Raw genomic sequence first — 61,673 nt, 5'->3', positions numbered from 1 at the left:
GAAGCGATTGAGAGTAAAGATAAACATATTGGATTCACTTGTAATGCTTTCAACCATTCAGGCCATTTTAGCTGGAGTGTGTGCTTTATTTTCAGAATGGATTTGGTCTCATCACCATTTAAATGAATATGTACAGTATAATAAAAAGTTTTTTCAACCATTTAGGGGAACACAAAACCCATGGGTTGATATTGTGGTAAAAGAGGTGACTCTCTATTGTGAGGAAATCTACTCAGTTGGGACTCATTTATACTGTTGGTCGCCACTTGCTGGAGTACAATAGGAACGGTGGTGGAAAAAGTACAATTTATTTTACTTGAGTAAAACTATGAAAAGTGCAACATAGTAGAGAGAAATGTAAAAGTCCAGAATTAAAAAGAAAAAGTAAAAGTACAAAAGCATTGGCATCAAAATGTACCAAAACTAACTATTAAACAGAATGTCCAATTTCACAGGTTTTCAAAGACATTTTATGAAAATAGACGATCTACAAGCTCACAATGTGTCTGCGATACGACCAAAATGTATATCAAATGGCCAAAATGTATATATAGGTCTGAATTGTTTACTGTATGTGTTGTAATCAATATCTGCAAAGTAACTAGTAACTGTAGTTTTTAAATAACTGTTAAAGATATAATATTTTCCGAGATGTAGTGGAGTAGAAGTATGGGAATGTGAATTACTCCAGTGAAGTAAAAATACCTCAAAGCTGTACAGTACTTGAGTAAATGTACTTAGTTACTTTACAACACTGAGTAGGAAGATAGGCTAACTTTTATTCCAAGGTTGATCAAGATACTGCCGTATCTAGAACATCGTCCAAAGATATGAATAAACACTATCTCTAATTTAAACCAAATCCCATCCCTATTTTGGGCAACAATTTTCCCCCACACACGGTCAAAGCAGATGACATAGAGCCTGGTTCTTCCTGGTGTTTCTTCCAGTTACGTTTTTCCTTGCCACCATTGCAACAATGCTTGCTCATTGTGGGGATGGCAATGTGTCTTTCTTGAGACAACTTGTTGTGATTCGGCAATAAAATAAAATCTATCTGAATTATCAATTCTGCAAAATAATGCACTTTAGGCAAACCTCTCAAACAAAAAAAACTATTTTATAGTTTAGGGGTCTTCAACAGGGAGTCCGGGGGTCCTCAGAGTTACTACAGGGGGTCCTCCAAATCTTTGTTTGATAGAAACCTTTTTTCTCCTTTTTTATATTAACGATTTGAACCCTAGCGTCCATATTCGGAGAACTTTAGCCAAAAATAGCAGATCTACAAGCTCGTGCTGCGGGGCGATGTGAGCTTGTAGATCTGCTATTTTCGGGCAAAGAGGTTTGGTGTAGAGGGTAAAAAGAGCAGACTAAGTACAGAGTGAAATGACAATTTTATTACGTATTGACGGTTCAAGTGGTTAAATATCTGAAAACACAAATTGACATGAATCCAAAATACACTGATGATTGTGCTGTCAAACAATGAAACTATGGAATCTCTGGAAAGGTTGTGGGGGTCCCTGCTTCATCTCTCTCTCAACTAAGGGGTCCTTGGCCTGAAAATGTTGAAGACCCCTGCTTTAGGCAAACCTCTAACACAAAATGGAGGTGTAATTGCACTATTTTATAGTTTATTATGCCATACTTGTCATCATTATTTCTCCTACCTGATGGGCTGCAGCGTTCATCGTCCAACACACTCAGTCTTCTAGAGCCACCATCCCTTTCACTGGGTCCTTCACTCTCATCTGACACACACATTTACACAAAGAAATGATGTGTCACAATTAGCCCGTCACATAATACATCACAATTATTTGAGATAATCACAATTATGTTGCATAATCGTCATAATCATTTCCATGTTCAGAAATGTTCATACGCATGATCAAACATTTTCTAAAATAGTCGAAATATCAGATCTACCAGCTCACAACACACCGCCATGTGACACGTTGTGAGCTTGTAGATCAGCTATTTCCACTATTAACATTTGAAAGTATAAAGTTATGACATAATCAAATAAGTAATTTCTTTGTATATTTAAATTGGTCATAGCTGCCCTGTGCAACTTCAATTATGCAATTATTTGCGTAACAATGAATCGTCATGTAAAATGTCATAATCGTGACTAGGGTCAGGGTTACTGACACATATATTTTAACCCATTTAGGCCTGAACACATTATGACGCAATATTTTATGCTTTAAATATAAAAAAATAGCAGATATACAAGCTCACAGCGCGGCACCGAGTGCCGCGCTGCGAGCTTGTAGATCTGCTATTTTTTTTAAATCGTGAAAATTTGAATTTTGACCCGATTCTATAAGTGTCTTTTGAATCCTTCTAAGATTTTTGGAAAAAACCTATGTTTCTATGTCAGCAATCTGGCCAGCCATCGTCAAAGAAAAGGTCCTTTTCACTTAACTGGAGCTCAGTTAGTCTGTTCTTGAGAGACTACTATGTCAGTGGTTCTCAAACCTTTTCATGTGAAGGACCCCCAAAATGATATTTATTTGGCCTTAACCCTAACCCTAACCCATTTCAAAATATCTAGTTCCAGGGACCACCCAGAAGCAAAATTCGAGTTACAAACATTCGCTTTGAAAATAAATATATTCAAAGATTTGCACACATTTTCACAACTTTTTCAAAAATAGCAGATCTACAAGCTCGCAGCGCGGCACCTGGTTAAAGCATTCAATAATTCTAGGCCTAAATAAGTCTGTCTTTACTTTGCTTTGTTCCTCCCGCTTTCATTGTAAGATGACACACTGAGTATGTGCCAGGAGGATTGAATGAAAGCAGATTTCCTCTCACTGTGTCGTTGTTCCGTTGCTCACCTCATCTAGCTCCCTGCGCGTCTCCTCCTCCATGCGACGGATATCCTCCATGTTCAGTTCGATCCATCTGTCGATCCAACAGAAGAGCTGACGGTGGAAGTTGGTGAACAAGCGCTTCTCTTGCTGAAAGAAAACAAATAAGAGAAACCAAATGAGCTCGGACTGACCCCAGTGAGTCAACACTACTGTAAAATAAAATACAAGAACTGTTTCCCAGTGAATTCATATGGGAAATGAATTTTGTCTTACTATTTATATTATTACCACCCCCATTTTTTGGCTCTTAAAACTAGCCACACTTTGTCTAATTATTACTGCCAACCACACATTATTTGGCACTTAAAACTAGTCCACATCTTTTGAGCTACACATTTCGTTCAAACTGCAACTTGTTCAGCTCTATACAGTTATCTCTGCTATATTCTCTCGTTATTAATTGATATACTTTTTGAGACTTTGGAAAAAGCAGTTTCCCAGTTAATTTCTATGGGAAATTAATTTTGTCTTACCATTTATATTACTGCCATACACATGTTGGCAAATAAAATAGTCCACATTCTATGAGCTACACATTTTGTTCAAACTTCAACTTTCTTTTTCTACACCATAGGCTATTCTACACCTGTGTGCAAGAATTTGGATGTGTACTTTTTGTACTGCTCATAATATACCCTTTTCTCGGGACAAACGGACAAAGCCAGATGTAGGAGCGGTTGGCTCCTTACATTTTTGAGCACTGCTCAGAAATATCTCAACATTGTACTTAAAGTTTACAGTTTACAGTTTAGGCATTTAGCAGACGCTCTTAATCCAGAGTGATTTACAATAAGCAAGGTAATAAGTACATCAATACAATAAGCAAGGTAATACATCAATACATCAACATCAATTGCATAGAAATATCAATCTAGAAAAGATAACGTAGGCAGACCAAGCACCTAATCATTAAAAAACGTTATAAAAAACCTAAGAATGCTATCTAGCTTTCATGTATGGTCACTGAGGGTAGGCAGGTGCTATAGTAAGGGCTTAGGTGGAGTCTGAAGAGGTGAGTCTTCAGGCCACGGCGGAAGCTAAGTACAGTACAAGTAAATGTACTTAGTTATTACTGGTGGCGTTGCAGTCACAGACTGTCCCATCAGGTCTATATTAGACTGTGATTATATGACCAGAACCCAGGACTAGACACGAGAGACACTGAAAAAGGGCATCAGGGAATAATTCCACCATGCAATACCATAGTTGGACCGCTAGAGGCCACCGCATGCCAATGTGCAGCATCGTGCAGAGAGCAGTACTTTTCCACTTGCAGTTGACACCCTGAACTGACAGCACCACAGGTACAGGACACACTAAGACACTGTATTACTGTAGTTGATATGGGTCATAAACCTGATGCTCAATAAGTCCTGGTGAGAAAACCAACTGAGACACCGAGGCGCAACTGCTAGTGATATCTTGACTATTAATATGCTGTCCAACACGATGAGGGGTAGAATATCAATGAGGGGTAGAATATCAAATTGAAGTTGTCTCTGTTATCTCACTGTCTCTTTAGCCTTTTATCTGATCTTCTAATATCACTGGAAGTCAGGGCTAAGTTTCTGAACTTGAACTCCTTAAGATTTGTTTAAAATGTTCTGTATAGGGCATAGCAGTGGGTGTGGTTTACTGGTGCCACTAAAACTTCAGCCATTCATTTTTCCCATAGACCTTTACAAAAATATTTATATCAATTATTTTAATCCTAGAATCAAGCCATCCAGGATCCTGGAGAATGAAAAGTAACAATGTTGGACATACTGTTGTCTACAAAGGTTCCTCCACGACAGCGTCTATATTTAAGTTACACTAAACACTCCCAAATGGGATCATTACCCTGTAATGTGTGCAATTCTACCATTTGTAACGTGTGTAATAGGATTGGGATCCTTTAGACGTGAAGTCCTTATACCAGCTCTGACAGTGTCATAAAAAAACGGTTCCAGAAGCAGTTCCAAATGTGATGGAACCAATTCCGGTTCCTCAATGTTGGATCTGGTACCTCCAATTCCTTTGGTTCCGGATCCCAACCCTAGTGCGTAGTGTAATGTACTGCACACACAAAGCTGGACCCGACCGACCCTAGCAGAAATGCATGGGTTTCCAAACTGTAGACAAACCTTTTGAATGAAGTTCTCCACTTTGTTTTGCAGGCCCCACCATTTGAATTTAACGGTGACTAGTTTGTAGGCACACATGTGTGGGCATTCCGTCTTCTTGGGAAGCTCCTTCTGCAGGGGCAAGTATGACATCATAATGTCAACGCAAGCGCATGGATGTTAAAGAATATGGTTTACATATATGTATATACAGTAAATACCCTGTCTGTCTGTCTGTCTGTCTATTGACTGTGTAAACAAAAGGTCTTCAGGCTACGGACCCCCTAGCTGAGAGAGATGAAGCAGGGAACCCCCTAAATATTGAATACAACTGTGTTGCAGATTGCATATTTTCATAGATTTCATAGATAGCTTCATGGACTTGTTTGACATACATTGTCTTTTCTATTAACATTTGGGTTGCCATTATTCTTGTAATTATATGGATACAGAGTGCCGCCATTCAATGCGCTTTATTTTGAAGGGCCCCGGAAGCCACGATCATGTCCATGTTGTGGAAATTCACTAAATCCGGATGTAGACCAGGGTGTTTATTTTCACACGGAAATGAAAAATGCCAACAACGGCCCACCGTCACAGCCCAGTGTCGCTGTGCGTTTCTCGGCAATCGAAGCGTTTTTTTGTAAGTAGATTCCGAGATAAAGCTGTTTCTTTGCAGCAGCAATGAATAGGAGACTATGGAGATTACACGCTTCCTGATGATGGCGGCCGAGTTGCTTCATGGGATATGAAGTTATTTTTCTCACCAGCCAACGCACTTGTTTACTAGCCTCGCGTAGCCAGGCCGCTTACTCCTCTGCGAAGAGAAAAGCCTGGTGACAATATGAGGCAGAGACGGGTCTAGGAGGTGGGGCAGAATTTTCCCGGAAGTTGTATTTTTTTCTACAGTGCGTTGTCCCTGCAAACGTATTCCCCGCTGGAAAAAATCTGGTCTACGTCTCCTGCTCCGTCGGTTGCGCTCGCAATCTAACATATAATTTAGCGAATGTCTGTCTGAGTGTCTGAGTGTCTGAGTGTCTGTCTGTCTGTCTGTCACAGCGTTTCTCCTCAGTGGCTGGAGCAATTGTTCTGAAATCGCATCACCATTAGCATATGAACACACCTGACACAACTGTGAAGCCCTTTTTTCACTTTCACAAATCGTTTAATTGATATTAATTTATTAGTGAATTAATTTTTCCCATTGACTTATAATGGGAATCGCAAAAACTCACATTCAATATTTTTTTTCTCGCAAACCATAGGGGCTACAGTTACAAAACTCTGAGAGGAGATTTATAATGATATCAAGGATTAAATAAAAAATAACTTTGTCAGTTGGCCTCATGGTGGCGCTATAACAGTCCACTTTACGTTTTGGCCTGTAACTCTTGAACCGTAGGTCGGAAAATTAAAATTATTTTTTCCCTGGATTCCGTGGGTCGAGACGCATCTCCCGATATAGACCACGCCCATTTGCGCCAGGCTAGATTTTCCACCATCTTGAATTTTCTCCAAAACACACTTTTTGCTCCTTTTCCTACATATTTTCTTCAAATGTCGCAAAAAGCGGTATACATGATCTATGAACCCATGCAATGAATATACTCAAGGGATATGTCGATAGTCTGTACCGTTCGTTCGTAACGGGCTTCCAAAGTTATTAGCAGGATGGGACCGCAAACAATAGCCGTAAAGCACAAACAAATTGTCGAGTCAACACTGAATTTTAACCAAGGGTCGCGGGTGGCATACTCAACGAATCCCCAAAAGCATTTCCACTCTGCCTCATGGTGGCGCTATAACGGCCTACTTGCCTTGTAACTCTTGAACCGTAGGTCGAAAAATTAAAATTTTCCGCCATTTTGAATTTTCTCCAAAACACACTTTTTGCTCCTTTTCCTACATATTTTCTTCAAATGTCACGAAAATGGGTACACATGATCTCTGAACCCATGCAATGAACATAGTCAAGGGATATTTTGATAGTCCATACCGTTCGTTCGTAACGGTATGGACTACCAATTCCACCCGTAGAGGGCGTCACAAACGCGCAAAACGTAACCGTTTCGTTCCAAAACGCGTTTTTCAGGCGGACCGACCCTCTCAAAAAGAAACACAGACTACTCTGCGGATGGTCTCACGGTCCAAACCGCTGCACACACACACACACACACACACACACACACACACACACACACACACACACACACACACATAGCCATTAAACGAAACGGGTATTTCTTACATTGATGCTCCTACATATTATCATGCAAGTACCAGTTAAAGTTACTTTCCATCCCTCATATACCGTGTGCACAGTGCACATCCCATAACCCACACACTGCACATCATTTCGGAGCTCATATCTTTGAACGGGTAAGGACTAGTAAACAATATACAAACAAAAACATGGATTCAGGCGATGTTATACCTATTAAGAGCGAGTTGAGAGCTACAATATATTTTAGTTTTTTCGCTGGAGAATGTAACAGCATGACGTAACTTCCGATAAACGCAGCACTTCCACTAGAAATCTTGGAACCAAGTGGAAGTCATATTGTGGCCAGGGTGCCTGTTTACCTGTTTACCATGGTAACCAGCTAACACGTCCCTGGATGTGATAACGGGGGCCGTGGCGTAGCTCTGCGGTAATTCCTATCACGTTCCTGGACGTAATTATGAGCTTGTGGATCGTCTATTTTCGTCTAATGTTCCCCATCACACAAAGATTTGGCAGACCCCCTGAAGTAACTCTGAGGACCCCCTAGGGTCCCGGACCCCTTGTTGAAGACCCCTGGCGTACACTCATAAACCCATCCATCTATACTGCATTGCACAAGGGTGTATAATTTTGGCTTTACCCTCCAGTCTGGTCCTAGAGGTCCCCGGCCCGTTTTCGCTGACTTGAACTTGGAGGGATCCTCCTCTGGTTTGTAGTCCTGGACAGAGAGGGAGAGGACATACAAAAATAGGGTGACAAAGGCAACAATGATGAGTCAAGACCAGGCACATGCACACATAGACATCAAAGGGGGCTTGAGCCCCTGCCCTTTTATCTGTCTGTAAAAAGTGCCCTCTCCAGACCATGAATGCAGTTTTTCCTATGGTGAAAGAAATGCAAGTGCCCTTTTTCCATGCCATACCTGAAGGCAGCATTCAAGAGAATTGCCTTGTCCAAACTCTCCTGAACTTGAATGCAGCATCTTATGTTGAATCAATTGCCTTTTCTGTGTAGATCCAGGACACGCCACATCTCTAGTCTTCACTTGATTATGCTTAGTTCAGTGTGACTCTGGTATCAAGCACCGAAAATAGCCGACCTCCAAGCTCGGAGGTCTGCTATTTTCGATATTTTCACCAAAAGGCCCTTTTAGAAATTTCAGACCCTGCCTCTCTAACATTCTCTGCACGTCCCTGGTCAAGACAACAACTTTGTTTGTGGCGAAAAGACATGTGAATTTAGTTGAAAGGTGAAAAGATATTCACCTTAGCATCCACTTGGGTCCTGTCTCCAATGTCAATCCAGACTATATCCACCTTTTTCCAAGTGTCTGCATCAAGACCATGCACCTATAAGGGTATCATATGCACACAGACGCACAGACGCGCACGCACGCACGCACGCACGCACGCACGCACACACAGTCAGAGCATTAACCAGGTAAGCCCTGGCTATTTAATAATTCATTTTATGTACTTGCTTTTTATATTTTCGCCTAGAAAAACATGCCGACAGAACAATAATATAAGATCTGAAGGATTTTCGCCCCTCACTAGTCCCAAAACGATACAAAATAAATACATACAAGTAAAGGTGTATGAATTTACGCACGCACGCACGCACGCACGCACGCACGCACGCACGCACGCACGCACGCACGCACGCACGCACGCACGCACGCACGCACGCACGCACGCACGCACGCACGCACGCACGCACGCACGCACGCACGCACGCACGCACGCACGCACGCACGCACGCACGCACGCACACACACACACACACACACACACACACACACACACACACACACACACACACACACACACACACACACACACACACACACACACACACACACACACACACACACACACACACACACACACACACACACACACACACATCCCCATTGTAACTACTGTATCACTGATACTACTCACATTTTCAAGTTGTCCCATATCTGGTTTGTGCCACGTCTCAATCTTAATGAGGAAGTTGTCTTTCATATATTCATTCTGCCAAGCAAAGAGGTGAATGAATGCAATAGGATTCATGTGCATGCTGTGGAGAAAAGACTGTGCTATTTGTCTACTTGTCACTTTAACAAACTGTTTATTCAAACTTTTACAGTTTTATAATGTTAATTAAATGTGAACAATGCAAGCAACCCAGAGTCAAATTCTGAATAGTAGATATAATACGAAATTATGCGCACAACAAAGCGTGCTTTGATAGGTCTCGCAGGGCCAGTTTTGCACATTGTTTCAGACACACACTGTCACTGTGCCTAGAGACTGCACTGCTTTTCATCAAACAAGCGCACAGGCCTAAAAACAGTCAACAGTCATTTTAAGCACATATTTTAAGTGTGTTATTGCAAAGTGCACCTCTCTCCTCTATGCAGATGCAATAAAGCAGGGGTCTATAACAGGGGGTCCGGGACCCCTATTGGGTCCTCAGAGTTACAACAGGTGGTCCACCAAATCTTTGTGCGATAAGATAATTATTTTACATGAACCACTTGAACCCTAGAATCCGTATTCTGAGGGGATCATTAGCCAAAAATAGCAGATCTACAAGCACACAACGCCTCACTCTGATAAAGGTGAAAATATCTTGTATTCTAAAGTGACATCATCATGAACTGCGCTGCTGCTTTCATGTAGGTACATCTGGCCCTCAGTCTCTCTGGCCCAATATAAGGCAGCAATTAATGCAGCCACATATGTTAGTGAAAACTCAAATTTACACCCAGACATGCACATGTACAAAATCACACACCTACACGCTATGTACACACTCGCGTGCGTGCACACAAGCGCACATACATACAATACACACTGTACATGCATGCAAGCACCCAACCATGCAGACACACATGCATGTGTACAAGCAAGCACATACATGTGTATGTGTGCATCAGGTGCCAGGGGCGTCACAAGGGGTAGGAAAGTGGGACTGAGTTACCAGGGCCCAAGGTGAAGGGGCCCTAGTAACTTTAGCTGTGCCGCGCTGTGAGCTTGTATATCTGCTATTTTTGAAAAGTCGTGAAAATGTGCGCAAATCTTTGAATATATGTATTTTTTAAGTGAACATTTGTAACTCAAATTTTGCTTCTGGGGGGTCCCTGGAACTAAATATTTTGAGATGGGGGGTCCTTCACATGAAAAAGTTTGAGCATCACTGACATGGAAACATAGGTTTCTTGGCACACATTTTCACGATTTTTCAAAAATAGCAGATCTACAAGCTCGCAGCGCGGCACTCGGTGCCGCGCTGTGAGCTTGTATATCTGCTATTTTTCAATAGTTAACATTCATGGGTGGCCCGCAGTGAATCCTTGTACCCAGGTGTGACGCCCCTGCCAGGCGCACACACACACACACACACAAACACACACACGCACACATAAACAGGCACACGCACACAGGCACACAGAGCAGTTGCGTCTGTCTGACTGCCTCTCCGGTTTCATTATAACAGATAGAATTTCTTTCTCAGCTTTCGGCTGGAGTCAAGAACAAGCCGCCCATGGACTTCAGTGTTCTACAGTCGGTGCGTGTGCATACCTGACATTTTACGTACAGTAGGTCCAAGAACTTGAATGATACTTACAGTGATAACTGCACAACCCGCCGCAGGGAGAGAGAGAGACAAAAAGATAACATTTGAGATTATGACACATTTAAAGCACCTCAGCAGCTTGCTAACACAAACACAGTGTTCATTTATCTCTGAGAGTGCATGTGACGCTCTTGGAGCTACAGGTGGTTGAATCAACACGGGAAACAATGTAGAGTATCATGCCATATACCATATGGCGCGCGCGTGTGTGTGTGTTTGTGTGCGTGTGCAAAGGTGTTACAGTGTACATGCATGTGTTGTGCGGTGTGTGTGCATGAGCATTTGCGTGTGTGTGTGTGTGTGTGTGTGTGTGTGTGTGTGTGTGTGTGTGTGTGTGTGTGTGTGTGTGTGTGTGTGTGTTTGTGTGTGTCTTTGAGCGTGGGGTGGGTGTGGGGGAGGGGGGTTGTCAGTGCTGGCCTGTAAGCCTCCAGTAACTCTGGACATACAATAAATTATTCAATCATTCCTTCAAGGTGTTTGAGAGAGAGAGAGAGAGAGAGAGAGAGAGAGAGAGAGAGAGAGAGAGAGAGAAGAGACGATATACAATGAGAGCGAGAGAGAAAGAAAAGAGAGAGATAGAGAGAAAAAGACAGAGAGAGAGAGAGAGAGAGAGAGAGAGAGAGAGAGATCACACCAGGAATAAGAGAGGCAGAATGTGCGACCTCTAAATAATTTGGGTCAGAGGTACAGTACACATATTTTATTAAAATAAATACCTAAGTTCTGTATCTTAAGTGTCAGGGTTTGGCAGCAAAGACTCATGGTTGCATATAATAATAATAAATAAATTAAATACTGCAATAAGTAAGCTTTGCCGAGCCATGAGGCAAAAAGGGCCTGGTTCTGTAGCGTGAGGCAGCTTGAAGTACACCCCCTGGACATGACACTAGTATGTTGCAGGGACTTACCCCAATCCAACCCTTGATGCTGAGTGCCAAGCAGGGAGGAACTGGGTCCCATTTGGTATGACCCGACCGGGGTTCAAACCCGACCTCCCAGTCTCAGGGCGGACACTCCAACTAATGCCACTGAGCTGGTGAATACTGCAATATTGCATGTTTACTGTGTGTGCGTGCGACGTGCGTGCATGCGTGCGTGCGTGTGTGTGTGTGTGGGCGTGCGTGTGTGTGTTTGGGAATGCATGCGTGTGTGTGAGAAAGAGAGACAGAAAGCTGAAGTTACCTGTGCGACAATATGGGTAGGCATTCCAGGCCTTTTCATGGATGTTGAGAGCTGAGGATGGGGCCAGCATTCTAACAAACGATGGCACTTTACTGCAGGAGACACACAGAGACATGGACGAGGAGTTATCTCCTTAAATCTTTAATCATGTTGAATGCTCCTATCCACGTGTTAAGACTTAAGCTGCTCCACTATTTTGCTACTGAATGAAGTTAATTTATCAGGCAAGCATCCACTAATACTACTACAACTATTACTACTAGTGTTAATACTATACCACCACCACTACTACTACTACAGTACTACTACTACTACTACTACAATACTACACACACAGAGCTATTACAAATACAACTACGAGTCCTACTTAATACAATGCTAATAACTATATTTCAAAACATTTTAGGCATTATAAAACTATTGTAAAACTAAAGTTCAATACAACAAAAATCTCCCCCAGGAGAGTCAGTTTGCACCGGCCAAATTCAATATCTAGTCGTCAACAGGCTAGTCCTGCTACATCCTAGCAGACGGAGGGAATTGTAATATTAGCTAGTTGGTAGAGGGATGCTTATCCCATAGCCTGGAGGGATGATTGCACTGGCAATATATATATATATTTTTAATTAGATTGTTGTTGTTGTTGTTGTTGTTGAACAATTTGAAATATATTTGATAATTTAGGTCCTTGTGTAGGCTGTCAGCATACACAATAACTGTGACCCTGATCGGTTAGTGGTATGCAAGATTAGCCTGGGATCAATCAGCTCAGCTGACTGTATATACAGTACTATAGGCTACTCACAGGTTATGTCATACTGTAATAAGCTATTCAGTGTGGGTGCTGTCCATGCGTCTGTGGTTAGAGACAGCTTAAGGAAAGTTAATTAAGCTTTTGAGTTGATCTTGTCCAGTCTCCTCGTTAGTCATCATCAGTGGTAACGTTTAACGGGATGAGACCACTCTATTATGATCCAGGTCTTATGCCTTAACTTCTTTGCCTTTTTTTTACTATTTTGAAAAACATTTTTAAATACTTCAAATGCTGATCTACATCTGCACGTTGCGAGCTTGCAGATCAGCTATTTGAAATATTTAAAAAAACATGTATATATAGTAAAAAAAGGCAAAGAAGTTAAGGCATAAGGCGTAAGACCTGGATCATAATAGAGCCCGTCGGACGTCCATGTATCCCATGTACATGTATCCATCTTTGTGATGAATGCCATGGTTTCACCTGCAAGCAACGGGACTTCAAAGTGACGCTAGTAATGGACAGGACAGCAGAAGTGTCTTTAGCCATCTCCGTTGGCAGATGTTTCATCTTCAAATGTGTGCATTGTCTTTTATTTGCCAACTTGGTGCCTTTGACTATTCATATGTGCCAAACTCTCCATATTTCTTGTGTATCGGCAACTCGTTTGAAAGCATCTGTGATGTGTGAGAGAGGGAGGGAGAGAGAGAGAGAGAGCACACTTGCGGAGCAGAGGATTTGAAATGTGTCTGATTTGCAGTGATAATTAATTGCTTTGGGTCGGTCAGGATATCCGGAGGGATTTATATTTTCCGGCTATTGTCATAAAAGAACAGTCAGAACTATCAATTACAGGCCTAAATAAATCTTTCTCACACGCACACACACACAAACACGCACGCTCACACACACGCGCGCGCACAACACAAACATGATTTCCTGGCAGAAGTAATCATGAATCCAGAATGGGGATTCATTGCATGCGAGCTGGCTTCTATATTTAGTACTATTACTACTTAGTCTATTTTATTATTCATGAGTAATTGCATAAATGTGAAAGCATATTTCACGCATATCCATTTTTCACACTTAGGATTATCACTGAGGATTTGACTGCGTGCGTACTGTACCTCTGCAGATGGTAGATTTTGTGTGTGTACTGTCCCTTCTCCCCGTCCTTCTCGTAGGGCTCATTCTTCAGCACCTCCACTCCTTCTCCTCCTCCCGTCTCGTTCTTGCTGGCCTCGGCCACAGAGTACAACTGGCCGACCTGGTACTGCAGAGAGTCAGAGAGGAGGAACCGACAGTCAGGGTTCCCACACATTTTTACCAATGAATTTCCAAAACTTTTCCAGAATATTTAACCCAATTTCCAAGACTATATTATAACAATAATTCCGCTCAATAACAAGTCGCTTACTCCTATACGCAATGCCTAAAGACAGGTAGTGTATGCCAGTGGTTCTCAACCTTTTCAGGCCGTGACCTCAGAAATAATCATATTTTAACTGGGGACCCCGGCACCCTGACGAGCACTAAGTTGAGGAATTTTGTATAACACGGTTCTATTGTGAAAATAGCCGATCTACATGCTCACAACGCCTCACGTTGCAAGGCGTTGTGAGCATGTAGATCTGCTATTTTCACAATTTCTGCCTCTATATATTTGATATTAACAAAATCAATAACCAAAGACAATGCATAGATATTTTTTCCAGGACCTTCCAGGACCATTGATCGATTCCAAAACTTTTCCAGTACTGGAAAAATATTTTTCTAATTTCAAAATATTTCCAGAAATTTCATGACCGTGGGAACCCTGGACAGTGCAAGAGGTTCAAATATGACAGGGAACTGGAGACACACTGTAAGAATGTGTGTAGGCCTGTCACAATTATGACATAATCGTCCAATCGCAATTACTTGACATAATTGCAATTATTTTGTCATAATTGTCATAATCATTTAAAAAAAATCAAACATTTTCAAAAATAGTGGAAATAGCAGATCTACAAGCTCTCAACGCGTCGCATGTAGATCGGCTATTTACACTATCAATGTACTTTAGTTTTTTTTTAGTATAAAGTTGTTAAATATGTCAGTCATTTCTTATATTGCATGTATATTTAGGTTATATCTTCCATGTGCAACTTCAAAGACTACAAGCCAAACAGAAATGTAATTGTCAACAACAAAAACACAATTAATTCATCGTCATGATAATCGTGACAGACCTAAACGTGTGTCTGTTTGTTTGTTTGTTTGATGCAATCTATGCAGTTATGACTTCTGTTTATACTTTGCTTTCCTTCATTTAGACATGATAGATAGAACAGAAGACCCTGTATACTATGGACTGAAGACAGTATTCAGTGGACTGAAGACACCATACATTACAGTGGACTGAATACATGGACTTAAAGGGGAATACCACTCATGTTCAACTTTGAACTATGTCATTAATATACCTTAGAGTTGTTGTGTGGAAATAAGAAAAAAGTCTCCCCCTTCTGTGTTGCCTAGAACTGGAGGATTGATTGCAGGGTCATGTGATCAGTGACATCATTAAAGGGCCACTTCACCTCTGGGACAACCCGATCTTATTTTATTGTTGTTTGGGACACGATCAACACAATCCTGAGTTATTTTTTGTGTTCAATCTGTTTTTGGAGCTGTGTGCAGCTCCCTATACGTGGCTGTGTGGGTCTGTCTGTGTGTCTGTCTGTCTGTGTGTCTGTCTGTGTGTGTGTATGTAGCCTGACTTCCTAAACTTCGGCACGCCACTAGTCCCACAGTTTTGCCACCACACACTCGCGCCATATGTCAAATCGACCGGCTTACTCGGGAATCGTGGGCTATTACTTTTATAAGAGAAAGGTTCTATAGTTTAATTGATATTAATTTATTAGTGAATTAATTTTCCCCATTGACTTATAATGGGAATCGCAAAAACTCACATTCAATTATTTGTCTCTCGCAAACCATAGGGGCTAGAGTTTCAAGACTTGGAGAGGAGGTTCATAATGATTTCAAGGATTAAATAAAAAATAATTGTGTCATTTGGCCGCATGGTGGCGCCATAACACCCCACTTTACGTTTTGGCCTGTAACTCTTGAACCGTAGGTCGGAAAATTAAAAATATTTTTTCCCTGGATTCCTTGGGTCATGACGCATCTCCCCATATAGGCCACGCCCATTTGCGCCATGATAGATTTTCCGCCATCTTGAATTTTCTCCAAAACACACTTTTTGCTCCTTTTCCTACATATTTTCTTCAAATGTCACAAAAATCGGTACACATGATCCACACACACACACACACACACACACACACACACACACACACACACACACACACACACACACACACACACACACACACACACACACACAGCTCCACTTCACACGGGTGTGATTTTTGAGATATTTTAGTATTTCAGCATGTACTAGTAATGCATTTTGCATCATATGATGCAAAACGCATCACTGATGATGCAAAATGCATCACTAGTACATGCTGAAATACCAAAATATCTAAAAACACAGATTGAACACAAAAAATAACTCTGTTACTCTGATTGTGTTGATCGTGTCCCAAACAACAATAAAATAAGATAGGGTTGTCCCAGAGGTGAAGTGGGCCTTTAATTAAGATGTACTCTGCAAGCCAAAGAGTACATCTTCATGATATCACTGATCAAATGACCCCACATTTGACTTTTTTCTTTTTTCTTATTTCCACACAACAACTCTAAGGTATATTAATGACATAGTTCAATGTTGAAAATGAGTGGTATTCACCTTCAAGACATATTCATTGGACTGAAGACATTATATATTCACTGGACTGAAGACACTATAAAGTGGTTTGAAGACTGTGTATACTGTGGACTGAAGACTATACAGTGGAAAGTTACAGTATTGTTGCATTATTATAGTGATTTTTCACCCAGTGCCAATTGCCCAAGCTGTAATCCTGGGTGCTGCTCACTGAGCTCATGCTTCCTTCAGGGCAAGCTGCTTCTTATCACCTGACAGGGGGGAGTTTCCCCGGTTGGAAGTAGCGCAGGAAGGAACACATTATCAACCAGTTCCTGTCCCCTCCATCAGGCGCCCCGGCTGGCCAGGGGGAGGCATTATAGAGACCAGGATAACTGCGTGTTTTTGTGAGGTTATCTACCATAGGAGACACAGGGAGAACAGGCGAAGTCCACACAGAAAGGCCCTTCCACCAACCCTAGGGTGTGGCTGCTGACGACGCAGAGGAGAGAACACGCCCACAGCGTCACCCGGCAGGAATCAAACCCAGGAACTTCTAGCTGTGAGGTGACAGTGCTACCGACTGCGCCACCGTGCCATTCAGTATCATTGCATTTTAAAGTGTGGATTTATTCTAGATCTCTAGACAAAAAAATAAAACAACCTAGTCACCGCAGAAAAGATTAATTTAGGCACGGTGGCGCAGTGGTTAGCGCTTCACTTCACAGCTAGAAGGTCCTGGGTCCGATTCCCGCCGGGGGACGCTGTGGGCGTGTTCCTCCCTCCGCGTCATCAGCACCCACATCTAGGTGGGGTTGGTGATAGGGCCTTTCTGTGTGGAGTTTGCATGTTCTCCCTGTGTCTCCTAGGGTAGATGCCCTCACAAAAACATGCAGTAGTCCTGGTTTCTATACTACCTCCCCCTAGCCAGCCAGGTGCTCCCCAATTCCCCTGGCGCGGCAGGGGGAGAGCGGAAACCAGGACTACAGGTTAGGTTGTTGGCACTGGGTGAGAAAATGGGTTGCAAAACTGTGGGATAAAAATTATTACAAAAAAGAAAAAAGAAAAGATTGATTTAAATGAACTAAATGTGAATGAAATGTCAATTATTCAGGCAATTGTTCAGTAAGATTTTAATGCCTTTGGCAAAACAAGAATTACACACTGAAGTTCTAAAAAACCATGAACATAAAACTGATCTATGAAACAAAACAAAAAATAGAAATGTAAAACATTTCCCTTTTATGAATGCGATGTGTGTCATGTCTCGTTGAGGAAGTTAGCGGACCAGCCATTGTTGGAGCTGGTTTAATCATGCACATACTACAAACACACACACGCACGTGTGCACACACAGATGATGCCTTGTTTTCATTTTTCCCTTTTGTGAATTTCATCAGCTTATCACGTTTTAACTCCAAGCGAAGCGATTATGAGCTCTTCGAGCAAAGGATTATATATAGGTCTGTTACTTGTTCACATCCCTTCTCTTTACCTTCTCTTCTCCTCATCTTGCGCTGCATGTAATCCCCCCCCCCCTCACCACACACACACACACACACACACACACACACACACACACACACACACACACACACACACACACACACACACACACACACACACACACACACACACACACACACACACACACACACACACACACACACACACACACACACGCGCGCGCTCACTCATGCAAACACCCTCATCTCAAATAAAGTCCTCGCAACCTATAGGCAGTAGACCCTCCTCTTGTTTTAATTCCCTTCAACCCTCCCTCCCTCCCTCCCTCTTGTTCTCCTTCACTGTGTGAACGTACTATCACAGAACAATGGACGCATTCATTCATTAATCATCTCTAATCCTTCGTAGAATACCACAGAGTTCGGCTATATTTACACAGGCAGAGAATGTACACGTGCGCACACATACGCACAAACACACACAGAAAGGCACATACACAAATGCGCGCACACGGATGCGCGTGCACTTACATAGGCAAACATGTGTATAGTTTATTTTAGTTTTTGGTTAGATTTGAACTCTAGATGTCTCAATCATTTGGACAGCGTTCAATCTGGTTGACCTGCTAGTGAGAGAAGTAGTCTATACCTTCCGCAAAATATCACATTTTGACCACCAGCTGTCACCTCTATTAATTTCTCACACATAAATACAACAACAAAGCATAAATGTCTTTTAACAGAGGGAGGGACACAGCGGCTGTGTCTTTGCTTGGATCTGCGGGGTTGCACTGTGCCCCTCATTTAAATAGATTCGTTTCTGAGGGTTGCGTAAAATAAATTCAACACATTTAAACTCTGGCAGTGCACAGGAGTGTGTGTGTGAGACGAGCACAAACGCGGTGGTTTCATGGGAGAAGAGCCTACTTGTCGCTCCGCCTGTCAGATTGCCCTTGCCTCCCTACCTGCCCGCTCACCTCTCTTTGGAAATGATTGACTAGGTGCGTCAGTTGCTTCCCATGACTTTGTGCCGCGCTTGCAGATCTTACATTTTTGAAAAATCACATTTTAGCAAATCTTTGAACATATATTTTTCTACGCAAACATTTTTAACTCAAAAAAAAAAAAAAAAAAAAAAAGATTATACTAGGAGGAAGATTTTTTCCAAAAAGTGTACAGAAAGAATTAAAATTAGTTTTCTATGTGGCCACACCCACCAGTTCATTAAGTATGCCTGGTTGTCATGGTGGGTGTTAACCCAGCCGAAGTAAGAAACCCAAAATACAATAATTGCTCATAACAACCACACCAGGGGGTCTAATGAAATACTGTCAACCTCCTAGACACATGAAAACCAGAGAAAAGTACAAAACTATGGCACCACCTCTTTAAAATGAAAAGGTTTGAGCACCACTGATAAAGCAACATACTGTACGTTTTTCAAAAAACTGATTTAGAAGTAATTTTGTAGAATCGGCATCAGGTCTTTGTGGGTTCATCATAATATGTTTTGTTTTGCTCACACAATGGACTCAGTTACTGTATACGTGTGACAGCCAACTCCTGAACAAACCACAGCTCTCTGAGCTCTCCTGGGTAACAATTGAGGCATTGAAAAGGAGCTAATTTATTCAACAAGGTATAAACATCAAAACAGCACCTTTTAGATTAGTTATTTGCATTTTTCCAAATATCAAACAACATATTCGATTCAGCTTGTTCCCTTTAGTATTTCAACATGAAACCGCCGCCAAATAAAACACACACGCACGCACGCACGCACGCACGCACGCACGCACGCACGCACGCACGCAACACACACACACACACACACACACACACACACACACACACACACACACACACACACACACACACAGTGAGTAAAGTAGGAGGCGAGGTTATTACAAAGAGTAGAGAGGGAAGTGAATATGTATTATATTATAATTTACTTTAACAGAGAAAGGGGAACTAATTGACTGCCAGTGAAAACCATATAACAAAGTGTACAGAAGAAGAAAAAGGTTGTGAAAGACAACAACCATGTGCCCCCATTAAAGACGTGTTCAAATAATAGATCAACATGAAACTCAAGAGGGAAATGCAATAAAGAAACTGGAGGAGTCATTACATTTATGGATATTGGATAATATCACTCTTTGTAAACTTTTCTTTCAAAAAGTTCAACACAATTAATATTAACATGATATCACCATTATTCATTATTATTATTATAGATAAATTATTATGTAATGTATTATTATAAAAAATAGTTACTGTAAAGTGCTTTGAGCCAGGCACTTAACTAAAATGTGCCAGGCACTTAAATAAAAAATGTAAAACTGCAAACGCACAACGCCTCACATCGTGATGCATTGAGCTTGTAGGTTTGAGATTTTTAAGGTGTTTTAACATGTTTTTCCTATAATGATGTGCAAAAAACAGGGAAGGCAGGTTGAAAGTGGTAAAAGCTGCAGTACTGCAGATGTTTGTTGTTGAAATGGGCGGTTCCCAGGTGTCAATGAGTGGAAGAGCATAAACTTGAGCCAGTTCAGCGCTCGGGTAGTAGCGCAGTGATAAAGTGCCTGTCCACTAAGGCTGGGCAATATTAGGCAAATCTTTGATATTCGATAACGGTGTTGAATACCTCGATATCGATATTACTCACAATATTAGTAAAATCAATTGCATTATATCGTTTTTAATGTTTTTCTGCTTTAGGTCCACTGCCTGCCTAACCCAGATAATGAATAGCATATCCATGCATGCACACTGCACAGTACTAATAGAAAGAAATGAAATGCCTTATTTCCATTTTCCAACAATGGTTTTATTGAAATAACCACACCTGGTTACAGATGGACTGCTTTTTTGCATGTGCAATGTGCATGCATAGTGTGTCTGTTAATGAATTTGACACATACACCAATACCTCATTTCAAGCCGTCTTCGTCGATATGTATACCTTGCATGTTGATACCTCGATATCGATATATTTTCGATATAGCGAATATATAGCGGTGGACAGCATTACTGTCCACCACCACAGAGGTTGTGGCCGGATCTACCGCGGTGCATCCTGCTTTGTCAAGCGTTTATACTAACACAATTGGAACGTTTTGGGTGGAGGGACACCGGGCGGGGAGGGTGATATATTTGTCTTGGGCGGCACCCGTCAGCAGGGAGTGTTGGATGGGAGAGTGTTTTCTGCTGGTGTTTCAGTCCGAGTGTATCAAAGGGTGCGTTCGGAAATGCGCACCGGGTTAGTTTTAGGCAGTTAGGGTTAGGGTTGGGTTTAGGCATAGTTTTACTGAGGTTAGGGTTAGGATTGGGTTTAGGCACTCACTACACTGAGCACACACCTGGTGTGCATTTCCGAACGCACCCTTTGATACACTGGGACTGAAACACCAGCAGAAAACACTCTCCCAGTGTTGGACAGGATGAGAAGGACGAAGGCTGGCAATTGGCATAACAACTAAATTGGAGAAAATAATTAAAAAGCTACCAAAATAAGTTACTGTAAAAGAGCATTAACACTGTGTTTACTTTCACTGGAGTTTAACAATAAAGAATAAACCTTTCCATTGAAACATTCAGGAAGTGTAAACAGATTCCACTGGCTCACACAGGTGCTGCCCGATCACAAGACACCTCCCTGTACAGATACACACACAAAATTGTACCATATTATCAAAGCACTCGGGCTGTCACTGTTTCCCCTAGCACTGTATTGAGGGTGGTGCCCCCATCTAACTATTAATTTAGCGAATGTCTGTCCATCTGCATGTCTGACCATCTGCATGCTGACATCACTGATACTACACAGTTTTGCCGCCATGGTAACCGTCTGTCTGCATGCTGACATCACTGATACTAATTTAGTCTGTCTGCCGTCTGTCTGCAGTACTATGACGTCATACTCTGACGTCATAGTAGTGACATCACAGACTGTCTGGCCTGGACACGGAACACCATGTATGGGCATAAAGATCTGCCCAACGGGAACTCCAACATGGAACACCATATATGGGCATAAAAATCTGCCAAACGGGCACTCCAACATTACTTCTGAGACTCCTACATTTTATACAGCACCACATCACAACAGAATTCTGTGCAAAGTGAGTGCAAAGATTCCCAGCAATATGGCACTGCATTCATGATGTGTGGCATTTTGTGCAAAACACCCACCCCCACAAACTTTGGAATCTAATCATAGCCAAATGGAATGGAATATGAGAAATGTGAAGTATGGAAAACATCTAGGAGAAGTAACAAAAAATGTGTTTAGGTAAAATCTGTCTCATGGTGGCGCTATAACTGGCTGATTAGAAAGATATTATTTCTTGGCCTTACAGCCCAAACATGAATTATGAATTGAAAAAATATAGGGTGGGTATTCTTCCATGACCTAGTGGGAGGTTTCATGGCAATTTGGATGCTGCATTAATGATTTGAGGCATTTTGTTCAAACTTTGGAAGTCAATCTTTGCCAATCAGTTTGGAATATGAAAAATCTGACAGATCCGTCTTGATAACGTGACTATATAATCATAATGTGTACCAATTTGTGTGATGTTTGAACAAAATCTGTATTCTGTATTCCAACAAATGTGTTAAGTAAAAATCGGCCTACTGGTGGCACTATTACAGGCCGATCGACGAAGCATATTCATTTATGAGTTTGTATTGCGTCTGTGTCATTTACAGTTGGGCTATTTTTCTCTCCTGTTCTCCTCTGCTTTCTGCTCTGCTTTCTGTTTCACAAGAGGGTAGGCCTTGTGTTTTCAGATATCTAACCACTTGAACTGTCAATACTTAATAAACTTGACCTTTCCTCTAGTCTAGTCTACACCAAACCTCTTTGCAGAAAAGAGCCGTTGTGAGCTTGTAGATCTGCTATTTTTGGCTAAAGTTCAAAGAATATGGACGTTAGGGTTCAAGTTGTTAATATAAAAAAGGAGGAAAAAAAGCTTCTATTACACAAAGATTTGGAGGAGCGCCTGTGGTCCTCGACTTCATTCCTAAATTGTATTATAAACGGCCCGCCAGCACCGTCAAACAAAATATTTTCCCAGAGCATTCCTTGTTCCCTGTTCTCATTCTGAAGGGGTCAAAGCAAGGCTATAGTATTATGTTGTTTTTACCTTCCAGCATGTCTGGTTACATTTGGTAATGTGAAATGAGAGTTATTTGTGTTTCGTTCAGAGCACACACCTGACAAAAGACCATTGATACTATATATTGATGATGATAGTTAAATAAAATAGTTTAAATGTGATGCATAATGTACATGTGACGTTGTTATGGTCCTTAGGTACATTATGTCAGGAGATGTAGTCGCCCCTTGGGTGTTTTAATATTTTCTAATGTGGCCCCCTTTGAAAAATGTTTGGACACCCCTGCCCCAGGGCTCCCTGTTGAAGACCCTTGCTCTAACTGTTTCATTAACTGAAATGAACTGGGTTAGCAGCACCACCAACAACTGGCCCATTCTCATCCAGCCTGTGAGTGACAAATAAACTCTGTTGAATTTAGATTTCATTTCACTGACACATTCTCTTAACTTGCTGTAGTACAAGGCTGCATTCACAACTTTACTGCCAAAGCCTAATTGTTTCACAGTAGCACAACGTGTCACATGCCAAAAGAATGAAACTCAGACTGCATGCCCCTTGGGTGTAGCTAGCAGGGCTTTTTGACTTTAGAACAAATGCTATTCCCCCAAACACACACAGACACACATACCGTACAGACACAAATATGGGGCTTACCTCCTCCACAGAGATGGGCAGGATCACTCGACTGAAAAAGAAAAAAGAAAGAGGAGAAGTTTACTTAAAAATAAGCTTTTCCAATCAATACCCAAAGTTCCATCAGTCCTGACTCCTACACGCCCCCCCTCCCAACACTCAATTCTCACACATTTGGGTTCAACACTAAAAAAAAACATGTCTGAAGGAAGTTTTCTGATGTTTGACACTAATTGATTGAATATTAGTCATAAATGTAAACAGCACATGGTACAGTAAGACACTTTAGGCTGAAAGGATAACACAAAAAGGCCAAGGGACTTTTTTTTTCCCATTGTGGTCCTCTGTATTCAATTCATCAACATAGCAAAACAAATTTACACAATAATACATGTAATCAACAATACAAACAAAGGAGAAAAAGAAAAACATCAGCAGTGAATGAGTGATTTCAGACTTTACATCTATCTCCTCTCTCTGTGTCTCTTGATAGATGTTTTTTTTTCTTCCTTTTTTTCCAGGCCAGTTTCGAAAGAAACCAGTGATTCACATCCTTTAATGAATGAATGGTGTCGGGGCATCAAACATTTTGGTGGCAGCTAGAGTAGTAGAATGAGAATCTTCCCATGTTTGTTCTAAATTTGGGTGGTAAATCATGGTCGCGCCCTCTAGTTTTGTGGCCGTTGGTATCACTTACTTTGGAGAAGTAGTTAGACAACGTGTCTGAAGGAAGCCTAACACAAATAACTTTCACTCTTATGTAGTGTACATAAAATGTAACAATAAAGTACAACATAGAACTTTGTAGATGGGTATAGGCCTACTACTTGGCACCTCCTTGTTTCAATATACACCAAGTATCTTCGGCGAAAATAGATGATATTTCTTTCTTTTTCCTTTATTTATTCAGGGGAGCCCATTGAGAGCAAGCTCTCTTTTTCAAGGACACCCTGATCACATCATAAAAGCAATACAAGCAATGAAAAATAACACAATAGGCAATCAAATCACAGTATAACGTTACAGATGCAAAAAGTAAATAAATATATACAGTATATAGTTCTTACACAAAACATGTACTGTACAGTCACTATGCAGTGTGCCCTCAAAAAACACTTTAAATGTCCCTATTGAGACCAATCGAACCAGTTTCAGAGAGTCCTGAAGTTTATCCCACTTGTGTGGAGCATAATACATGAAGGCAGTCTTTCCTTGCTCACTGTTCATACGTGGACAGGTATAACTAATGAATACTTGTGAACGAGTTCACAAGCTCACATCGCAATGCATTGTGACGTGCTGTGAGCTTGTATGTTCGCCCCCAGAATAGGGGTGCTACTAGGGTTCATGTGGTTAATATAAGAGCGGACTGATAAAGCCAGAGCATCATAACTGTATAGTTTCTGTGGTTATGTGGTGCGTGACCTGTGATCATCCGAGACATCCCATGCCTTAAATCATTCACTAAATAACCATCCGGTCTTATGTTTGTATCTTATCATTTGTAATGTGTATTGTGTATTAACAGATAAGATAAACAATGAGATGGCAAAACACAATATTCTCTAGGCACAGTAAATAGTAACACAATTACAATTCACAAGTGACTACATTCACTAACTGGTCTTCAGAGACATTCCCCCTGAAACTGGTTCAGTGAGTCATCATTTGGGTACCAGAGCTTATACTCTTTGCCAGTCTCAAGGGAAGATGACACATAGTTGCTATGCCCTGGTTGTGCACACTAATAGGCACACAAATGGGAAAATTACAAAAACTACTTTGAGCCCAGTATAAGATCAGATAAGGCTGTCACAATGCAACACAAGTTAATACTGTACGAATTACATGTTGGATGGAGGCCGAAAACAATACAGCTGCAGTCCTGGTCCAACATGTATACTATTACTGTCTGTACTTAAACCGCCTTTCTCATTAAGAACATTCAATGAAATATATAATTCAGATATTGCAAAAGTAAACATAAATGAAAACATGTGCAGGCCTATCTTATATATACATTCCTTCAAAAGCCGCATCCCACTTCCACGCCCCCTTTACATCGACTTCAATTCATAGGTAGTCGTCTAGGACGTAAGGAATACCGCCCCTAACTCTATGCCGTCCGCTGATTCGCCATGGTGGCAGCATGGGGCCAGCCAATAGAATAAACCTTCCGCACTCCCAGGCTATGGGATCAGTGCAAGGCTATGGGATCAGTACAGTAACACTTAATATCCAGCAAGCAATAGACATTAAACAAATTCAAGCTTAGGCATCATTCAAATAAGAGAGAAGCCCCTGTAACCATACTGTTCTGCTTAGGCATCATTCAAATAAGAGAGAAGCCCCTGTAACCATACTGTTCTGAAGGACAATAAGTTATAGGCTAATCCTTTGCAAAAAAAAAAAAAATACTTTTTTAGAGAAGATCCAAATAGGACGTTTTCAGCTGTTAGATTTATGACAGTTTGACATTGTTAAGCAGTTGTTTTTCTCTCGCAAAGTCCCTCACTTAAGTCAATTGTTTAGCTGCTGTTGTGCTGTAGAGCCGGGAGCACAACCGTGAGCTGTGTACTGCAGGGGATCTTCCTTGGGCTATTAGGGGGAGGGCCGGGGGTGTGAACACATCGCTCTACACTTCCACCGCACAAATGGAAAGTTACAGTACAGTCGCGGCTACAAGAAGAGCATCATCAACACTCTTTTTCTTCACCAGTGACAATGACGACCATGAGCCCAACTACAGCACAAAAAGGTAGGCCCCTACTGCCAATTTCTTTCTGTAAAAAAGTACACGCGCTGCTGCTGTCTCAGTGTGCATGGCCCCACTGTCCCACTATCTGCTCTCTAACTACAACGGCACAATGTTTTTACTTAGGTAAACCCTCCCATGGCCTACTGTACTCGATCCTATCCTCTTACGCTATGAACAACAACGTGTGTAGAAGAAATTACCTAAAACAAACAACATCTGTGTAGAAACGACAACAACATTATTTTAAACATCGCAGACACCGTTTTCTATAGGTCACGATTCGCTGTATAACACCAACGGCAGCGTCCGTTCATGCTGCGAGTGGAAAAGTACTGAAATGTGTCTACTTAGGTAAAAGTACTCTGTTACAAGTAAAGTTTTTACTTAGGTAAACCCTCCCATGGCCTACTGTACTCGATCCTATCCTCTTACGCTATGAACAACAACGTGTGTAGAAGAAATTACCTAAAACAAACAACATCTGTGTAGAAACGACAAAAACATTATTTTAAACATCGCAGACACCGTTTTCTATAGGTCACGATTCGCTGTATAACACCAACGGCAGCGTCCGTTCATGCTGCGAGTGGAAAAGTACTGAAATGTGTCTACTTAGGTAAAAGTACTCTGTTACAAGTAAAATGTGTGTGTTTGAGTGTGTTACTTGAGTAAAAGCACAAAAGTAGTCTCTGTGTGCATGTCCCCACTGTCCCATTATCTGCTCTCTAAAACCAAAACGGCACAATGTTTTTACTTAATAGGTAAAAGTACTCTCCCTGGTAAAAGTACTCTCCCTCCCATGGCCTACTGCACTCGATCCTATCCTCTTACGCTATGAACAACAACGTGTGTAGAAGAAATTACCGAAAACAAACAACATCTGTGTAGAAACGACAGAAACATTATTTAAAACATCGCAGACACCGTTTTCTATAGGTCACGAATCGCTGTATAACAACAACGGCAGCGTCCGTTAATGCTGCGAGTGGAAAAGTACTGAAATGTGTCTACTTAGGTAAAAGTACTCTGTTACAAGTAAAATGTGTGTGTTTGAGTGTGTTACTTGAGTAAAAGCACAAAAGTATTACCAATGCCAAAATACACTTAAAGGGAACAAAAGTGAATAATACAGCTCTAAAGGCCCATTCCCACTGGGCCAGATAACATTACAAAAAAATCTCTTTCTCCAGATATTTTTCCATTCAAAGTGGATGGTAGATACAGATAAAAACAATGTGTACCACAGATATTTGCCACCGATACTTTTATCTGTGGCAAATATATATTTTTTTATCTGTAACTACCATCCACTTTGAATGGAAAAATATCTGGAGAAAGAGATTTTTATAATGTTATCTGCCCCAGTGGGAATGGGCCTTTAGCCTCTTTGCCCCTGCTTTGTGTACAGGCTAGCCAACAGTCCTGTACACCCAGTGTTTGTATCAGACTCCAAAAAATCACCAGAACACAGGACATTACAGGGGTGTGGGCAGTGCATGGAATCTCACAGATAAATTCACTGGCAGTAAGTAGTGAATATTTGCACAGATGGGTCTTCATTTATCAAATCAAATTCTGTACACCTACCTTTTGCATTTTAATTGCTGATATTGTACCCACCCTTTTCCAATGTGAGTCAAGCAAGCATAATCAAATTTAAAAAAAAGAAACATTCATCAGAACACAGATCTACAAAAGGTTTTTGGTGGGAGGACCTCCAGACCCCCGTTTGGGCAGTAAAAGTAGTCAAATGTGTGAAAGCTGAATATTATATTCTATATTTAATACAAAACAAAGGGCTGTAATAACTGTGTGTGTGTGTGTGTGTGTGTGTGTGTGTGTGTGTGTGTGTGTGTGTGTGTGTGTGTGTGTGTGTGTGTGTGTGTGTGTGTGTGTGTGTGTGTGTGTGTGTGCGCGCGCGTGTGCGTGTGTGTGTGTACCTTCACACAGCCTACAACATCTTTCACCTTGCCTACAGCAAATAATATCCTACAGCAAATAATATATATTCTTTACAGACTTGACCATGTTACACACAACACCGCCGCAGCGTGGCTGTGAGGGCCGCGCAGCGGCCCGAACTCTAGATTTGAGCGGCCCGAAGGGCCGCGAAATTCTAGTTCTGTAGAAGAGAATAAACAGAGGTCCATTGCAAAATGCAGTTCCTATTGCTTTTTTCTGCACCTTGCAACTACTACTTGGTCAGCCTCAGTCAGACTTTCAAACAGCTTCTCTTTCACTCTCTAACCCAGGCATGAGGCTGGCCGGCTCAATGGATTTCTACACTCTGGTGTCTTTTTTCAGTACCCAGACACATGAGGTCCTCTGCCTGCCATGCAACTCTTCTTGCTGTGAGTTGTTTCCCACAGGAGTACTTGATGGGCCTGGCATCGAGTACTCCAGTGGGAAGCTGGCAATGACCTCTGGCAATGACCTGCCACATGCATTCTGCACGCTGCTATCTCAAAAGGATGATGTTGTTCACCAGGAGATGCCAAGTGCATGTGGGTTTAGCAGCCGTTTCGGGACTTCTGGAGGTTGGGGGTGACGGGTGCATGACTCCCAGCCGCAGACAGAGCAGGACATTTTCCACGGTGAGAAGCAAAAAGGACCATTTTAACCCTTCTCGCCATGCTGGACCACCAGATCTTCTTCAGGAAATTGATACAGCGAACCACACAGCAGTGACAGCACAGCTGCATTTTCAAAAATAGTGGAAATAGAAGATCTACAAGATCGAGCTTGTACAGTAGTTGACAACACTGACAACAAGTCAGTGGACACATTGTAAGCTTGTATATCGGCTATTTGAACTATTTAAAAATGTTTTCTAAATAGTAAAATATGGCTAATGGCATAATGGGTAAGGCCTTTGTGTTTTTTTCCTAATTTAATGCCTCACACAACACTTTTGTGCTTTTGTGACAAAAGCATCAAACGTAGCAGATCCACTAGCTCTTTTGAGCTTATAGATCTGCTACCTTTGCTCATTTTGATTTGAATCCTGAAAAGTAACAGTTTTGGACATTTCCACCCAGCAACGATATCCAAACTCTGATTATGGAATTTCCGCCCAGTCTGGCAGACATACAGTATGTGCACCTTTCTATGCACATTGATTATTCAATGGTTATCTGTGTCACCCATCCTTTGTTCTACTATCGGACCCCTGGGGGTTGTAACATATTCTACATAATTATGTTGGCTGCTTAAATTATATTTTCTCCAAATATGTTCTCTATGTAGGTCTATACATTTTGTTGTGTATTTTGAAATAATGCTTTGTTTTCTGTGTAAAATACAAAGAGGAGAATAACTGTCGTCCCAAAAGTGCACTTTGTTCAAGATTCAAAGTTGTTGTTTTGTGCACAGGTAAATAGGCCTAACAGTAAAACTTATTTTTGTTCAGCTTCCTTCAGACAATGTAGCAACCTAGGTATTAGGTGATAATAAAAAATAGAGAGAAAGAGAAGAAATGAGTCAGTAGTTTTATACGAATAGTAAAATAACAAGAAGTAATTGATATTTTGTATATAAATTACTTTGCCCCCCTCGACTGGGGGTGATGAGCGAACCAATCATAACAAATGTCACACACATTTTGGAGACAAGGTATTTTTTTTCCTCTCACAATGACGCCCATTTTTGCCAGCTAAATAAATAGTTAAACGGACACATTTGTAGGGCACGCCTCTGAAAAATCGGAATGATTGTTAGACTGCGGTGTCACAGTCAAAAATAGATCAGGAATGCACAATGTACATGTATATGTATTAGTGGAATATTATTCCACAAATTTTCAGGGGTCCCCCGAAAAATGTGTTAATATCAAAATCAGTTTAACCACTTTAACTTTACATAGTACATCGATTATTTGAAAATAACAGATCTACAAGCTTGCGTGTCAACACGATGTGAGCTTGCAGATCTGCAATAAATATTTTTTTTTTAACAACACAAATCTTGTATTGGGGTCCCTGGCAGGCACAAAATAGTTTCAGATGGGGGTCCCTGACACTTGAAATACACCACAATTTATCAGTAGCTGCCACAGTACCGTATATAATATAACACAGTACCTTCTATATCGTCACTGTCGGGCAAAAACCTCGTATCTCCAAGTTTCAAATCTGTAACATTTTTCGCAAAGTAAAGCCATGCTTCATCATACAAGGCCATCGCACAAAAGTAGTGAAAACAGCAGATCTACAAGCACACAACGCCTCGCAGTGCAAGGCGTTGTGTGCTTGTAGATCGGCTGTTTTCACTAGTTTAAATCATTTTTAAAATGATAAATACAAAACAAGCGGTTTTGGACCACCCGGCAACGATGATATTATACAACAGTTTAGGTAAAAAATCAAGCATTTTAAAGGGCCATGAAAGTGTAGGCTGAATTTGTAGTTTGTTTTCCATTTACGGTTAAAAACTACAGCAAGGTGAAAACATGGTAGGCTGGCGCGCCCGCTGGCCTAGCGGCCCAGGCGCATACCAGTCTGTGAGGATTGGCCTCCATACGTGGTGCGATTTTCTTTCTCCAAATCAATTTTGCCAAACAAGAAAAGGAGGCAGCATCCACTCTGGACGGAGCTGCTCAGATTCTGAGCTGGGCCAGCTTCCGGCCAGGGGGGTCAATTGGGTATGGCAGGGGTATGCAGCTGCCATACCCTGGGTCCAGGGGGGAAAATAAAAGTTACTTTTAAATATAAATCCATGCATGTCTCTTTGTCTATCGGTGCTGGTTATTATGTTGTTAAATTACAGTAAAATAACTACAAATGCTAGATTTAACAAAATGGTCACTTTAACAGAGTATTATAATTAATTATATTCTCCACACTTTTATTCTCCCTTCTTGACAGAATGGTATATTACCAGGTTCCGCAGGTCATCTGCACAGGTGCAATGCATTATTGTTAATTGTGGCACGTTTACTAACATGCCAAGTTTAGCGGCACTTGAACAACAGTTCCAGGCTGCCATATCTAGCCCAAGAAAAACGGGGAAAAGAATAAAATGTACTTCTTAAAATAAATGTATCATGCCTGTTGCTAAGGTATGGCAACATGACTGGTATCTTGCACTCGCGCAAAGGCGCGCGTGTAAGATACCAGTCATGTTGCCATACCTTAGCAACTGAACTTTCTGAACTGACGCCACTGCTTCCGGCCCAGGTATAATGCTTTCAGCCCGGAAGTTCTTCTCTTCTAGTGGCGAAAAAAAAATCTGGGAACTCAGATTACATATAGGCTCTGATGCTTGACAGCGTGTCGCGGGTTCGAGTCCCGGCCTTTGCTTCAAGTCATGTCTACCTACAGTACTATAAATAAAGGCAAATAGCCCCAAAAATACATGGCAGGCTGCATGGCACTGACCTTATACTACTAGAGTGGGACAGCTGCAGCTAATCAAATTAATAATGGATGTGTTTCGATTTGGAAAATATTAACACACCCATTATGAATTTGTTTGGTGCAGCTGTGTGTGAGCATGTTTTCAATCTGCCTGGGGATGCCCTTTACAGTGCCAAAAAAAAGTAGCAGGGTAGTGAGCAGAGGTGGTTTGTTTACTCTTACTGTATTGTAATGGAAAGCCTAGTATGACTGAGTAAGCAATCTACTACTCCATTACTCCAGAAATATATTTCTCAGAAACAGGCTGCAGGAGCAAGTTTAGCACCTTGCAATATCTCTCTCTATTGTGTCCATGTGACATACTGGGCGTGCACGTGTGATTGTTTGTTTGCCACTGTACATTATGCCAAAACTCATAATAATAATCCTAATAATCCTCAACCAGTCAACAGTGAAAGATACTGTTGAGCATATATCCACAGATGGATTTGTTTGAATGACTGCTTTTGCTATTGTCACATTTCTTTAGTATAATGACGTGCTGCAAGGTTAAGGCCTCATGAACAAGCTGTAATGTTACAGCTATGATATACAGTAGGCAGGCTAGTTCTCCTAAAATAGATGCAAGTCCCATGTGTAGATCAATTCTGGCCTGGGTAAAACTTAAAATAACAGAATAAATGTGGTATAATGAAGGCCTGAGTAAAACAAAGTCTAGGGTCACCTTGATATTCCCCCTCTCTCTCTATGTGTGTGTGTGTGTGTGTGTGTGTGTGTGTGTGTGTGTGTGTGTGTGCGTGTGTGTGTGTGTGTGTGTGTGTGTGTGTGTGTGTGTGTGTTGTGTGTGCGCGCGCGCATGCCAAATCTCCTTGGTGTAGGTCTTAACGGGAAGATCAAATGTCTGAGTGTTCCTTCAGAAAACAAACACCCCTCTCTCTCCTCTCCTGCCTCTCTCATCTGTTCTGCGTTCTCATCTTCTCTTTACAGCGTTGCTCTGAAATAATTAACACTTGCGATGAATCCACTGTGTACTAAATTGTTATAATTTGAATTATTCCAATCAATAAATTATTTGCGCAAGTTACACACATCACGGAGGGACTGTTTTGATGTTTGGGTGGATACCGTAGTCTCACTAGCAGCTTAGTGGTTAGTGGTTCTCAAACTTTTTTCATGTCGAGAAAAAGATTTGCATTTGTTTGTAGAGCTTGTAGATCTGCTATTTCCTTTTCAAAAATAGCAGATCTACAAGCTCATGGCGTGGCACAAAGTGACGTGTTGTCTGCTTTTTAAAATAATATATGTATACAATTTGGTTAGTGTTTAAAATGATTGTGATTCTATATTAAGAAATGTAGGACCCCCTGGTACCCTACAGCCAAGGACTCCTGGGGGTCCACGGACCCCACTTCGAGAACCAATTTGCTTATAACATCCAACCCATATCCAGTGGTGGAAAGTAACCAACATTTACTAAAGTATTGTACTTAGAGGTAGTTTTACTTTACTTGGGTATTTCCGAATTTTGATACTTTAAAGTACTCCACTGCACCTCAGAGACATGATACTGTATTTTGACTCATTCATTATTTGACAGCTTTAGTTAATCATAGTTACCTACTTCCTCCCGAGGGGGAAATTCAGTATTTTCAGACCAACACAAGGAGCGCGTGAGCAATTAGGGTTGTGTGTCGTTGTACACACAACGACATTGCTACCCTGGCCTGGAATCTAACCAGGGATAACCAGAGGCTCTGGTTCCCCCAGGGCTCCCTAACCATTTAGTTATGTTACTAGTTATAGCACTTTGAATTCTTATTACAAAACATATGATAACCAATTAATCCCGATTTTATACATAGGCTATTTGAAAATAGCCCATCTAGAAGCTCACAGCGTGTCGCAATGCAAATGCAAGTTTATATAGCTGTTCATTTTTAAAGATTTTGACAATTATTACTATGAATTATTATTATATATATTTTTAAGCTGTAATCATGGGTGCTGCTCTCCCTCTGCCAACATGGGGAGAGCCCCGAACTGAGCTCATGCTTCCTTCAGTGCATGAGGAGTGAACAGGCCGCTTCTTATCACCTGACAGGGGGAAGCTTCCCCGGTTGGACGTAGCGCGTGGAAGGAACACGTTATTCCAACCAGCTCATTTCCCCTCCATCAGATGCCCCGGCTGGCCAGGATTACTGCATGTTTTGGGGACACAGGGAGAACATGCAAACTCCACACAGAAAGGCCCAATACTTTTGTACTTTTACTCAAGTAACATTTTGAATACAGTGTTTCTGCATTTCTACACTTTTACTACACTTTTTCTACACTTTTACTTTTTACTCAGTAAAAAAAGAATAATCAGAGTTACAGAGTACTTCTTCCACCACATGCCCATATCCAGGGACATGCTGGCCATTGGGAAAAGCAGGACAACTCCCGAACGGCCGGTTCGTCACTGTAGGGCAGAAATCTCCAAGTTTCAAATTTGTACATTTTTTAGCTTCACCATACAAGGCCGTCGCACAAAAGTAGTGAAAACAGCAGATCTACAAGCACACAACGCCTCGCAACGCGAGGCGTTGTGTGCTTGTAGATCGGCTGTTTTCACTAGTTTAAATCATTTTTAAAATTATAAATACAAAACAAACGGTTTTGGACATACAAGGTTTCCACCCGACAACGACAAAATTTAACTCATGTAATTGGCCCACTGGCTTGTCACTTGTCATGATCTGAAATGGCAAATCTTTTGAGTAGCTACTCGCAATGAGGGCCTCTCCAACTCTTTTTCCCGGGCTGAATCAGGGGCACAGCACGTCCCTGCCCATATCTCTTCATACAAAGGTGCTGGCAAGGAAAACGTGACAGACTACCAGGTCAGTGGCTCAGGTCAATACCATGGTGTCAAAAATGGTTCAGTCAGTGTAACTGCATGGGAGTCTTCCATGTTTGCTTATCTGTAGTGGTGGGCAGAAACTATACTGTAGGTAGGCTACTATTACAGTATACTTGAGTATTGTACACAAGTCATTTTTTCGAGTATCTTGTACTTTATTTGAGTATTGTAGTTTTGGATACTTATGGGCCTGGAATTTCATAATTTTAAGGGCAAGGCCACTTGGCCTTTAGTGTTGTCCATTTTTTGAGGGCACAAAGGCCACATGCCAGGGTAGGAAGGCCATCAAATAAAACAAGATTTTAGTCCATTGAAAGAATTTGTTGAATTTAAGGGTTAGGGATGATAACTTAATCAAAGTTACTGGATTGGTTTAAAGGAGCTATAGTCAACTTTTTCATTGTAGGGCCGACACTTTGTTTACATCCTAGTCTATAGACTAGAATGTAAACAAAGTGTTGGTCTGACAATGGCCAAAATGATTATTTTATCATTATTTTACGATTTTTTGTGGTCATTTTTTAATAGAAACGCATATATGATGCTTATCTTTTTATAAAATATTTTCGAAACATTATTTTTATTTTAGCATCCGTTTTTCAAGAAAATGTTGACTATAGCTCATTTAAAGATGGGGACTCGGGGGAGTTAAGATTTCAGAATCTCAACAAAAGACACTGGTGTCTACATGACAAGAAAGAGACACTGGTGTCTACTGTCTACATATTGATAAGAAAGAGACAGAGGAGAAAGTACCGGTAGTACAGTCAGCTGGGGCATTAAGGCCACAGTGGCCTCAGGTCATGCCATTGGTTTGAGGGGCACAAGGCCAAACTGAGGGGCAACGGTGGCCATGGCCTTCATGGCCTCCATGAAATTCCTGCCCTGCTAATGACTCCACAAACATTTCAAATACAAACATTGTACTTTTTACAATTTTCTAGGAGGGGAAAAAGTAGGCCTACGTTATGAACGCAGTAGCCTTCATTAAGAACAGTGCTAATAGCAGATCTATAAGGAACATATCAAAATGTCAATGATTTTGAAAGCAAGAAGACTACTCCAGTATAGGCTAAAAAAAGTAAAGTAGGCTACACATTTGACAGAGCATTGAGAGCAATAAATAACCTTCACTTGTAGTGGAGTATATTTGATAAGGATCTCAAGTAGGCTACTGTCCCCCACTGTCTGGCACTGTATCAGACCATCTTTGTGGCCAAACTGACAAGATCAATATTTGGTTTCACTGTCTAAAATACCCTCCACGGCTCCACATTGTACACACAGCACAGGTGTGCAACTGCTCATTAACATATAGGTGTAGGCCTGCGTGCGCCGCGTGCGTTTTGCCCTAGTGCGCGGGCTGCGCGCACAAAGCACAAGCGAGCGCGCGCGTGACCGTGTTGACAGGCAGCGTGGAAGTGGGTTCAGTTCAGCGGCGTTTAATATCGTGACGTGACCGATGTAATTAATTCCTAGACCTAGACAGAGAGCCTGCTGAGGCCCGTGCGCTCCCTAATCACATCTCTGGTCCAGATCTGTCTAGCCATTTCATTTTTAATGTGACAAATCCAAAACATGACTGGAGCAATTAAACAGAAAGCATCAATCATGCTACTGTCTACTAAGCTATTTCTATGAGAGAAATGTGTGTGTTTTTAGAATACCTTAATGGCCATCATCACCTTTTTTATGCAAGTGACTCCGAACACTCAGCTCAGCAACAGTCACATTGCACCGGTCTCGTGCGTGGCCATTCATGGAGGTATAGCTCATATAGGCTATGTTATAGGCCTATCCTTCTCTCACTTAGTAGGCTAGCTAGGCTATAAATCATTCCATCCACCCTGCCCTGGTCCTGTCCTTCCCTGTACATTTCATTCCTCCAGTAGCCTACCGGAGGAAAATGCAGGAATGCTACATCGGTCGTTTCACCTTCACTGCAGCATCAATAACATGGCTACAGTGGCTTGAATGAATGAGCATGGATGGATGGATGAATGCAGAGGGGAACAGTTCACATTATCGATAAATGATCACTCCATCGCTGCCATCCCCTTCAAATATCGCTCATCTGTATGCAGACATTGAGAAGTGGTATTCTTCGCTCGACGGAAAGGCCCATGGTTTGAGTTACAACGTGAAGGACACAGCCACAGCCACAGCCTATATAGCCGGCTGCTGCTGGAGCCACATGGGCTATAATAAATAATACGCTACAAAAACGCACCGTTATCAGACAACATGAGCCTATATGGATACAGCCTACAAACTGCAAGTCATGTGCAAATGACAGAGATAATTATAAACGGGAAAGAAGTCGTTTTTAGAGGCGGAGATGTCGACACACAAACCCTGCTGGCTGCACTCTGTGTAATTCCACCCTGCGTGGGGCGAGTGTTGGCCACAATGTCAGTGATGCTGGTGGCGGTGCCGCTGCTGCTGGATTGCTGTGAAACGCACACGCGCGCGCGCGCGCGCGCGTACACACACACACACACACACACACACACACACACACACACACACACACACACACACACACACACACACCGACGGGCACTTACAATTCCTTTATCAGCATGTTGAGGCTGCAACAGATTCCACAGAGGAGAGCAGATCTCGATAGGGATCCTCCAGAACAGCGATCGCTCCCTCTCCTCCTCCCTTCTATGATCTATCAGGATCTCTTTCTCTGTCGTTTCCTGCACCTCTCTCTCCTCTATGTCATCCTACCTCCCGGTTTCTCTGTTATGCTGCTCCTATAATGTCACTTCCCTTCCTCTACTGTAGCCCGACCGACTGAACTACACCCTCTGCTGTGGCATCATCAGCATCACCGGCGGTGGTGTCGTGACGTCGGAAGCAGCGAGCAAGCGGTCATCCACAGATATGCTGAATACCAGCGGCGTCAGTTTAGAAAAAGCTAAGGTATGGCAATATGACTGGTGGGCGCGCGTGCAAGACACATTCATGTTGCCATACCTTAGCAACACGCACGATTACAGTAGGCTACATTTCATTATTTTCCCCTGTAGCCAAGGTATGGCAGCTGCCATAGCTTGCCATACCCAAATGACGCCTCTGCTGAATACAGAATGGTACGGGCTGGAGGGGGCGGGGCGGCCAGGGCGCGCTGCCATTGGCTGCCAGGTTGTCAGGCAACCGCTGTTTTTTTTTAGCTACGCGCCCTATGTAGTCTATATAACAGCACACACACCTGTGTTGTGTTCTACTCTACCTGGTATTTATATTACACACCACACCCTACTGTAGCATAGGATAGATAGACCATTAAGGTCTTAAGAGGTGTTTCATAGAAACAGCCAAGCACACTTATATGGCATTACTAGTGTGCAGGCATGTGCACATTGCACACATATTGACATCAAAGGGGGCTTGAGCCCCTGCTCTTTTATCCATCTGTAAAAATTGCCCTCTCCAGACCATGAATGCAGTTGTTGTTACTATGGTGAAAGAAATGCAAATACTCTCTATCCATGCCATACCTGAAGGCAGCATTCAAGAGAATTGCCTTGTCCAAACTCTCCTGAACTTGAACGCAGCATCTTAAGTTGAAAGAATTGTCCTCAGAAATGTATGCCATATACACCACATCTCCAGTATTGACTTGATAATGCTTAGTTCAGTGTGGTAGCAAGCCCCGAAAATAGCTGACCTCCAAGCTCGCAACGCGTCGCAGAGTGACGCATTGTGAACTTGGAGGTCTGCTATTTTCAATATTTTCACCAAAAGGCCCCTTTAGAAATTTCAGACCCTGCCTCTCTAACATTCTCTGCACGTCCCTGTTAGTGTGGTTGCCAACTACACTAATGACACATAGGCGTGGTGGTGGTGGCTTGGCTGGGTCTGGGAGTACATTTTAGATTTCACTACTGTTTGAGGCTGCATTCATTGCTGCCTTTAGATTGGGCCAGAGGGACTGAGGGCCAGATTTATATATGAAGCAGCAGCAGTTTGTGCTGATGTCTCTTTCACATTTATCACAGCAAGGTGTTGTGTGCTTGTAGATCTGCTATTTTTGGCTAATGTTCCCCTCAGGATATGGATTCTATAGGCAGGGTTCAAGTGGTTCATGAAAAATAAGGGAGGGGAAGGGAGGGGAGTGTACAGTTGGAGGGGGGAGTCCCCAGAACTCCCTCAAGGACCCCTGGGGTCCCCCTGGACTTTTCTGGATTCTACCTTTCCCTGATTGTTTTAATCCAAGTAGACCTACATCCTTTACCAGACTACAGTTGGCTTTGAACACGGCAAAACAATATCTAGCATGCACAGATTGTCCCCATTTCCAGTGTAGTGTGGAAACGTCCAACATATAGCTGACCAAGCAGCATGGCTGGAGGTTGAGCCCATAATTGTAGATGTAATCTAGGGCAGAATATTTCCAATACAGCCTAATTTAATGATGTGTGATGGTTGGAAATAGGAAATATGATGGATGCTTGCAGGGAGGTTCATAGAGAAGTTGTGCATGCTGTGTTATTGTTGTGACATGCCGTGTCTTGGCTTGTTTTGGCATGGTGTGGCCGGCATGCTGTGCTTAAGTTGGGTTGTTTTGGCATGCATGGATGTTGCATGCTGTGTTTGGGTTGTTTGGGCGTGCGCGTGCACGCACGCACGCACGCACGCACGCACGCACGCACGCACGCACGCACGCACGCACACACACACACACACACACACACACACACACACATACAGTGACGATATTGCATGTGGGCCCCAAAATACATATCAAAACTTTACGATTTTAATGGTAATACACATTAATATTAAGAAATGTGTGGGGGGAGGGGAGTCATGGCATTTCTTCTTTAAATAAATGGGAACTTATACCTTAGTTGATCCAAGACGGAACACACTCGATTTGATCATTAAAATCAACATGCTCTGAAAATGCATCATGCAGCCCACCCAACTGACCACTTAAATAACCAAGGACGGGTGTTCAATGATTCCATCATGGTTAAAATGGAGTTGACAATGGGTGTGTGTATAAGGGGGGCATGTCTATGCTCTATTAGGTGCAATGGGATCCACAGGGCCATTTTATACCTGCACTATCTGATCTGTGATCAGCACCTGCGTTGTTCACAGGGTGGAGCAGGCTTGGAATTGAGAAGACAGAGGAATGATAATGCTGGCAGAGGGGAGTGCATCTCTCCACTCCGAGTCTCCGACATGTCTCCTTTCCGACATGTCTCCATTCCGACACTATAACCCTAACCCTAAACCTAACCCCCATGGGAGTGTCGCCACTCCGACAATAAGAAGTCAATTTCGGAGTGGCGACATGTCCGAATGGAGAGAGCCTCCCGGCAGAGGGATACAGATACATTATAAAAACAGCATTTATCAGTTTTTGCGGAAGCAGTTCTGAATATTGGAAACGGATGAATAGTATACTTGTTTATAGTTAGGCTACTGGAAATGTGTGGGTTTTGGGGAATGGCGTAAGGTTATGGATTTTTGTATGCCAGGAACCAGTTTTTGTGTTTAAGCAATCAAGAAAAACTGTAAGACAGGCTAACTGATGGAACAAAAAAAAAGGAAGCCATTTAAACAAATCAATATATCTTTATTTCACCAGTGAATTCATCTGTATTCAAACAGTAATGCCTCTAGAACAAAAGCAATCTTTTCTCCTACCTGAAATAAAAGGATCACTATATGCAACAGCACAAACCATCCAACACATACATTTGACGCAGCGAAAGGAAGATTTAAACACATTTTAGTTTAGTTCATGATAGCAGAGAGAATGTAAAATGAAATAAATAAAAAGGTGTCTCAACGTTGTTGTGTGTTGGGGGGGGGGGGGGGGATCAACATTACAATGGGATTGTGTTCAAAGACAAGCCATGTGACCAAAGTGCTGAACTCAACTGAAGGGGAGTTAGTGTGACAGCTTGGTCTCCAATCCCCGATTGCTCAGTGGTTAGCATTTTTGCTCCCGGATTCGAACCTGTAAAAAATATGATGACAAAATGATCGAACGCGCACGGGAAAAAAAGACACCCACTTCTTTATACCTGTAAACTTGTGATGTGACAAAAACAAAAACAAAACAAAGCTGGGTCACCACTCGCTTTCTGTGTGGGAGTTTGCATGTTCTGTGGGTTTACCACCATGTGCGTCTTGTTTTCTCCTAGTGGCTCCCACACCAAAACGCATGCAGGAATCTGGACATACTCCTGCCAGAGCCCTTGAGCAAGGCACTGGCCTTAGAGTTAGAGCTGTTCCCTGGGTGTGCTGCACTGTAAAACGAGTGTTCATTTAACCCTGAGAGTGTACAAATGTAACCAACTGTACTTGAACACTCTCGGAGTCAATGGATAAATTAACATGAGGATTTTACGGTGTGCATGGCTGCCCCTGCTCCTGATAGTTAGGATGGTTCAAATACAGAGGGCAAATTAAATGACATAATATCTTACGTTTAAAGGTTGACAGGGAGTTAAAGTGCTGCATTTTACAGTGTCAATAGGCACTGTAGGTAGATGGATGTAAATAACCTTTTTTGTGTGGAAAACATATCCATTACAATATTTAGAGGGCTATACTGTTTAACAATAATCCCAATTAAAAGAAACAACAACAACAACAACACAATATCCCACTGCCTCTGACAACAGAGAACGGGCATCTTTGTAGAAATGTGGTGTTGGTTCTGTAGCACTTGGTGATTGTTGAACAGGTCTTCACTCCCATATGACATTATACTCATAAGGCACGTCTGGTTAACTCACTTAGAGTTAAAAAAAACAAAACAAAAAAAAAAACAAGGCAAAAGAAACAAAATAAATATTAGTTAAGAGAAGATGCTTGGAAAAAGAAATACTGAGCCCTGTGTACTTTCTGTAGTTATCGGCCCTGTGTTATTGCCTCCCTCCAGTAGAGGACAGTAAAAGCCACTAGGAAAGAGACACGACAATGCTTGACACACTCTCTCATTGATAAAAGACAATGTTTGCCATAAAAACTCTTATTGACTGTACATAAAACCACCTGTACTAATTATACTCAACCTATCACAGAAACACTTGGCAATCCCATCTAGGCCAGAGTGTCCTCTACTAGGATTTGACTCCAATACATACATATTAGGACACAATATTCCACAATAATATTGGTTTATGTTCTGCAACCCCATCAGGACATGTCAGGACTAACCTTTGGCTCCCGAGCCACTGGGTTGCAAAGGCCCAAGATGAACAACGCTCTTGTGAAAATAGGTACAGTACTGTAGCACCAAGCATGGGTTAAAATAGGAAGAGAAAACAAGACATAGTGATGAGTTGGTGAGGGAGAGTCTACAGAGTGCTGTTTTCTTCTCCGCTCTCTTCCTGGAAGTGTCGTTGATGCTTGAGGAGGGCTTTTTATAATGAATCCAGAGATAAAAAGAGGTGAGGAGAAGGATTTTGGGGGGGCAACACAGAGGGGACAAACCTCTTCCCTTTCACAGTCTTTCCTTCCACTCTCACTCTCTCTCTTTTAAAAATGTTTTTCAGTTTGTTTTACCCTCCACAATTATAATTTCTCTCCTTAGCTGGCTCCGCTACAACTGTAGCATCGGTGTCCTTGGTGAGTCTTTTGGAGGAGTGATATGACAAGTTGTGTTTCAGTGTGTGTGCGTGCGTGCGTGCGTGCATGCGTGTGTGTGTGTGTGTGTGTGTGTGTGTGTGTGTGTGTGTGTGTGTGTGTGTGTGTGTGTTTGTGTGAAGGGGGGGGGGGGGGGGTATAGGGATCTTTCTTTCTCCGTGTCCGTCTTTCTTTCACCTGGTCTTCTAGACATAGGCCTCAGGCAATTCAGAGCCGTTGATTTTCAAGTAGATCTTGGCGTTGTTCTCCTTCTCGCGTTGTTCCCTGTAGAGCGCGCGTCTGTAGAAGACCAGGTAGAGAGGAAGAAGGAAGCCCAGCATGCTGACTCCCAAAAGTCCAACATTCACCTGGTGGGAAAATGTTTCGTTTTAGTGAACCCATTGGAAATTGTGTGTGCATGTGTGCGTGCATGTGTGCATATGAGTGAGTGTGTGCATGCACACAAGTGTGTGTTTGAGAAAGAGAGCAAGAAAGAAAGAGTGATTTCTAGATTCTACTTGTTACTTTGAAGGACATTGTTTTCCTAGCTCTCAAATTACTCGAACACTCACTTTGTTGTCGGTTGATTGGGGTTCATGTTTCTTAAACTTCTCCTGAATGCCAAAGTTGTATATTGTGTGTGTGTGTGTGTGTGTGTGTGTGTGTGTGTGTGTGTGTGTGTGAGAGAGAGAGAGCAAGAGTGAGAGAGAGAGTGTGTGTGCGTGCGCGCATGTGAGTGTTTGTCTCCCTTCCAATGTCCCCACATTTTATAAAAATGTTCAGACACTGTACTCGTATAGTACATAGGACTACGTTCCTGTTGCTACTGTAGCAGTGTCCAGTATGTGTACAGTACAGTTTGTGTGTATTCTTACCCATAGTGGGTCTCCCTCCAGGGGTCCCATCATGGCCATAAACAGGGGCTGTTGCAGCAGAGCAAAGAGAGCGCTGACCAGGGACTGCATGCCTGTTAGACTACCGAACTGATCTGCAGGATAGCTGTAGAAAAAGTTATAAATTATTAGTTAGTTTGCTATTAAACTCAGTCATTCTGGGGAGCCTGGTGGCTCAGCCATTTTGTGCAAAGACCATGTGCTCCTTGTGAGCTGCGAGGAACCGTGTTGGAATCCTGGTCTTGAGTTGCGTGTCTCTGTTCTCTCTGCCCATGGTTTCCTGTCTCTCTACACTCGACTATCTAAATATGAAGAACAATAAACCTACTCAGTTATCCTACTTTCTCAGCATGCGTCAGTTATTCTACTAAACATTTGGGTCACGAGAATCAAGCATTTTGTTCAGTGTGATGGCACTTCGAAACTTGCTGTTATGAATCTGACTCATAATAAAACAAACATATTTTCTGCTCACTAACATTCTATAGATCAGTGGTTCTCAACCTGTGGGTCAGGACCCCAAGGCGGGTGGGTCCCTACAAGATTTTGGGGTCTCCAACAGTGAAGTGACGTGACAATTTAAGGATTTTTAAGACATTTGTAATACCTCAGAAAAGGGAGAAAAAGGTAATCAACAAACTCTACTATAAAAACTGGTAAAGCATTGGCAGAATTGTCAAATAATATAAGAAAGAGGAAATAATTGTGAAAATAGCCGCTCTTGTGAGCTCATGGATCTGATATTTTCACAATATTTATCCGTAGGGTGAAACAAAATGTAATGCCTCAAGTCCTACATTCCAAGTGCTTATCGGGGTGTTGGGGTCACCAGTTCAAATATGATTGTTTTGGGAGGTCATGGGTAAAAGGGTTGAGAACCACTGTTCTAGATAGCAGACTCCAGAGTCTCCATGTCAGCACTTTGTCAGCACTGTTGATAACATGCTGAGCTGTTATGTTGTAGGCCAACATTTCACTACTTGTACCTGCTTGTCACTTCAATTCCAAACAATATATGACATATTTCATTTTCAAATCTGTCATGTTTCATGGAAGAAAATGAATTAAAAAGGTCACATTTGCTCGGTGCATCTCCCTCATGCTGTGGGAGTTGCTAATACTGTATGTGCGTCTACCATCGGCCCTCACCTTATCAAACAGAATATTTACTGTTACAGTATGTGTGAACGTATCTGAAACTGATATTCTCCAGCTGTTTCCTACATGTGTGAAAGGCCAACACCGGACAATGGCCTGACCTGATTCTGCTGACATTATCTATATCTTTGTGCAATAACTATGCAAACAGTATTATGTAACTAAAACAATAAATGTAATTAAATCAACTGCATTAAAGGTTCCTGGTGCCTGAGCATATCTGAAGAATAAGCACAAGAATTGAGTACGGATTCTTGTGTGTTTACTGTATTGTGACTGTGTGTGTGTGTGTGTGTGTATGTGTGTGTGTTTGTGTGTGTGCGCGTGTGCGTGCGTGCGTGCGTGCGTGCATTCATCTTACACAGCAGCGTAGAGACCGCCGACAGCAGAGTGGACAAATCCTCTGACCACAGTGTGCAGTAAGAAGGACACAACCTGAGGAAACAAAAAAGAAGCAAATTAATGAAATGTAACAAAAAAATGACTAATTCGGTCATTTTGTGACTCATTCAGCCATTTAATAGCCTTGAAAGTCTATCTGGAGGCCATCAGCTGTGGTTACATTCTGTTACTCAATAAGGCCATTTATGAACGTTTATGTCCCAATTCAAAGTAAGTGGACCGCTCACCTGCAGAGGAAGGTTGGGCACGAGACAGGTGACTCCAAATCCTATCAATAGCATGTTAGTGAGGACAAACGCTCGCAAGGCATTGGTCACCTTCTGGATCTTTCTGTCTCTGCGCTTTTTCTTGGGCTCGCCCCTGGATTGTGGGAAGAGACAGGGTCAAATTACAGGAAAGAAAGATTTAGATTAACTTGACTGCCATTTAACACTTATGTTGCAATGATTTTTTCTCTTCAATGTCTCGCGTTGCCATGGTTACCATAGACTTCCATGTAATTCATGACTACCGGGAGCTCCGCCCCCACCTCTCCGCCGAGACCTCCGACGAGAATCACAGCCGCACCATTCACTTGAATGGATATACAGCGGATTTTACACATTAAATATTAATTCCGTTTTGGACCCAGAGCTTCGAAATCTCGTCCAATCCGTCAACAAAGGCCTGGATATGCATTGGAAAAATATGTAGACCTTTAAACTTTTAAAACAATACGACAAAGGAATATATAAGGACGCAACAGCAGAATGAGGAAATCGCCTGTCTGCTGGACCTATACCGTTTTCACTTTTCACTGATTAGTTTAGAGGCTATTACTCTCCATTACACAAACAACCAACCAGAATAAACTGCTTCAAATGTAGGCTACATGTTTCTTATCATGCCGATTGCTTATAAATCTTATCTATAACATTTGATATCTCTGGCGTGAAATGTTCGCGATTCCTGACAAGTTTAGCTGCCGAGCTGCAGAGGGAGAGGGTGTCGCATCAAATTCTGGGCCCTGGGTACAAGGATTCGCTGTGGGCCCACATGAATGTTCTTCATCGTGGGATTTCAAAAATAGCAAATCTACAAGCTCGCAGCGTGGCACTCAGTGCCGCGCTATGAGCTTGTATATCTGCTATTTTTCAATCGATAAAGTCTAAAATAATTAAGGCCCTTCCACCGTGGGCCCTGGTAAGTCAGTCCCACTTTTCCCCCCCTTGTGACGCCCCTACCCACAGCCTGCAGTCGAAAGCAGAGTTGAAATACAACACTTCGCGTCGCTACCCCTGTTCATTCAGACATTCACAGACGTACATTACATATCAGTTGCTATTTAACATAACAAATAAGGTGTTTGTAGTCATGGGTTATTGTCGTTTAGGCCAATACAGTCCATTCATATTTAAATTGGTTTGAAACGGCTTTCTGTGGTCCAGCAATCATGGACATGTTCCTTATTCCTCTGCTGCGACCTTATATATTCCTATGTCGTATTGTTTTAAAAGTGTAAAGGTCTAAATATTTTTTCCAATGCAGATCCAGGCCTTGTTGATGGATTGGAAGAGATTTCGAAGCTCTGGGTCCAAAACGGAATTAATATTTAATGTGTAAAATGTGTGTACAATCCGCCGTATTTCCCATTGAAGTGAATGAAGCCAATAGCGGCGCGCTGTGATAGTGGCGGAGGCAGCTTTTGGAGGGGGCGGAGCCGGTAGTCGTCCATTGTGCAATTGTGTAAAAAGTGCACGCCCATGCCTAGATGATGCACCACGTGTGTAGATGCTGTTCACAGCTTTCAAACCAAAAAATCCGCTTGGAAATCCGTTCAGGCATTCATGATTTATGGGCCATTATGTTTTCTTCAGATGTAAACAAACATGGCTGCCATGTTTGAAAGAATGGGTTGGTATGGGGGTTAAACATGCAATTTCGCGATCGCGATCATGCCTAATACATTTCTGGAGGTCCAAAAAAAAAATTGAAAAAAAAAAAAAAAAAAGAAATTCAAAAACGGCCCAAACTCGGGAAACTCGGGGTTGGCACAGCGTTGGTATCAATACAAACTCGGGAAACTCGGGGTTGGCACCAGATGTGTTAATAAAACAGCCTAAAATAAATACAAAATAATAATAACCAGTAAGACTCCCTAATCGCGAGGTCGCATACACAAACTTTAGAAGGGAATCGTAGCCAATCAGGAGGGAATATGGGAAATGGGACAGATCCATGTTGATGACATAACTTTAGAGATACTGTGTACCGCTTTGCGTGATTTTAGGCCAAAATCTGTAGAAGAAAATCGGCCAGATGGGGGTGCTAGAAAAGGGCCATGTAAGAAATGGGGTGGAGGTTGTGAGTTGCCATCCAAGGAGTGTGTTTTCAAAGTTTGGCATGGATAGGGGCAACGGTGCCGGAGATAAGAGTAGGGCAAAAGTGTGACGTGACGGACAGATGGACAGACAGACAGACAGACAGCCGATGGAGTTTGTCATAGTAACTTGCAACCTGACGGTCGCAATAATAATCATATGGACTTTATTACACTCTAAAACCTTCTTTCACGCTTTATGTGTGGGTGAATGGGTGATTGTAAAGTGTTTTGGATAAAGGCGCTAAAGAAATGCGCCACTTACTTTGACCATTTACTTGGTCTTTCCATTTGGACTTAAGAGATGAAAGTGACTCACTTGCTGGAGGGCTCCTTCTCTTGTTCTCCGTCATCGCATTCCTTTAGTTTCCAGTCCATGATCTGTCCGATCACTGGGGTGGTCATCAAGCACAGCAGCTGCATTAAGCCGAAGATGGAGGAGTAGAGACTCACTGGAAAAGAGACAGAGACAGAACAGGATGAAGAGAAAGAGAGAATGCTGTGACTAGAGGAGAGATGGAGAGAAAATGATTGATTGGTGACTGGGGGTACAGAAACAGAGGGGTCAGGGAGATAGTACATGTGTGGTGGGGAAAGCCATTTTAATAAAGGTGAGTGGTGGATCCAATCCTCTCCCTTTTGTATGTTTGCTGTATGGTGATTGACAGTTGAGAGGGACACGGTGTAATGGAATGCATGCACAGGAAGAATGCTCTGGTGGGATTTGATCTATAACCAATTCAACACAACATAATCGACGTGCACAGAGAGGTTATTTCAAAGCTTATTTTAGCTGGAGTACTATAGCCCAACTTTGAGCTGTTTGTGCTAGGATGTAGGCCATATCTAGGCCTGATGTAGCCGTGCTTCAGTTTACTTAAGCCCCGGACAGGACATTTTTTAACAGGTTTTGCCCCTGGTTTTTGACCGGACAAAGCCAGATGTTGGAGCTATAGCTCCTGTTCCAGGAGCACCGCTCAAATGAATAAATAAAGTAAAATAAGTACTACTGCATTGCAAATCCTCTTTTCAGGAGGTTTCATTTAAAGCTCCAAGACAGACCATTAACAGGACAATAAACAAGGGTTGAGATGGAGTGAAGTTATGTACAGTTAATGTCTAAATGAAAGGTTTATTACAGTGTGTCTAATACAGTGTTAGACGGTGATGGTGAACTTGGCTAGAGTTACTCTACTGAAACATCATTGTCTGTAATCACAAATGCTATGGTTAAATGCTAACTCTGAAACAATGTTTTTCAACCAGCGGGCCGGGACCCCAAAGTGGGGTCATGTTCCATTGAGGACAATTGTGTTATCAGTGGTTCTCAAAGTGTGGTCCAGGCTCCAGGGGTCCTTGAGGGGGTTCCAGGTAATCCCCAGCTAAGTTTTTGATGGTTAGGAACCAAATGGACCCTTACAAGTCAGTAACCAAATGGACCTTACGTGTCCTTTTGGTTCCATTTGTACACTCTCAAAGTTATAGGGGCCTCCGGTCCTAATGCACACCAAACTGGGGAGTCCTTGAAATTAAAGAGTTTGAGAACCATTGCTTGATCATTACGTAATGAAAGACGCAAAAAGGAGGTCCAGGGGAAATCTGGTTGAAAACCACAGGTTTAAAGTGAACACTGGTGTTAATGCTAAATGTTATCTACTATAGTCTTACCCAGCTCCATTCTCTCCACTGCAAATCAAATGATAACCCAGTGAGTCCAGTTGGTCTGACATCATGAATCATAATCACTGCTTCTTACTAAAGCAGACCACTGTAGTCTTGCATGCAACACCAAACTAGTTAAAAATGCCATTAAATAACGGCCTGTGCAGCAGAAAATGTGCTTAACTGCTGTATTCATTTATTTATTATATAAGACATTAAGTACATCTATGGGATTAATCAGACTGTGTTACATTCAGACCAGCACACAAATGCACATGAATGTGCACGCACGCACGCACACACACACACACACACACACACACACACACACACACACACACACACACACACACACACACACACACACACACACACACACACACACACACACACACACACACACACACACCTGTGTTGAGGTCTCCACCAGAGAGGTCCTCCAGGATGTTATTCATGGCTCCAAAGTAGAAGATGAGACGTAGCTGTGTGATGGACATGGTGACCAGACTGAGGATGAAGATGGGTGTGGTGATGGTCTGCATGAAGGACTGAGCTGCACGCACACACACACGCACGCACGCACACACGCACGCACGCACAGACACACACACACACACACACACACACACACACACACACACACACACACACACACACACACACACACACACACACACACACACACACACAGAGGGAATGGTTTCTTTTTAGTGAACCCTATGAAATGTTTTTTTTTGGATAATACACAGATATGTACTTGTTAAAATATTATTGGCAGCTATAGTAAAAAAGCAATTACAAGGCTGTGGTACCAAGCAGATCCTCCAATTTGTGAGCAGTGGCTGAGCATTGTTGAGGAGATATTTATAATGGAGAAACTAACTTGAGATTGCATGAGACCTCGAAAGATGGGAGAAATGGACTGAATATAGAACCCAACAAGATGATACCTCTAACAATGATGGATATTGATGAATAGATTGGAATAAGATGCTTGAAAATGTTACATATGAACCCCATGCACTGTGACCATAACTGTGAATGAAAATCTGCAAATACAAACTAAGTAAAAAAATACAAAAATAAAACATAAAAATTAAATACAAAATTGGTTTGTTCGTTTGTTTGCTGCAGTTAACATAAAGTTAGCTAACGATAGTGGATCAGGGAGAGAGACAACCACGATTTGGTTCTTATTTCTTATTTGGTGTCCAGAGTGGAAGTTCAATATTGGTATGTTAATTCATTTTAATGTTTCAATGTGTTCATTGTCTATATATTGTATAGGATCTACGACTGATGACTAAGGACTGTATTATCCTTACATTCATCTTTGGGCTTGCACTCCACCTCCAGGTCCATGGTGGAGAGGCAGAGCTTGTTGCCTTCTTTCACGGCCACTTCGTTGTTCTGCTTCAGGCTGTGACCCACGCTGAGACGGCGTCCCACGGTGGTCACCTGACTGTAGAACTGCTTCCCTGTGATCTTGTGGTCGAAGCCCATCCAGCTGAACTTGACCTTGATACTGTGATGAAGAGGTGAAGGAGGTGGGAGAGAGGCGGGGAGTGAAAGAGAACAAGAACAGAGTGTGTCAAAGGAGGGAGTAGAGGCCAAAAATGTAATCCCACCGTGTAATGTGATGAGCTGACGACCGAAACATCACACATGGTGGTAACAAATGAGTTATTTTAGCTATACACTGTTACGACCCTAGGTCCCAGGACGTGCAAGAAGTCATGAGAGTGTGTTGGAGCCAACAATGGTGCTTCTTCTGTGGATTTGGCTCCTTTTTGTGGCTTAGGAGCATCAAAAAACTGTAATGTTGATGTCCCTTGTCATATTTCATGTTGCAGGTCCACATACTGTGATACTTACTGTATGTAGGTCCCTATACTACAATACTTAGGACAAAGTGTTACGGTAGGACATAAAAATATATCACTTTATATACGAGCCGTTTGACAAACTTCTGATACCTGTGTTGTTTGCACCTACAAGACCATGTTGGAATGGAAGCAGCATGTCCTGCTTTACCTCCTTTTCAAGTCCCACCTTACCCATCTCTTCTATATTATCCAATGTTTCCTTGTGTTTCCATCTCAACACAGAGAGAGAGAGGAATATATATATATATATATATATATATATATATATATATATATATATATATATATAGAGAGAGAGAGAGAGAGAGAGAGAGAGAGAGAGAGAGAGAGAGAGAGAAAGAGAGAGAGAGAGAGATAGAGAGAAAATGTTCTAAATGTATTTCAAGCCATTCTTGTACACTACAGTATTTGAACCCATTCTAACTGTATTCCTGTAGTTCTGTGGCCTACCAGAGGGCTGTGCTGTTGTACAGTAGCAATCAGGAGCAAGACTGAGCTTGTTCAGGTGGAGAGCAGTTTGTCAGAGCCACAAGGTCAGTGGTTGACAGTAACAAAGAACATTAAGTATGCTGTACTTGTACTCAGGTATTTGTATTTTTGGATACTTATAACACAAGTTCAACGTGTTGTGAGCTTGAATATCAGCAATTTTCACGATTGATATTTTTGGAAACATTCTGGAAAATAGTATTTTTTTAAGTTAAAAAGAAAATGTAATTTGTAATTTCGTATAGGCCTACATAAAAACTTTGAATACTTGAGCATTTTTAAAAGCAAGAACTCCAGTAGAAAATTGACTGAGAAACTTTCACTTGTAGTTGAGTAATATTTGACTCAAGTACTGTTGCGTACTTTGTTCACCATTGCACGAGGTTCATCTGTGCACAATTGATCTTTCTTATCCGTTTACCCCTTTCAGTACATTTTGAAAAATCTTTGGATTGACATGAACCTGTCTCGTCATAAACATGTGTGGATAAGTTGACGGTCTTTGTTTTGTCAGCACTGTACTGTATATTCGCAATGACAACTAGGAAAACAGGAAGTTAAATTGCACTCCACACTCTTGTGTGCACCTGACGTGGGACGAGGCCGATAAACGATATTATTGTTTATCGTGATAAAAACATTCACAATAATCGTATCGCGGAGATTTAAATTTAACGTGAAATCGTCCTCCGTCATGCACTGGGACCAATTCACCTTTTATTTGCCGAGCTTCATATCCGGTTCCATTTAAATGAGTAAAACGACCTGGAAATAACGTACTTGATACAGTCCTTTTAGAATAAAGAATAAATAAACTCTACCAAATGTCTTTGGCAAAAAATATCCGATCTACAAGCTCACAACGCATCGCAAAATTCTGAACTTTTACTTCTAATCTATTACATCTTAGAGGAAATTACATGAAAACGTTAGTTAATAGTTACTTTGTAGATTTTGATTATTATTACAAACACACTAACCACTTCAGTCCTATTTCGGCAATTGAAAATGACAGATCTAAAAGCTCACAATGTGTCGCAATGTATTTTCATTTTTATACATTTTTAACATGTGAAATTGGACATTAAGCACAATGGTTACTTTTACTTTTGGTACTTTAAGTATATTTAAAACATGTGAGTACTTCCATCACTGTCCTAAGCATGCGGTCAGATTAGTGAGGGTAACATTTCCACCAGAGGAGTGAGTTTAGCTGACCTCTGCTACATTATTTATCAGCAGTCTGACTTTGACCTGGAGTTTCACCTGCCATTACACTGCATGCTTCGTTGCACATATTGCACAAGAATTCTCAATCAAAGGAGCTTTAAAAAAAACAATATGAGATACAAGGAACATAAAGAAAGAAAAAGAAAACAAAAAGAAATAGGTTGAAGGCTCGTTTGTACAGTTCTTGCTATACTACACCTTATGTTCACTCGTGGTACTTTGAATGTAAATAATATGTATATTCTGGATATATAAAACACTGCCAGCCTCCCTGCAGACTGCAAGATGATAAAATAGATACTAACGTGTAACACATGTCCTCTGGTCCTGGGAAGGGCTCCAGGGGCCAGTTCAAGAAGCAGTTCAAGAAGACGATCCCGGAACACGCCGCCCAAGCCACCAGGATGGTGATAAAGGGTATACCAAGGTCATAGAGCACCTACACACAAAAGATCAGGTCCAGTCAACTACTGCACATTCATGTCAAAGCCGAATTACAGTATATATCGTACTGTATATTTCATATGAAGGGATCCTCAGTGTATCTGAAAATATATAATAAAATACAATAAAATAAGATTTGCACATTTCTATTATACTAGGCCTAGATGAAAGGATGAAAGAACAACAACACTCAAGGAAATGAGCTAGAGTATCTTCTTAAAGGGGAAAAAATATTTTCATTTATTAATAAAGATAAAGACTAGATAATGGAATTTTACAACAACAATCCGAAGATCTACATGCCCACGATTTGACACACTATGTTCAGCCCATGGCATGCCACGTATAATTCTGGCTTAATCTCAATAAGGCTTACAATTGTATAATTGTTACACTTTGTAATCGTTCAATACGTGCTAAATAAATGCCACTATTCTGACACTATTCTGCCCAACAGGCAGCGGTCTGGGTTCTCCAACATTATGAGACTCCTACATTCAATCCCTCATTGCACACCCCCGGGCACAGGATTAGTTTTTAATGAATACCATTTATTTTATGGTAACTATGGGCTGTTTGTTACCTTAAGACCAGGGAATGTGACAGCTGAGGATGCATAGGACCCGATCATCAGGGCAATGAAGGTGGCGCGCAGGTCCCCAAACATGTTTGGCAGCTATGGAGGAGAAAGAGAAACAAGGGGAAGCTGTGAAACAACAGATTTGTCTTTTGTGTTATATCAACATCAACCCTATAACTTACTGCACTGGTTCTCAAAGTGGGGTTCTGACACTGCACATCAGAAGTTAAAAATGATGTACATTTGTAGATATATCACCATCGGAAAGAGCATGTATTGGCTTTCAGGGGTCCATTTTATATTTCAGCCATTCAAATAAAACTGATCTACACGCTCAAAAGGTGTCATGGAGCGACACGTTTTCAGCTTGTAGATCTGTTATATGTGAAATCTTCTCTTTAATAATAGGTGTCCATTTTGGGGTCATTGACATGAAAATGTTTCCTTCATTTGGAGTCTGTCTACAGTAGTTCACAACAAGTCTTCAATAATAGGACAATGTTGTTGTTTCTTTTATGTCCAGAGAGAAGAACATGGTGTGCTATATTTGGCTGGTGACAGACAAGGGGGCTACGGTACCCTGGTCCCTGTGACACTAGGGTGCCCACACTGAGGCAAGTAATTAGTAGCACGCCTGCACGGCTGAAAGGCCACCAGAGAAACACACACACACACACACACACACACACACACACACACACACACACACACACACACACACACACACACACACTGATCAAACTGGAGGAGTTGAGAGTGTGAAAGCCGAGAGAGACGTGTCAACAATCAATCTAGGTAAGATAAGTAGCAATGTTTCCCCCCTCTTTTCAGAGGCTGTTATTCCCATGTCTTTGAAGAGAATGGAAGAAAAACTGACGGGAAGAGAGGGAAAACAGACACTAGTGTGTGTGTGGGGCAATTACAAAGGTATTCACAAACTGCTCTGTCTTCAAGCGGCTGATCAACAACAAGGACCAACACTCAATTACATAACTATGAGAGAGAGAGAGAGAGAGAGAGAGAGAGAGAGAGAGAGAGGGGGGGGGGGGGGGGGGGGATAACACAGACAGTGTGAGAGGAGAGAAAGAGTCTAAATTTGAAGGGGAGAGAGGGTATAATGTATGCACACCCAAGTAGCAATGATTGCATCTACACAGTAAAATAAGTGTTGTGAGCTTTGTAGACTGTCTATTTTAAGAACATTTTGAGAAAATGTGAAAATCTTTGAAAACATAAAAAATATAAGAAAAAAGTAAACTATTTTTGAACATTTGCCCAAAATAGGTAATGTGGTTAATGCAGTGTTGCTGTCAGTGCCAAAAGTTACATACAAGTATTTCTAATACACTTTAAACTAGCTTATCTGTTATATTGGAGCGGAAAGGTGACCTGACCAGGCTGGCGGGAGCTCTGAGCCCTATAATATGGCCCCTGAGGGCCACTGTCTGTTAGCCAACAACACTGCAGTCAGCAGGGCATGACGGACTAACGACAGTGTGCCCCAGATAGATTAATGAATATTGATGATTATTAACCTGCTACAGAGGTGCTGAACACATCCTAACATGAAAAAAATATATATATATATTACTCAACTACCACCTCTCACCATTTTTTTCATTTGCATTTCCCCCCCTTGATATACAGTTTCTCTCTTCCGCTCTCTCCCCGTTTTCTCTTGCCCCATTCTGTTTCTCTGTCCCAATTCTCTCTTTTCCCCATTCTCAGTCGCTCTGTCCCCATTCTCTCTCTCACTCGCCTGCGTATTATCTCTCTCCCCTCTCTCCCTCCCTTCTCTCTCTAATAAGACCAGTCACTGTTTCCTGAAGCATGAGACGTCCTCTAACACTATAAAGTTGGTCTTGACCTGACATTTGAGGAGTACATCAACGCAACAGGGAAGAGCGAGGGAAGGGTGTTTAATAGGTAACAGAGAAGCACAAAACGGTTTCAACACCCATGCAGGAAAAACACTCTGGAGACCGTAGAACAAAAACAGTCCCCTAATTCATGTTTTTCCCTTTATCACTGACAGAGGGGGGCAGCCACTAATACTGTCCAAACAAAGCATGAACTTAGTAGAGGGAGATTTAGGTGCAACAGTTACAGAAGGACATAATAGGGATGAATCTCAGAGCCCTAAAGCGATGCGGCAAGTGAGCAGTTTATTGGGAGATTTACTGGCACTGCACCCCTCTCTTGTGAACGGCGTCACCATGGTACAACCCAGGATTGTGGTGTGGGTCACTGCAGACTGAACCACTGATACAAAAGAGATAGGGGACAGGAGAATGAAAGGGGGGGCAGAGGACCGTGAAGGAAGGAAAGAAAGGAGCGTGTTGACCCTGTGAACTTGAGTGAATCCTACCAAGCTTCTCTGTTTCCTTTTATTTATTTATTTTAATGCTTGTTTAGGTTCATTTTAGATTTTAAGTTCAATTGTGTATTGACACACAATTTCAATGGTTCTTGACGTGGGGACCGTGAACCCCAGGGATCCTTGACAGGGTTCCAAGGGGTCCCGAGCTGAATGAGTGATAGTTACAGACAGTAGGAAGTTACGTAAGAACGCAAGGGACTCTTACGGCCTTTAACTCAGAAAGTGTACATTACAAATGGAGCAATATTTCACTTCACTTTGTGAAGTTGCTTTGAAAGGTACATAATTAATTATGTTGATGTTTTTATAAGTCTGACGATTGACCTTGGACAATAATAATTGGTATTCCTTCTCAAACCTGAGCAACCCTCCCTGCCAAGACTTGAATTCAGTGACATCACAGATTTCTGCTGCATAGAACTTTGGATTCACTGTGAATTCATTGTACTGCAAATGAATTCTGTTTATTTACACACAAGATGCAGCTCTGAATCAGGAATTTGATCCCAATGTGTTCTCCAGTTGCCTCCCTGTTCTCGAGTGAGTTTAATGTGTGTGCGCGCGCGCCGCGCATGTGTGAGTGTGTGCGCGCGTGCGTGCGTGTGTGTGTGTGTGTGTGTGTGAGTGAGTGAGAAACTGTGGGAGACAGACAAATAAACAAGGGATAAGCTTTCATGTTGTCCCTATCAAGCCACAACAGGGAGAGAGGATGGATTTCTTATTGGAAGAGTGATAATGAACCACACCATCCTCCCTCCCTCCCCGCACTCCTCCTGTCCAAAGTCAGGATGTGTCTTGTTGTCAGGAGGACAGAGTACACCACAGGGCAGCCAGTGAAAAACAAAACAACAACACAGGAATAACAGCAGTAGTGGACAAAGATCCCAACCCCAGTACAAGTGAAAACTGCTCAGTCACATGTGTACTTCAGTCAAAGCACTTGTAAAAAAAATCAAACCTCGGTTCGAAGTGGAGCGGTGAATTTGAGCAGTTCCAGGTAAATATATATATATATATAATTGAATATTGAATATACATATTTTGGGGACCTCTCTGCGGGTCTTGACCCACAGATTGACAACATTAACCTCCCGTGGCAGGGGGAAGAGAATAGAATAGTCCCTGACTTTTTTTTCACCAATTTATATATTGACATGTGTCAATTCTTGATTGCCCGTGGCTCGCTACGGTGGCTGCATGCTTCGTGAGCCTCCACTCTAGCGGCTATCACGGGTGTGTGTGTGTGTGTGTGTGTGTGTGTGTGTGTGTGTGTGTGTGTGTGTGTGTGTGTGTGTGTGGTAAAAGTCCGCGCATGCGCAGATGCCGCCGTGCTGACCAACACAATTTGGACACGGTAAAAGTCCGTGCATGCGCATATGCCGCCGTGCTGACCAACACAATTTGGACACACAAAGCCACACAAAGGGAGCTGTGCTAGCACACCGCTCCAAAAAAGATAAGTATTCAAAGTACATGCTTTTAAGTATTAAAAACTACAACTTACAAAGTACATTTACTTTTTAACATCAATGCATTGCTGTGTTGAAATGTAGACATTTAGAAAAACAAGACTTTCCAGAAATCTTTCAAAAAATATAAATAATAGTGAAAATAGCAGATGTACAAGCTCACAGTGCATTGCGATGCCAATGCTGCACACTGTGAGCTTGTAGATTGCCTATTGTCAACATTTGAAATGAACACACAGACTTACCGTGAGAGAGGTAAAAGTCATGCACATGCCCCCAAAGCCATTGAAAGTCAGAGCGATGAATATGAGCACAGAAAGTTCTGTGAATTAAAACAGATACAATCAGATTACAAATAAATTAAACAAATGCCATGGACCCTAGCGTCCCTAATCTGGGGGTGAACATTCATCTGACCACTTATCTGATAAGTGGTCAGATGTGTTTGCCGCCTGCATTTTCAGAGCGTGTTTTTATATTAATGATCAATCAATTGTGTTTTAGTTTGGATCATTGGAACCCGGCCCCAGTCGACGACAGGTTGGGAATCGCTGGTACACAAAGTAATGAAACACATTGCTGTGAGCCACTGCACACCAAAGAAAATCAAACAAAGTGTGGCTGTTGTATTTGTCTGTGATAGGCTGATCAGTTCTCAGTGTACAGTTGATGTCATTTGTTTTGGGGCGTTGCAGGTTGAACAGTTTCAACCTGTAGTTGGCAACACTGACAATAATGCCTGGATAAGGTTTCATGATCTTCTTTGAAATGTTTAAATCATCATTAACCTGTTTTCAAATATTTAATTTATAATAATAATAATAATGCTTACAGCTAAACATACAAACTAATAAAATACTCTCTAACACAATTCACAGAATAATATATAATATATAACAATACACATTTTGGATGTTTCTAAATTAGAGAAAATATATTTTATAAAGTGAAATTATATTTATAAAAATCTCTGTATATTTATAAACATCCACATCAAATATATTGAACACCTCACAAATGTCGCAAATCATCAAATCAGACTCCACTTACCATTAGGATTGTAGGCTCCATACGCGATGAGCAGACACGAGAAACCAAAGCATGTACTAAAGAGAGATAACATCATGTCACACAAACTCATATTGTATCTTCCTATAAAAATCTTTAAAGAAACCTAGAAAAAACATTTAACAGCATCTTCCACTTGAACCTCAACATGCCTATGCTCGGGGGAACATTCGCCAAAAATAGCAGATCAACCAGCTCAAAACGTGTTGCATTGTGACGCGTCTTGAGCTAGTAGATCGGCTATTTTGGGGGAAAGGATTTGGTGTTAACGGAAAGAAGTGGCCAGAGTCCATTTCAGTAGAACTAGAGGGATTGAGTGGTTAAAAATGCTATGGCCGGCTTTACCTGCCCAGCAGTCGCAGGTTACGAGGTCCGTATTTGTCCATGACGATACCGAGGGGCAGCGTGATGGCGGACAGGAGGAAGGAGCCCACGGTGAAGGCCAGGTTCAGCATCTCGTCCTGCTCCTTACAGATCAGCCAGCCGTTCATCCTCGTGTGCCCGTCTATGGGCACATGATCCAGGGGCCTCATCTCCACGCCGTCCCCTAGACCCACCACTGCGCCCTGGGGCAGCTCCTCGTCAAAGATGTAGTCGCCGTATTCTTCATCGGCTGGATGGGTCACCATCGGCAGGGATTGGTTGTGGTAGGAGCTGTTACCTGAAGAGACGGAGCTTCATTGATTTATTGAATACTTTTTTAGACAGAAATGCAGAAATGCAAAAGCACAAATACAGCCATACGTTTGGTCTAAAATGATAACCCCAAACTTGTTTCCATTGAGGAAATTCAATTAATCAACATAGCATAAAAAATAACCCAAATACTCAGTGAGTCAGTAGAAGTGTACATGGATCAGCATGCCAACAGAAGTTGACAGATGACACATACACAGATCTCCATATATTATACAGTATGTGCATAGGTTATCAGTCGGTTGGCAGTGCGACATAACTGTGAGGGCCCAAACCTCTAGTATAATACTTGGCATTCATGTGTTTCTTGATTCTGCCTTTGATTGTGAAGTGTGAAATCTTTTGGCAGGGCGCTGACTGTTCTCCTCAGAAGTCATGAACCTCATTTGCCTGCCTGATAAAGAGACGTGATTTACATCATGGTGTTGCACGTGCATAGGACAGGATGGCTGGATTGTGCGAGGTTTAGCTCAGCATTTGTGTGTGTGCACGCACGTGCGCCTGATTCATACTTGTCACATGTTGAAAATAGGAGACCTACAAGCTCATAATGTGCCACGGTTGTGATGCGGTGTGAGAAGTCTGCTATACTCGGCGAGCAGCACCGACGTGCAACGGAGCATACATTTAGGCCAAAGGGTGCCAGCTCTGCTTATTCACAGGGTCCTGCTACATCATAAGCAGGTCGCCATGTGTACACTGTGCACCACAAAACACACAGATGTGCATACAGTGAAGACACACACGTTCCATTTTGAGTTCTCTCACACGTGCTCACACACTTGTGCATAAATCCTATGTCCTTGACTGTGCATGTGCAGCTCACACATTGTCATCATACTTGACTCAGTCATTACTGGCACTGACAAAGCAACAAAAGGAGCCACAACCTTGACCTTGTATATGCAACAAAAAGAACACAAAGTGGATAAAGACAAAGACAAACTGCTGCCCTGGCGTAATACAGTACATCATAAAAACAGTAAGCACAGGGCAAAGATAACTGAACTCAGAAAAGTAGATAAGAAATGAATAACGTGTGTAACCAGTATGGGGTTGGGACTGTTCCTGGCCAGCCAGCAGACTGCATCCCAAACATGACCATGCTGGCATTAGCTAGCAGATTTGGTAGTCCACTGTAGGGCTGTCACGATATGACATTTTACATGACGATTAATTGTCATTCAAATAATTGGCGATTAGCGATTTAATTGTGTTTTTGACGTTGATTATTACATTTCTGTTTGGCTTTTAGGCTTTGAAGTTGCATGGTAGATATGACACATAACCTAAATATACGAAGAAATTACTGACATATTTGACAACTTTATACTTAAAAAAGAACATTGATAGTGGAAATAGCCGATCTACAAGCTCACAACGCGTCGCGATGCGACGCGTTGTGAGCTTGTAGATCTGCTATTTCCACTATTTTTGACATGGAAACGATTATGAAAAATAATCATGATTATGTCAAATAATCACGATTAGACGATTATGTAATAATTGTGACAGCCCTAGTCCACTGGTGGTGTTTTATGGCCCAGGCAAGCCTCGTTTTCTTATGTTGCTATCTTAGAAAACAGAAATGACTTCTTACTGCCACAGGACAAGCTGTTGACTCTCACAAACGTGAATTCTGATTGTGGCTTTGTGTCTACCAGCTGATTGGTAGATTCCAGAATTTGTGGCGTGATGATGATGGCGTAGGTCAGAAACTGTGCAATATTATTCAATTAACAATCTGTTCCAACACTGCTTTTTTTTTGCATCAACTTTAAAGGCTTCATTTGATTTGCGGCAGAACACCTGTGCACTACTGTTAGGTTTTAAACCTAATAGGTGTTCACCGTTCAGGGAACAAGGGGTGAGGGTTCCCTCCTCAGTTTGCTCCACAGTTCCCTGCTTTGTGTCCAAGCATTTATTGGTTTCCCTTACACCCCCATGGCAGCATGTCTCTATTTCTTTGTCCAAGTGCTGACTGGAGTCAAGTGTGTGCTGTGCGATACAGTAGCCCCTGTGCGAAATGTCATGACGTGGTTAAGAACAAAGCGTTAAAAGCTTCCTCAGAAACCAGTTCACACTCCGGCACAGGTTTCAAAGAGGAAGAGTGGATGGGAACCACAGTATTAGTTTAGCCTGGTGTTGTGTACAGAAAGCAGATGGAATTGGACAAGCATTTAAGCTACAGACGTACAGAGTTTCCTTGAATGGCCCAAAGCCACAGAGGCACTTGTTCAGAGAAATGACGGATGGGTGTAACCACCTCATGCCTCCCATATAAAACCTCTGATCAAAAAAGAAAAACATAGCTCAAAGCTGGTACCATCAGCAAACCGCTCCATTGGTAGCTACAGTATATGATCATTTTGCACGTGTCTGAAAGCTTAGTACACACATAAAGGAGGAGAAATCTCAGAGAAAAGAAGAACAGGACATTGTCCAAAGTCCACGGAAAGCACTAACATTCCGTATTAATTATCAGCTCATACTTTATTAGTAGTTTATGATAATGTGATAGTGTGTTTAATAGAGTATGTCGCTAGTGGGTACATCTGACACACAGCATGGTGATATGACATGGA

The 61,673-nt window shown here is 42.0% G+C and overlaps 2 protein-coding genes across 2 annotated transcripts in view; both read right to left on the bottom strand.

The window, feature by feature from the left end:
* Window positions 1-1,670: 1,670 nt before the first annotated feature.
* pitpnab (phosphatidylinositol transfer protein, alpha b) lies at window positions 1,671-37,519 on the bottom strand. The gene is made up of 11 exons (XM_080748835.1): window positions 37,338-37,519; window positions 23,778-23,808; window positions 13,905-14,050; window positions 12,021-12,112; window positions 10,830-10,837; window positions 9,155-9,229; window positions 8,477-8,560; window positions 7,852-7,929; window positions 5,009-5,119; window positions 2,847-2,969; window positions 1,671-1,751 (listed from the first exon to the last, which is right to left on the bottom strand). Exons 1-11 carry the CDS (start codon window positions 37,352-37,354, stop codon window positions 1,704-1,706), a joined length of 813 nt encoding a protein of 270 aa, XP_080604961.1. The 5' UTR covers window positions 37,355-37,519; the 3' UTR covers window positions 1,671-1,703.
* A 5,059-nt stretch (window positions 37,520-42,578) lies between these two features.
* The window catches only part of slc43a2b (solute carrier family 43 member 2b), a gene marked incomplete at both ends in the record, with an annotated part of 25,093 nt that continues 5,998 nt past the window's right edge, over window positions 42,579-61,673 (bottom strand). Inside the window, 13 exons of the mRNA XM_080748439.1 lie at window positions 42,579-42,740; window positions 43,248-43,371; window positions 44,785-44,858; window positions 45,053-45,185; window positions 47,504-47,636; window positions 48,853-48,870; window positions 49,256-49,399; window positions 50,172-50,371; window positions 52,757-52,890; window positions 53,479-53,571; window positions 57,570-57,646; window positions 58,375-58,430; window positions 58,738-59,053. Of these exons, the coding sequence (XP_080604565.1) occupies window positions 42,579-42,740; window positions 43,248-43,371; window positions 44,785-44,858; window positions 45,053-45,185; window positions 47,504-47,636; window positions 48,853-48,870; window positions 49,256-49,399; window positions 50,172-50,371; window positions 52,757-52,890; window positions 53,479-53,571; window positions 57,570-57,646; window positions 58,375-58,430; window positions 58,738-59,053 (1,664 nt within the window). The remainder of the gene's footprint in view (window positions 42,741-43,247; window positions 43,372-44,784; window positions 44,859-45,052; window positions 45,186-47,503; window positions 47,637-48,852; window positions 48,871-49,255; window positions 49,400-50,171; window positions 50,372-52,756; window positions 52,891-53,478; window positions 53,572-57,569; window positions 57,647-58,374; window positions 58,431-58,737; window positions 59,054-61,673) is intronic.

The sequence above is a fragment of the Nannobrachium achirus genome (genome assembly GCF_963921795.1).
Source record: "Nannobrachium achirus genome assembly, chromosome: 19".
Taxonomy (NCBI): Eukaryota; Metazoa; Chordata; class Actinopteri; order Myctophiformes; family Myctophidae; genus Nannobrachium; species Nannobrachium achirus.
Note: the sequence above shows the minus strand (reverse complement) of the source record. Positions and strands in the feature narration are given on the sequence as shown.

What these genes read in the sequence shown, in the direction of transcription:
- pitpnab (XM_080748835.1), bottom strand. An exon ending in ATATGGGACAACTTGAAAAT is followed by an intron (nt 8,561 to 9,154) that starts GTGAGTAGTATC and finishes ATACCCTTATAG; the next exon opens with GTGCATGGTCTTGATGCAGA. An exon ending in GGACCCAAGTGGATGCTAAG is followed by an intron (nt 7,930 to 8,476) that starts GTGAATATCTTT and finishes CTCTCTGTCCAG; the next exon opens with GACTACAAACCAGAGGAGGA.